Genomic DNA, 69,234 nt, shown 5'->3' with positions numbered 1-69,234 from the left:
GGAGTTGAAGAATAAAAGTTTTAAAGGTTTAGGGTAGACTATAGGGTTTTTGTTAAAAGCTTAAATCAAGCTATAGTATATTGTGATAGTAATCATTGCTAGTGTTTGTTCAGTAATACTCTCCAGCTCTTTCATAAACAGAAAATTAACATTTTCAGCCAATCAGGAGAGCGTATAGCCAAGCCATGCATTTCTATATAGTGTTCTTTAGTTCTAAATAATGTTGTGTCTGCTCATTTATTTGTGTATAGAGTATAGCCCTGCATCAGCTCTAGTTCTAAATAATGTTGTGTCTGCTCATTTCTTTGTGTATAGAGTATAGCCCTGCATCAGCTCTAGTGTTCTATAGTTCTAAATAATGTTGTCAGCTCATTTCTTTGTGTATAGAGTATAGGCCTGCATCAGCTCTATATAGTGTTCTATAGTTCTAATGTTGTCTGCTCATTTCTTTGTGTATAGAGTATAGCCATGCATCAGATACATTTCTATATAATGTTCTATAGTTCTAAATAATGTTGTGTCTGCTCATTTCTTTTTGTATAGAGTATAGCCCTGCATCAGCTTGTTCCATAGTTCTAATGTTGTCTGGTCATTTCTTTGTGTATAGAGTATAGCCCTGCATCAGCTCTAGTTCTAAATAATGTTGTGTCTGCTCATTTCTTTGTGTATAGAGTATAGCCATGCATCAGCTCTATAGTTCTAAATAATGTTGTGTCTGCTCATTTCTTTGTGTATAGAGTATAGCCATGCATCAGCTCTAGTCTTCTATAGTTCTAAATAATGCTGTCTGCTCATTTATTTGTGTATAGAGTATAGCCATGCATCAGGTACATTTCTATAGTGTTCTATAGTTCTAAATAATGTTGTCTGCTCATTTATTTGTGTATAGAGTATAGGCCTGCATCAGCTCTAGTCTTCTATAGTTCTAATGTTGTCTGCTCATTTCTTTGTGTATAGAGTATAGGCCTGCATCAGCTCTAGTCTTCTATAGTTCTAATGTTGTCTGCTCATTTATTTGTGTCATGCACACGTTGTTTAATCTGTAAATATGCTGACTGAGTTCTCTATCCTGATTGGATAAAATTGGTATCCCGACCCGTCGACATGAAAATGCCTTTTCTGTTTACTTAAAAAAAAAGCCAGAGAGACATGGAGTCTCCTGTTACTGAACAAACACTCATAGCAATGTCAATATACAGTATAGCCATATCACAATAGGCCTGTAAGATAATAGAGCTCTTTAATACTTATTTTAACCAAAGAAAATCACTTGCCCTATATATACCATTAACAATATACACTCATTCCATACAGGTAAATTAATGTTTCATCGGTCGACTGCATGGTTGCTGATTAAATTAAATGCTATAGTCTGTTGCAATCTGACAGTTTTAAGTAGGCCTATAGCTATAGTAGTAGTCTGAACACGACTGTTTGTGTGCAAGTCACCCCAAAACACTAAAGTGCGTGCGTGCGTGCCGTGCGCGCGCGCAAAGGAAAGTTCAAAGGAGTGCAGTCAGTCTCCAGATATAAAAGATGCCCAATGAATGCCCAACAAAGTTGGGATCCCTGGCTATTGTTTACTACAACAACGACTGAGGGGTTCTCAAAGTGGGGTATATTTATATAGCCTATAACTACAGCCTGGGTCCTTGAAATAAAAATAAGAAGGTTGAGAACCAATTATGCTCTATAAATAATATCTATACATATTCATTCAGCCTACCTGGCTCTGTGTGTCCCATCATCGCAAACACTCAGCTTTGGAAAGCATCCTTAATTAATCCGCACATTGTCCATGCGGCGACATCCGTGAGCCAGGACGCGTCGCTCATATGAGCCTGTATGTAGGCTACCGTTCAGGTCATCACTGGGAAACCAACAACTAGGTCTGGTCCACTACAGAAGAGAAGACGCGTCCAGATATTATTCTTGGGACAAAAAAGCGGTGTCTTTTACACTAGATCCCCACGGCGTAAAAGGCTGAAGTTGATATCGCGTATATTGGAAATGAAACAAACAACCAAAACACAGTCTTTCTCCTTACTTCCTCTTGGCTGCAGAAAGAGTGCAGGCTTCAGTTCTTTCTCCTCTTTGGACCGAAGAATATAAACATTAATCTCGGAGCACCACCAGAGTGCATGAGGAGGAGGAGGAGGAGGAGGAGGGGAGCGGCGTGCTTTGACGAGACCCCGTGCAGGTCTCCATGTTTTGCTTTGCTGTCGGCATCACTACTGAGCACGCATCATCATCATCCATCCAGCTCTCTCCGACTCCCAGACGCACAGCAGACACGCCTCGGAAGGGCAGAAGAGGACGCATACTCCTCATCATCATCAATTCATCATCATCCTCATCATCATCATGCTAGAAAAGAAAAACCACAGGACGGACACACCGGCATCCTCCTCCTCCTCTTCGTTCGCCATCTGTCGGGCAACATTGTTAACGAATAACGATCCACCGCTGCAATTTAGCCGAACAAACAACCTTCCAGAAGCCGGAGAGGAGGGCACTCAGAGCGGCCGATGTGGCCACGCAGGCTCGTTGAAAACTATTACGCTTTTTCAGTTCACTATATTCAATTAAACCTAACCCCGTGTAAAGTGAGAGATAGTTACTCTACATCATGCTTTCTGCACGCTCCAGCCACTGTAAAGTAAATAACGCGCGCCGTGTCTTGTTACGGGGGTTTGTCATTGTCATGGATATATCGCTTCTGTTTTGTTTGTGTATGTAAATGTGGTCTCTTTATTATGTCCGCATATAGCAGGTGTGCAGCCTTAGGTCGCTGCAGGGTCGTCAAACAGAGACATCTGGTGGCCATAGAGGGACATTGCAACTTTGCTCTGAATAAAGAAATCGAGTGATTTAATCAAAATATTATGTATGAGACAAGGGCTGTCGGCAAGTCTAGCAATACATTTATTATGTGTAGCCTTACTAATCAATATAGGCCTATGTGTATTAGCCTAAATACAGGCTATACCGTTTCGTGCATTCAATTAGACCACACAACAACAATTAACCCACAACATCACAACAAATAATCACAGTAATTTATTCATTGGATATTTCAAGGCACAATTAACAATAAACTGCACCCAACATCTGCTGAGCATGTCTGTCTGTACAATAGGGTGATACATCATGAGTATAGCCTCTATACAATCCTCCCAGTAATATAAAGTTTCATTATTCACATAAATCAATACTCTTTCTCACAGCTCTACAGATCAATATGTGTGCCTAACTAAACTCCATCTCTATACATACCTTCGACCCCTCTGTCTCTGTCTGCCGCTTGCTGCCTCGCAAGGATTCCCCTGACATTGAAAAAGATATTCATTCTTTTCTGGTTGGTTGTTGTTAGTGTTGAGGCACGACTGGTCTGGAGGACCACTGGTATATTACTGTCTGCGGAAGAGGAAGAGTGGTGACTACGATCAGACGAGTTCCTCCGGTGTGCGTGTGTGTGTGTGTGTGTGTGTGTGTCTGTGTCTCTTTTACGCACATCCCTGGCGCTATATACTTATCTTGTCTCAATTGACAGCCTCTCTGCATTGTGGTGTGTGTGTGTGTGTGTGTGTGTGTGTGTGTGTGTGTGTGTGTGTGTGTGTGTGTGTGTGTGTGTGTGTGTGATGTATGTGTGTGCTGTGTGTGTGTGTGTGCGTGTGTTTTTGAAAACGTATTAACCTTTTATGTCCCATTATATTGTCTACACATGATAAAAACTCAAAAATAGCCAATCAAGATCTGCTATATTTTCTAAAGAGTAGGCCTACGTGACACATTTTGAAAATAAAAATAAGGAAATAAGGAATAAGGAATTTTAGGGACATCACATATCCTGTCATAACGACTACTATAGTGTAGCCTACTTTTGGTACATCTTAAGTATATCTTAATCTCTTAATAGCCAATAGTTATACAGTTTCACTAGTATTAACCCATTTAGACCCGACGTCGGGGGGAAAAAAAGAAAAAAAACTGAAATACCTATATGTTTCTATATCAGTGGTCCTCAATATTTCATGTCAAGGACCCCAAAGATTTTATGTAATATGCCGCCGACCCCCATCTGAAAATATGTTGTTCCAAGCACCCCCTGGAAGCAAAGATTTGAGTTAAAAACGTCCGCTCTGAAAGAATATATATTCAAAGATTTGTGGCACATTTTCACGTTTTTTTCAAAAATAGCAGACCTATACCTGTAGATCTGCTATTCTTCAATAGCTAAATTATAACATAATGTTTAATTAAAACACCAAAAGGGGTTCCCGCCCCCAAAATGGTTTAATAAATATATGAATACAGAGACTTTTACTTGTTGTAACAGAGAACGTGGACATTGTGTGGTCCTGTCTGTTTATCCTCCAGGGGAAGATAGTGCTCTCTCTCTCTCTCTCTCTCTCTCTCTCTCTCTCTCTATCTCTCTATCTCTCTCTCTCTCTCTCTCTCTACGTCATCATTTTGCAAACCCACACAACATGCCCATATTCTGCTTCCCCTGCATGCAGATGGATAAGGAGCCAGACCTCCATCATACTTATCTCTCTCTCTCCGTTCCCACACATTCCCCCTTATCCAACTTCATCAAACGTTACTTGTCTTTAAAATCATGCCACCATGCATGCATATCCTTGACAATAATTTGGTGAAGGCTGCGATTTATGGGAACTGCCCATAGATCCGAAGTCCCATTAGTCCGAACATGCACTGCTCCCGTGCTTGGCTTGCGGTTAGGTTTAGGTTAGGGTTAGAGATACTGGGATAGTCATTTCGGAACAATGAACCTTCTGACTAATGACATACCGCCCGGTGACCACGGCCCGCGCACTTTTGGATGAATAAACAGCATGCAACAAAGCATGTATAAAAGTGGAAATACGAAAGACCAAACTAAACAAACACAAACACACATTTAAAATCATTGTCACTTATGTCAGAGGTTCCCAAAGTGCCAGGGGTCCTGCAGGGACCCCCAGGGGGTCCCCGGCTAAATGATAGTTAGGAACCAAATGGACACTTATGGGTCTGTAACTCAGAGAGTGTACAAATGGTTTCATAAGATGGCACCGGTATATAGGCATGTTTCTTAACTGTCCTCCTCAGCCCCAGACAGATACCGGTAGACAGAAATGGTTCCCTGAGCATTATAGCAAGGTCCAATTATATACACAGGGCAGCTTCTTTATAAGTAGGTCAGGGAATAATTCATTAATAATTTTACACTTTACACAGAAGAGCAGATGGCTGTACTCTGTCTAGACAAGACAAGTAGACAGTATAGCCTCGGAAACCCAGACATTTTTATTTCCAGGGAGAAAAAAATAAGTCCGGGTCCACTTCAATTCGGCATAGAGTAGCGCAAACGTTGATCACTCTCTGCTGATTTCTGATGGTCTGTACCTTTAGTAGACGGTGGCTCTCTCCTCAGTGTTTGTGGAGATGACTGATTTATCCTGATCAGTACATGATGCACAACAGGTGCGCAGCCACACCCAGCTCTGAGTCCATGGCAGTTCTAGTTTGACTCAGGCCAGGTGTGACTGCTTATATCAGTCATCCTCCATCTAGGGTTGAAAAACGGTAAAGTGGTCTTTTAACATTCCTATAACTTCGATGGTGCATTCCAGTAACAGGTATTATTCTTTCATTCACTTAAACACAGTATTTACATGGAACACCCAACACTAGCCTACTTCAAAACCATGCTGCCATTGTTAACATTAAATGACATTATTTCAGCTCAATATATTTCATTCTCAATCTATCTTTCTGACAAAACACTTCACGTTATGAAGTTGCATAACTATATATAATTAATTTTTTTGGTTGTAATTGCACAGTGAAATCCTTCACGGGGGCAACAGCTCCACCAGAGAGCTCCAGACTTCCCTCTCCAGAGCAACATTAGTGACTTCCTCCTGGGGGATCCCGAGACGTTCCAAGGCCAGTGAGTCCATGTGTTTCCTTCAACTGCGCCTTGGTCTGCCCCGGGGTCTCCTCCCAGTGGGACGTGGTCCTTGGTCTGTTCCGGGGTCTCCTCCCAGTGGGACGTGGTCCTTGGTCTGCCCCGGGGGTCTCCTCCCAGTGGGACGTGATCCTTGGTCTGCCCCGGAGGTCTCCTCCCAGTGGGACGTGGTCCTTGGTCTGCCCCGGGGGTCTCCTCCCAGTGGGACGTGATCCTTGGTCTGCCCCGGGGTCTCCTCCCAGTGGGACGTGGTCCTTGGTCTGCCCCGGGGGTCTCCTCCCAGTGGGACGTGGTCCTTGGTCTGCCCCGGGGGTCTCCTCCCAGTGGGACGTGGTCCTTGGTCTGTCCCGGGGTCTCCTCCCAGTGGGACGTGGTCCTTGGTCTGCCCCCGGGGGTCTCCTCCCAGTGGGACGTGATCCTTGGTCTGTCCCGGGGTCTCCTCCCAGTGGGACGTGGTCCTTGGTCTGTCCCGGGGTCTCCTCCCAGTGGGACGTGGTCCTTGGTCTGTCCCGGGGTCTCCTCCCAGTGGGACGTGGTCCTTGGTCTGTCCCGGGGTCTCCTCCCAGTGGGACGTGGTCCTTGGTCTGCCCCGGGGTCTCCTCCCAGTGGGACGTGGTCCTTGGTCTGTCCCGGGGTCTCCTCCCAGTGGGACGTGGTCCTTGGTCTGCCCCCCCGGGGGTCTCCTCCCAGTGGGACGTGGTCCTTGGTCTGCCCCGGGGTCTCCTCCCAGTGGGACGTGGTCCTTGGTCTGCCCCGGGGTCTCCTCCCAGTGGGACGTGCCTCGAGGACCTCCCTATAGGGAGACGCTCGAGAGGCATCCTAACCATCATCGTACCAATCACTTTCGGCATCCTCACTTTTCTCTCCTCACTTTGTATCCTCACTTTTAAGCCCTCAACCAATCAAATCATCGCCATGGGGTACACATGGCGACAGAAAACAACCTATAGGACGGCCTATAGGACAGCCTATAGGACGGCCTATAGGACGGCCTATAGGCACCTCTGAAAAATGTTAACATAATTTAACTAGTAGTTCAGTCAGATACTGTAACTCACAAATAGATTTAACCAATATTTATTGTAGAATGAGAATACAAGTGTGCATATAATATTCTATCTTGGCGTTCGGCACTCTGCTACATTGTTCTCTGTCTGTCTGTCTGTCTGTCTGTCTGTCTGTCTGTCTACACTCTACAGTATATACCCGGTTATGGATAAGCGGTTGAAGATGGATGGATGGGTCTGCTATGATGCTGCAGTGTAGTGTGATCAAGAAGGGCATTCATTTTCAGTTAGAATACGGAGAAGAGGATTCTGCCCTAAGTATAATATTAATATATTGAAAAGAAAATGTAAAAAAAAATAACACGGCGACCACTTAATGCCACGGACAATCAATCGGCTGCTTTGTCCGATGGGTGGGCCGCTGTATGTGCGATGATGGGTGGGCCGCGGACTCTATGTATGTCCGATGGGTGGGCCCGGGCCGCGAGCTCTTCTGAGATGTGAAAGTGGGCTCTGATCCGTGAAAGGTCATATAGGAACCGCTGGCATACAAGATTGCAGGTTTTTAATTAACAATGAGTAATTGTCACGGAGGCCTTAGACAGGCCTTAGGACCCTGAGGACCCTCACTGCTTCACGATGATCAATGCTGTTGGTTAATAATTAGACAGGGCTGCTAATTTGTTTTACTTAACCCATTCAGGCCTGAAGAAAAAAAATGTCTTCTAAATCCTGACAGTTTTCTGAAATACCTCATGTTTCTATAGGCCTATATCACTCAATATTTCATGTCAAGGACCCCAAAAATGATCGGTAATTGGCCTCCGAGACCCCCATCTGAAAATGTCGTTCCAGCTGGGACCTCCCCAGAAGCAAAGATTTGAGTTAAAAACGTTTGTTCTGAAAAAATATATTCCAATATAGTCCAATTGTCCATGAGTAGCTGTCTGTCTGTCTATGAGTAGCTGTCTGCCTTCCTGCCTGTCCAATTGTCCATGAGTAGCTGTCTGCCTGCCTGTCCAATTCTCCATGAGTAGCTGTCTGTCTGCCTGTCTATGAGTAGCTGTCTGACTGCCTGCCTGTCCAATTCTCCATGAGTAGCTGTCTGTCTGTCTGCCTGTCTATGAGTAGCTGTCTGCCTGCCTGCCAGCCAGCAAGTTGGTTAACAGAAAATAAATTGTTATGGCTGAGTAAAATAAAATACAATAAACACAATTTGCCTGAAAATAGATTACCCAGCTATGACCTTTTTCATGAAAAAAAATGAGTAGTGATATGGCTGACTGAGTAAAATAAAACAATCTACCTGAAAATAGATAGCTATAAGTGAAGAGCATCTCCCCCCCCCCCCCCAAGCTTTTATTTTCGTTCGAGTAATAGTACAACTCTAATAGTATTACTTATAATAATGTAATTAAAGATAACTTCATTCAGATTTATTTATTTTTATTTCATTTTCCAGATTTTTTTTTCTTCTTTTTTTTAGATTTTCATTGGTGGGCCAGTCATAATGGTCCCGCGGGCCTGATGTGGCCCGCGGGCCTGAGGTTGAGTATCACTGCAGTACAGTACAGTAAAAATACTCAGTTACTTTCCACCACTGTAATTAGAGGAGATCTAATGTGTAGTGTGTTGTCTTGGGGCCCAGAATTCTTTCTTTTTTATGATCAGTACTTTATTTGGATTTTTTACAAATACAGAAAACAGAAAAAAACAAACAAAAGCAATTAACAACAACAGAATACGTATGCATGGATATTATGTATGAACAACAGAAACATAATATAAAACAAGGATAGACAAGATAAAACAAATACAAATAAATAAATCAAATTCAAAGTTTAAATTAGTTTACACGATCAAACAAACACGCAGCATCATCAACCGTATCATATAATGTATACTAATACAGTAAACAATCAAAAGGGCATTAATTGCCTGACCATGGATCACATCATAAGGACCTGAAACATATGACTGAGGAACACATTCAGAATCCTTCAGTCTTCGTGTCATTGTGACTGAAACTGTGCACAAGCGTACCAGGGTCTTTTTTTTGCGGCTTACGCCTTTTATTGGTTTTTGAAGGGACAGACAGTAGGCTGACAGGAAACGGGAGAGAGATGGGGGAAGACATGCAGTAAAGGCCGTGTCGGGCTCGGGAGTCGAACCCGCGGCACACTGCGACTGGATTACCAGTCGGGTGCCCAGACGGTTACGCCACCGCCCGGGACAACGTACCAGGGTCTTTACGTGTGTGAAGCGCCCTGCGTATTTATATGGTCTATGTAGGAGGAAATAATTATATATATAGTATATAATATATAATTTATACGGAGTATGGGAACGTAGTTTTTGTAAATTTGGTTAGGCAGTAGTTATAGAGTAGGGAGTTTAGATAGATTAAATCCTTTGTAACCCTTTTCCTTTTGTTGGTTAGATTTAGATAAGAGGGTTCATGTGGCATTTAGAGTAGGTATAGTCTGTTTTGCTTGTTTCTTTGTGTTGCCCCATATAGCCAGTTTTGTTGTCATTATATCATTTAAATAACATTGTACTTGAACCTTGTATTGTATGTAACCTTATCATAATACTGTGAAATAAACAACAGTTCACTTGCCAGCCGTGTTGCATCCTTTTATAACCCCTAGACTTCTAAGGGAATTATTACGATTATGTAACAATTCCACGTCTGCTTTCAGTGCAATATGGCCACTCTTCCTCCAGGGTGCTTGCTCTTCATGCTTCCAAAGTGTCTGGAAATAGAAGCCGGTAAGAGTTAGATTTTGACTGCATGGATGGAACTCCTGTGGATCAACTAATTGTCTTAGGATCAGCTGTAATGGAATGGTGAACATGCAGCTATATGGCCATCAGATAAACACAAAGAATAAATAAGCCTTTAGGTAGAAATTCAATATTTAATAAATATTGTGTTGTATCAATGTGATTGCACTGTTTTAGCGTAAACTTGTTCTATAAAGCCCGCCACTCTCTTGCCCTCTACTCTCCTTTTCTGAAATACCTCATGTTTCTGTATCAGTGGTGCTCAATATTTCATGCCGAGGACCAGAAAAATGACATGAAATTGGCCACGACCCACTTCTGAAAATATGTAGTTCCAGGGACAGCTCAGAAGCAAAGATTTGAGTTAAATAAGTTCGCTCTGAAAGAATATATATATTCAAAGATTTGTGCCGCATGTTCACGATTTTTCAAAAATAGCAGACCTATACAAGCTCGTAGCTTGTAGATCTGCTATTTTTTTATAGCTAAAGTATAACCATGATGCTTAGTTAAAACACTGAAAGGGGTTCCCGCCCAGAATGAGTTAAAGGAATAGTATACCCAAAAAGGACTTATTGTAGATTTTGTCACATTCTGTAAAGCCAATAACTTGATGACCGCAGTTGGAGATCTCAAATTATTGGTTTAGGAATGAGACAAAAAAACATCTCCAATTCAAAGCTTCAAAACTACTGGTTAATTCAAAATGTAGATTAGTAGATAATGTAGAATTTGTAGATTGTACATTTGGGTCCTATAAACTTAAAGTTTATAATTTGCCTCTTTATTAGGAAATGAGTCCGCATGCACCATTACAAGATGACTCAACTTAAATCATTCAGGGTCTGATATTTTCACTGGCTTTTGTGTGACGAATTAGGGGCATTCATTCATAAAAAAAGTTGAAATCTGATGGAGATCCAAGGTTTCTGCGACACAGCAGTGAGATGTGAAGGCCAGCTGTCCTTGACCCGTCCTGCCCTGTGGAAATCTGCTAGCTGTCTCCGTGAGAAGGAGGTCACCATGATGTCTCTGTAACAAGGTCACCATGATGATTGCAGCATCTCATTCATTGAGACGCACACAGAGCAGAGGGAGGGCTGAGTGGAGACAGCTGACATGCAACGCCGGAAACCACACGTACTAGGACGTGGTAGTAATGCAGTCCGTGGATTCTTGGGGACGGGAACCCCTTTTGGTGTTTTAAAAATTATGTTATGATTTAGCTATTGAAAAATAGCAGATCTACAAGCTCGTAGAGCGCCACCAAGTGGCGCGCTATGAGCTTGTAGATCTGTACATTTTTTTTAAAAGTCGTTCAAATGTGGCACAAATCATTGGATATATATTTTAGAGCGAATATTTTTAACTGTCTGACTGTCACTACCTACTGGCCACTTCAGTGATGCTTGCGGAACTCGACTTCGTCTCGTTCCCCTACCTACCGTAATTACTACTATTACTTGCCTACTGTCGTGGCAATAATCACGTTAAACAACACCCTCTCGTGTAATATTGCTTAATTATTACCTCCATGTGTTGGTCAGGAAGACAGTTAGAGTATTATTACCTCCATGTGTAGAGTATTATTACCTCCATGTGTTGGTCAGGTGACAGTACACCTCCAGGGTCTTCAGATCACTGATGCCGTCACAGCCTCCTACGGCCAGCAGCGCTCCGTTGAACACTACCAGGGACACCTGTTAAAGCACTCCAATGGATTACTTCACTAAAAGTATAGATACTGCAATGTAAAAATACTCCAGAAGTAAAAGTCCGGAAGTCAAAATGTACCTGACTAAAAGTACAAAAGCATCAGCATCAAAATGTACCAGATAAAGTACCAAAAGAAGAAAGTATTCTATACTTAACCCATTCTGACCTGAGATCAGATTCATACAAGGTTTCCACGGGACACACACTGGTCTGATCAACCCATTCTGACCTGAGATCAGATTCTAAAAAATGTCAGTCGTTCTTCGATTTTTCAAAAATAGCAGACCTACAAGGTCGTATCGCGCCACTCGGTGGCGCGATACGACCTTGTAGGTCTGCTATTTTTCAATAGCTAAAGCATAACATTTCACAAGTATTCAAATGTATACAAATCTACAAATAGATCTCGTGGATCGGTGAAATAGCAGATCTACAAGCTAACAGGCTGCGTGAGCTTGCATATCCGCCATTTTTGAGTGGTGCAACCACTCCAAGGAACAGCAATGTCCGTGTCTATGTGTGGTTAACCCGTCCGCCTATGTGTTGGTTAATGAGCCCCAGTATAATGAGTACCAGTAGGGGCGCTGTTGTGCCATGCAGAAACAGAGAGAGAGAGAGAGAGAGAGAGAGGAGGAGGAGAAGGGGGGAGAGAGGGGAGTTGCACCACTCGGTTCACACAGGTGTGATTTTTATTTTTTTGCTCTGCAAGTAGAGCTGAGTCTGTTTCTACAAGTCGGGTGGGCTCATTGACCCATTCTGACCTGAGATCAGATTCTATAAATGTCTTCTATATCCTGACAGTTTTCCATTCTGACCTGAGATCAGATTCTATAAATGTCTTCTATATCCTGACAGTTTTCTGAAAAATCTCTGTTCACAAAAAGCAATTCACAGTCTTATCTCCATATTCTATTCATTTGTTCTTGTTTCTTCCCTTCGTAACTCCATCGTACTATACTTACAGCGGCACACTAAAAGCATAACAAGTAGCAGATCCTGCACTGCAAGCTCAAAACTGTTGCCGTTTCTGAATTTTAATTTAAGTAAGATCAGATTCTAAAAATGTCTTCTGACAGTTTTCTGAAAAAGCTATGTTTCTATATGTCAGTCGTTGTTCGATTTTTCAAAAAATAGCAGACCTACAAGCTCGTAGCGCGCCACTCGGTGGCGCGCTATGAGCTTGTAGATCTGCTATTTTTCAATAGCTAAAGCAAAACATAATGCTAACAACGAGTGGCGCTCACGTCATGCCTCTTGTTCCTCATGTGTTTGACGGGGGACCAGCGACAGCTCTCGGGGTCAAAGGCCTCGGCGGAGTTGAGCTTCAGGCTGAGCTCGTCTCGGCCCCCCGCCACGTAGATCTTCCCCAGGTGGACGACGCAGCCGAAGCCCTCCCTGGGGGACCGCATGGACGGGCAGGGGGTCCAGGCGCCCTCTAGAGGACTGTAGCGCTCCACTGGAGGACACAGAGGACAACAACAGGGTCAAAGGAGAGAGAAGAATGCTTCGCAGCGGTGGCCGAACGGTTTGCGGAGCGGTCTTGATATCGGAAGGTCGCTATAGTTCGTATCCCCGGACCGGCACGTTAAAATTACCACCGCTGAAGTGCCCTTTGGACAAGGCATTGAACCCCTACCATGAAATGTTCTATGAGCAGGGCCTGGCTGTAAACAAGTTCTTGAGCTTAGTCCAGTTACCCTGGGTAAACGTAGTACCTTTCCTTTCCTTAGTCCAGTTACCCTGGGTAAACATGGTACCTTTCCTTTCCTTAGTCCAGTTACCCTGGGTAAACATGGTACCTTTCCTTTCCTTAGTCCAGTTACCCTGGGTAAACATAGTACCTTTCCTTTCCTTAGTCCAGTTACCCTGGGTAAACATAGTACCTTTCCTTTCCTTAGTCCAGTTACCCTGGGTAAACATAGTACCTTTCTTTCTTTCTTTACACACAGAGACTTGGTGCATTTATAGATAATATATACTGTACACTATTCAGCATAAATACCACCAGTAAAGGTACTATGTTTTGGCATCGGAGAACTGTCTCCACTGCTTCAAAGCCTAACCTGCATAATATAAACAATTTATAATGATAAAGACTGTCAAACACACAAGTATTAAAGCTCTGACTACAAGTAAACAAATTCACACGGATGGGTTTAATGGGCACAACGTTACTTCAAAAATACTACTAAGACTTTCATCTTCTTGTACGTTCTTCTTTTGTCGTTTAGTATTGCTTGGAATCTACACAATTCTTCAGACAGTTCTTCTCTGGTTGAACACTGATGTTGAACACATTTTACATGGCCGATTTATGAAAGGCAAAAAATGTATATACCGTACATGTAGCCCATAAAGTATTTCATAACATGCATGGACACAAAAATAAATAAATATTTATTTTATGTATAATGATCGTATGTATAATTTCCCAAACAGTATACTGCATATACAGTAGTACAGAGAGTACATAATGTTCTACAAGATGATCTTACAAATCGAGAACTTTTGAATAATTCATAATTTCGGACCACCACAAAGTACTCAACTTAATGCACACCATGACATTACCGCATGCTGAGTGCTTTGCGACATCCTTAATTCTCATTATGCTGTAACAGAGAGGTTTTCATTAACCACATAAACCTTATGCTGTAACAGAGAGGTTTTCATTAACCACATAAACCTTATGCTGTAACAGAGAGGTTTTCATTAACCACATAAACCTTATGCTGTAACAGAGAGGTTTTCATTAACCACATAAACCTTATGCTGTAACAGAGAGGTTTTCATTAACCACATAAACCTTATGCTGTAACAGAGAGGTTTTCATTAACCACATAAACCTTATGCTGTAACAGAGAGGTTTTCATTAACCACATAAACCTTATGCTGTAACAGAGAGGTTTTCATTAACCACATAAACCTTATGCTGTAACAGAGAGGTTTTCATTAACCACATAAACCTTATGCTGTAACAGAGAGGTTTTCATTAACCACATAAACCTTATGCTGTAACAGAGAGGTTTTCATTAACCACATAAACCTTATGCTGTAACAGAGAGGTTTTCATTAACCACATAAACCTTATGCTGTAACAGAGAGGTTTTCATTAACCACATAAACCTTATGCTGTAACAGAGAGGTTTTCATTAACCACATAAACCCTGCTTCATTGACCGGAGTCCCTCAGGGGTCTATACTAATGCTCCCTTCCTTTTCCCCCCCACATCTTTGCCAAGAATGTCCGATCTAAAAGCTCACAACGCATCGCAAAGTCCATTTTGTAGGTCAGATACTGCTTGTATTTGATTCAAGATTTTAGATATCTGGTTGAGTTTGTTGACTGAGTCAACATTAGCTAAACATCGTTGTGCTGGAGATAGTGTCCTTGGAATTCTGTTTGTCAATCAAACTTTTCTCCAGGGACAGTTTCAAGTTAGACTTTTGCACTTTGAAATTCATATAAAACACAACAATAACTTTAAGCACCATTAAACACAGTGACATGTAATACATCGGATTGTCTATTTCAAGATTGTCTGTTCCTAGTCTCTGCAATATGAGTTTTATAATTAAATGAATGACTTCCTTGAAAATCCAAACATAATAATGTTTGCTTAAGAAATAGTGAAAACAGCAGATCTACAAACGTGTCGCATTGCAATAACGCGCTGCAAGCCTATATAGAGCTTGTAGATAGAGATTGTAGATATGCTATTTTTACTATAATAATATAAGGCGGTTGATTCATTTTGGACGTTTTGTTCCAGGGAGATTGTGTAGAAGTGTATCTTTTATCTCTGTATCTTTTAACCCATTCTGACCTGAGATCAGATTGATACCAGGTTTCCACTGGACACACACTGGTCTGATTAACCCATTCTGACCTGAGATCAGATTCTAAAAATGTCAGTCGTTCTTCGAATTTTTCAAAAATAGCAGACCTACAAGCTCGTATCGCGCCACTCGGTGGCGCGATATGAGCTTGTAGATCTGCTATTTTTCAATAGCTAAAGCATAACATGATGCTAATACCAAAATGGGTGCCCGGTCAGAATGGGTTAAACTCTAAAGTTTGGTAAACACTGCTGTGGTGAACGGGCTGAACACATTTAATTTATAGTGTCAGAGCGTATTTATTTACAATACCTTCGTATTGACTGACAGAGACATCTCTTTGTCCTTTTGCAGTGTTGTTTTTGGCAGCAAATTTCTATTTTAGTTTTAGTCATAATTATAGTCTCTTGAATAGTTTCCATTTAGTTTTAGTCACATTGTAGTCACGCGGAATGTTTTAGTCTAGTTTTAGTCGACTAAATCTACAGTTGATTTAGTCGACTAAAGTGTGTTTTGGTGGGCCTTGATGCCGTCGTAATGACTGTTTTTACAATGAAAATAGCCGATCTACAAGCTCACAACGCAGTGCGACGCGTTGTGTAAAATGACTCATACTGGATCTCTTCTCCACTATAGACCCTTCCTAGCATTTTAGTCTAGTTTTTATCTGTTGACGAAATTGTCAGTATATTTAGTCTTAGTTTTAGTCATCAGAGCTTAGTTTTCATTTAGTTTTTGTCAGTGGAAAAAGGTAGTCGACGAACATTTTTCGTCTTAAGTTTTAGTCGATAAAAACAACACTGCTCCTTTGGTATACGTATCGTTTTCCTTTCACTGTATAGTCTTTGAAATGACGTTTTGAAATGAAGCCGCTGGTTGTTTGGACTTATGGTGGCACATGAAGGAGAAGGTTGTGGGAATTTTACAACATTTCTCTTCTCACAGACAGAAATAGGCAGTAGTGACAAGTGGCAGCACAACATGACCCCCGTTTATCTTTATCTGGCATGCTGGAGAGAGAGAGAGAGAGAGAGGGCCCAGGAATGAGAGAGAGAGAGAGAGAGAGAGAGAGAGAGAGAGAGAGGGCCCAGGAATGAGAGAGAGAGAGAGAGAGAGAGAGAGAGAGGGCCCAGGAATATGAGAGAGAGAGAGAGAGAGAGAGAGAGAGAGAGGGCCCAGGAATGTGAGTGCAGCATTTGGTCACTCACAGAAAATAACTGGTCAAGCTGCTGAACGTTGAAAAGCTGTCAAAGTTCCCGGGGTCTTTAAAACATTTTAAACGGGATCCCCCTTTTGGTGTTTTATAGCATTATGTTATACTTTAGCTGTTGTTGCCTGTAGGTGTGCAAAAGCCTTGCTTTTTATATACTTTAGCTATTGAAAAATAGCAGATGTACAAGCTCGTAGCGTGGCACTCGTTGTAGGTCTGCTATTTTTGAAAGAATTGTGACAATGCGGCGCAAATCTTTGAATATATATTCTTTTTCAGTTTTTAACTAAAAAGCTTTGCTTCTGAGGGGGGTTCCTGGAAAAACATATTTTCAGATGGGGGGGTCGGCGGCCAATTACATATAATTCTGGGGGGAAAACTGTCAGGATTTAGAAGACATTTGTAGAATCGTCCTCAGGTCTAAATGAGTTAAAACCGTTAAAACATTGTAGTATATCAACTACACCAGGGTTGCCCACACTATTCTGACTGAATGACCAGCTCCAACAATATATACCCACCAAAACAAAAAGCATTATTTCATTGCTGAAAATAGCGGTGCTGGAGTTACCTACCGTAATAAGACAAACACACCTAGGGAATAGTGATGGAATGGTTCTATTTGTAATAGCAACTCTGTAATACTTGACATTTGCTTGAGCTCATTAACACTCTTGAAAACAAAGTCTTGCATTGTGGGTTTATAGGCTGACAGGCCCTTTTTGATATCAATCAATCAAGTCACCTTAATTCAAGTGTCAGATGCCAAAAGTAGTCTTTTTATAATTTAAATTATATTTTTAAGGGTATATGTCACGTGGTCTACCTTCGTGATCAACCACTGCTCTGCATATGGAGTTATTCAGTTGGTCCTCCTGACTTCATGGTCGATGCAACATTCTGGCTTCAGTGGAAAATAAATTAAGAAAATATAGCTGCAATCAACAAACTACATAATGTATGTATACTATAAAAAAAAGTCAAACATTACCCAAATTGTCAACTATTACCTATAAGAAAAGGTAAAAAGGGAAACATGGTGAAAATAGCAGATCTACAAGCTCACAAAGTATCGCATTGTGAGTTGTTGTGAGCTTGTAGATCTGGTATATTCACAACATTTAACTCCTAGGGTCCCCTAGTTTAGTTATGATTATGTTCTTGGGAGGTCGTAGCCTGGAAAGTTTGTTTTTCATAGAATTTAAAATTGTCTCATTGGTTCATTGGAGTGGTGAGTCACTCTGTCTATTGACGCAGGACATCTCTCTGAATATATCCACAACCTTGAATCAATTCTCAGCTGAGCTTTAAACTCCTTATCTTACATTATAGATGGTGTAGAGCAGGGCTGGGAAACTGTGACGATGGAGAGGGCCAATATATTTCCACACTCACTCCAGAAGGCCACAGTGCATATTACTGTCGTAGCAAAAATAGCCGATCTAAGCTCAAAACGCGTCGCAACGCGACACGTTCAGCTATTTTTGCTATATTTGAATTGAAAACCTGAATACTTTTTTGCTATTTTTGAATTGGAATCCTGAAAAGTAACCTTTTTATAACTACTACACCACTTAATGCCCGCATGTTAATATCAGAATACTGATATAGTATTGATTTCAGCTGTTTAAAATTCCAAACCTGCTTTGTACTAGTCATGAAGTATAAAGCAGGTTTGGAATTTTAAAACAGCTGAAATCAATACTATATCAGTATTCTGATATTAACATGCGGGCATTAAGTGAAGGTGGGGGTCGCATGTGGCCCCCGGGCCGCCAGTTGCCCACCCCTGGTGTAGAGTAATGGTTATATAACAGAACACATTTTAGTCTCAGGTCCTTTATACCAGTGGTACACATACTTGTCCATGTCAAGGACCCCCAAATTGACACTAATTATCCCTGTGGACCCCCATTTGAAAAGATATAGCCCCCGTAAGATCTGTATGGCTCTAGCAGTGATTCTCAAACCCGTTTAATTTCAAGGACCCCCCAGTTTGACATGCATAAACTGAGGCACATTTCGTGCAGTCGAGTTTATGGCGAGCTGAGCTAAACAATATGTTGTCGTCATCGATGTGCCCCGGTGGCCAATGAGACGGCTATACGCATGCATCGATGTGCCCCAGTGGCCAATGAGGCGGCTATACGCATGCACCGATGTGCCCCAGTGGCCAATGAGGCGGCTTGTAGCAGAGCCCTGACTCTTGTTCGCCCTGAACGGAAAACACACACAACCTTAACCCATTTAGGCCTGACGTCGACATTTAAAAAATATGTCTTCTAAATTCTGACAGTTTTCTGAAATACCTGTTTCAGTGGTGCTCAATATTTCATGTCAACGACACCAAAATTATATGTAATTGGCCACCGACCCCCATCTGAATATATATGTTGTTCCAGGAACCTCCCAGAAGCAAAGATTTGAGTTAAAAACGTTCACTCTGAAAGCATATATATATTAAAAGATTTGTGCCACATTTTCACGATTTAAAAAAAATAGCAGATCTACAAGCTCATAGCGCACCACTCGGTGGCGCGATATGAGCTTGTAGATCTGCTATTTTGCAATAGAAAAATGATAACATAATGTTTAAAACACCAACTGTGTTCCCGTCCAAAATGGTTTAATTAGTATTATTGGTGTGTGTGGGATGACTCGGATGAGTCGGATGAGTCATCAAATGTTGTTATTTTCTTGCCCTTTTCCGGGAATCGACAAAATGTGATTTCATGGGCCCTTTAAAGTGTATCGTCTTCTAGTGGGTCTGAACTGAAGTAATGGAGAAATGACATCAATAAAACCTCCAGCCATGCAGTATTATTATTGTTATTATGGCTGGCCACAGCTCCGGGCATTTGGGGGAATATTGGCTGTAGATATACTGTACTCGGCAGTGCAATACTTTTTATAGAATTGTTGTTCTCCTATCCGCGCTCTTCCTTGAGTTCCCCCCTTTTTCCCCTCACTGTATATGTTTCTTTTCCCTTTTTGCTTCCATTATGATGAATTCCTGTTCTGTTCTTTAACTATAATAGAAGTGTCTATTTGTACGTCTCTAAATGTTTTGATGAATTGAACACGGTGGACCCTCTTGTAAACAAGTGTAATGCTTATTAATTGGGTCGTCCACTCACAGTTAACAGTCTTTGTATTGAGTTTGTGCTTGAAATGTACTGTAATTCTGCTTAAAACTGTTAATACATATTCCAATCAATCAATCAGTCAATCAATCAATCAGTTCACCTGAGTTGAGGACGGTGTCTCCGTCGTGTCCGCCCATCACGTACAGGAGACCGTCCAGCACCGCCACGGAGGCTCTGGTCCGTCGGGTCGACATGGGAGCCTGGGTCGTCCACCGGTTCATGCTCGGGTCAAACCTGGAGAACCAACGGGGGAAAAATGAACGTTGTTCAACCCTGTTGGTGTTTCAAGCATTACATGTTATACTTTAGCTATTGAAAAATAGCAGACCTACAAGCTCATAGCGCAAGGCGCTTTACATAGATTGTGCATTACATTCACCCATTCATACACACATTCACACACCGATGGCAGAAGAAACCATGCAAGGCACCAACCAGCACATCGGGAGCAATTTGGGGTTCAGTGTCTTGCTCAAGGACACTTCGACAGTAAAGGTCATTACACACTGGCGAATTAGCGACGCGATGCGAATAAGGGATCTGAAAATGCGAAATATTACATGTTGCAGTTCGCCTGCGAATCTCTGCAAAATACGACACCAGAGCGAACTTAAGAGCGAACATAGATTGTGCATTACATTCACCCGTTCACACACACATTCATACACCGATTGCGGCGGAAGTCATGCAAGGCACCAACCAGCACATCAGGAGCAATCAGGGGTTCAGAGTCTTGCTCAAGGACACTTCGACACTAACTCTGGGGGAGCCCACAGGGTTCGAACTGGCAACCTTGCGGTTCCCATCCGGCCACTCTACCCCTGAGCCACCGTCGCTTGGTCTTCTATTTTATTTCTTATCGTGAAAATGTGGCCCAAATGTTTGAATATGAATACACATGCTGCCAACCAGACTGTGCCCTCAAGTCTTAAGTGAATCATTTATTTGATTGATATCAGCCATTTGCTGTGCATAAATTATTCAACATTCAGCAATCACAGCCAAAACTGTACTTCGGTTATTATAGGCCACTGTAGTGCAATAACCGTTGAGTACTGTACAGAGGAGGCCATGCAGTCATTTCATCCTTTTTTACTACACTTATTTGAAAACGTATAGATTTAGATTATTACAAAACATACATTACCCACATCAGCCCTATATACATTTACACCATTTGAAAATAGCCGATCTGCAAGTTTCAAAAGATTTGTTTTATATACATTTGAGAACTTGAAAATGGGACAGTACTTTTACTTTTGGTACTTTAACCCAATCTGAGACCCCCTTTTGGTGTTTTCCGTGGAACAACATATTTTCAGATGGGGGGGGGGGGGGGGGCGCGGCCAAATACAGAGAGCCCCACAGTCTGTAGACGCTTTTAAGAGAGGACTCAAAAGAGAGGACTTTCCTTTTTTACCAAAGCATTTTTATAGCCTTGCCCTTAATTATGTTTTAAATGTTCCTGTTCTTTTAGGTGTGTTGTTTCTTTTGCTTTTATTCACTGCTGTAGCACTTTGAGATTCTTGCGAATGTATAAAGTGCGTTATAAATAAAAATCCATTATTATTATTATTATTAATAATAGATGACCTCACCTCTCCACGGTGTTGGTGGCGGTGATGCCGTCGTAGCCTCCCACGGCGTAGAGGAACCCGTCCAAGGCCGCCAGGCTCACTCCGGACCGCGGGCTGCTGAGCGCTGCCACGTCTGTGGCCCAGCTGTCGGACTCTGGGTCGTACCTGCCCTCCGTCAGGGGGGTAAATAATCAACAATCAATGCCCCAGCTGTGTGTCTGACTCTGGGTCGTACCTGCCCTCCGTCAGGGAGAAAGAATCAACAATCAATGCCCCAGCTGTCTGTCTGACTCTGGGTCGTACCTGCCCTCCGTTAGGGGGTAAATAATCAACAATCAGCTGTGTGTCTGACTCTGGGTCGTACCTGCCCTCCGTCAGGGAGAAAGAATCAACAATCAATGCCCCAGCTGTGTGTCTGACTCTGGGTCGTACCTGCCCTCCGTCAGGGGGGTAAATAATCAACAATCAATGCCCCAGCTGTCTGTCTGACTCTGGGTCGTACCTGCCCTCCGTCAGAGAGAGAGAGAGAGAGAGTCTAGTGGTGTTTCAGTTTGTGTGTCTGTCTGTCTATCTGTCTTTTAATGAGCTCCATTTCCGTCACCGCTAAACCCTTATTATCCCTAAACTTCTTTGCCTTTTTTTTTTTTTTACTGTTTTGCTAAACAGTTTTGAATAGTTAAAATGACCAGTCAACAAGCTCACAACGTGTCAATGTATAGATTGGCTAGTTGAACTATTCAACGATGTTTTCCTAAATAGGCAAAGAAGTTTAGGGATAAGGGGTTTAAGCGGTGACGAAAATGGAGCCCAATGAGTATTGAGTTATGCACAGTAAAAAAAAAGAATCTGTTCGTAGATCCATCTTCAAACAAACATGTATATCTCCATCGGGTCCATTCTGCTCTCTAGAGCCATGAGGGTTTTTTTAATTACGCAAGACTGAAAGCTTTCAATGGGCCTCGAGCCAGGCACAGTAGAGACAGTAAGTAATGCTTTCAATGGGCCTTGAGCCAGGCACAGTAGAGACAGTAAGTAATGCTTTGGATGGGCCTTGAGCCAGGCACAGTAGAGACAGTAAGTAATGCTTTGGATGGGCCTTGAGCCAGGCACAGTAGAGACAGTAAGTAATGCTTTGGATGGGCCTTGAGCCAGGCACAGTAGAGACAGTAAGTAATGCTTTGGATGGGCCTTGAGCCAGCTAGGCACAGTAGAGACAGTAAGTAATGCTTTGGATGGGCCTTGAGCCAGCTAGGCACAGTAGACAAATGGGTTATTAACCCATTTTAGGCGGGGACCCCTTTGGTGCATTATGTCATGCTTTACACACTTGTCATGTCAATCCTCTTATATGCTTGCGAAACTTGGACCCTTACAGCTGAGCTCCAGAGGAGAATACAGAGCATGGAGATGAGATGCTACCGTAGATACCGTATCTCCTACACCCAACACGTCACCAACGAGGAAGTACGGCAAAAGGTCAGCCAAGCCATTGGCCCACATGATGACCTTCTTACTACGGTCATAAAACGGAAACTGAGGTGGTACTACCACGGACACATCACCAGATCCTCAGGCCTTGCAAAGACCATCCTGCAAGGTACCGTACGAGGTGGCAGGAGAAGAGGGAGACAAAAGAAAAGATGGGAAGATAACATCGGAGAGAATGGACACACTCAGTGAGGCAATGAGAGCTGCCGAGGACAGAGAGGGATGGAGAGAGCTGGTCAACAGATCGTCTGTGGTGCCCCAACGACCCTCCGGGGTTACGGGATAGGTGAAGGTGAAGGTCATGCTTTAGCTATTGAAAAATAGCAGATCTACTTGTAATTTTTATGAGCTTGCTATTTTTGAAAAATCTCAAATTTGGAATATTATTTTTTAAACTCAAATCTTTGCTTCTGGGAGGGTCCCTGGAATAAACATATTTTCAGATGGGGGTCTTATGGAGGCCAAGTACAGATCATTTTTGGGGTCCTTGACATGAAATATTGAGTGATCTAGGCTAGTAGAAACATAGATTATTTCAGAAAACTGTCAGGATTTAGAAGACATTTTTTCAGGCCTAAACGGGTTAAAACGCTGCAGTACGCTGGCCCCCCGTCGAGCCCTCTCCCCTCCCAGGTGTCGGCACTCATCACCTGGTCCTTGAGCTTCTGATTGACGCTCTCCACATCCGTGGCATGTCTGAGTCATCCATCAGGCTGTCAGGGAGCCCCAGCTGTCACCAGGCCCACCCACCTGTCGCTGGCGGGCCAACAGGTTATGTGCTCAAATGGGCTTTTTAGGGACACACAGACACATGGCGCAATTGCACATGCACACGTGTACACGCACACACACACGTGCACGAGCACACACACACACACACACACACACACACACACACACACTCTCTCTCGCGCACACACACACACACACACACACACACACACACACTCTCACACAGAGCACTCACAGGCACTCAGCATGCCGGATGAGAGGCATTAGCCGCCGCGTGTCTCCTGCTAGCTATGAAACATGTTGAGATAATGAAGTATACGCCTCCCGTTGCATTAGCGGTTTAGCGCCCCGCATGTCAATTAGGCTTTTCCTATCGACTCAGCGGTGTTTCGATGTTCAGTTTAAAATTGGCACAAGCAATAATTCACAGTCTTATCTCCATGTTCTGTTCATTTGTTGTGGTTTCTTGGCTTCGTAACGCTCCTCTGCTCCATCGTACTACGTACAGCGGCACACTACAAGCATAAAAAGTAGCAGATCAGCTCAAAACTGTTGCCGTTTCTGAATTTGAATCCTGAAAAGTATACGTAAGATCAGATTCTAAAAAATGTCTTCTGAATCCTGACAGTTTTCTGAAAAAGCTATGTTTCTATGTGTCAGTCGTTCTTCGAATTTTCAAAAATAGCAGACCTATACAAGCTTGAAGCGCACCACTCGGTGGCGCGCTACGAGCTTGTAGATCTGCTATTTTTCAATTGCTAAAGCATAACATAATGCTAACACCAAAATGGGTTAATGCTGCCAGGGAAAATTACGTTCAATTAAACAATGAAATGCCACAAAGCCCTGCTCCCATGCAACGTTCATTGTGTTGTATGTATGGTTAATGTATTTCTGAATGGTGGTGCCTGTGAAAACTCAGGCTGTTCCTCTTCTTGTGCTCTGCATATCTCCAAAGCATTAACCATAATATGAACGCTGCAGGCACCCCTCCTCGGGGTGCCAAAATTAGCCGACCTACAAGCTCACAACGCTTTGTTTTGCAACATGTTTTGAGCTTGTAGATCGTCTATTTGTTAAAGAGATTAGTGTATACAAACAAACTCAAGTCTTTTTCATTAAAGCTAGAGAGGGTTGAAGTATCTGGTCTTTCTCTCACTGGCTGGGTCCAGGTTTGACGCATCAGGCCTCACACAGGCTTTCCTTTTCTTTTTTTGCTCGCCTAAATTAAGTGTCAAGTACGTGCATGTGTTCCGAACAGTGGTGTAAAGTAACTATAAGTACATCTAAATATAAATGCACCAAGTCTCTGTGTGTCCGTCTGTAATCCACGTAACTCGAGAACGGTTAGCCCCGCCGACTACAAATTAGAAGTTCCACACCCCACCGCAGGGAGGGCAGTGCCCGGTGTCGTTCCACACCCCACCGCAGGGAGGGCAGTGCCCGGTGTCGTTCCACACCCCACCGCAGGGAGGGCAATGCCCGGTGTCGTTCCACACCCCACCGCAGGGAGGGCAGTGCCCGGTGTCGTTCCACACCCCACCGCAGGGAGGGCAGTGCCCGCCTGCCCGGTGTCGAGTCGGTCGGACCCACGGACCCACAAAAAGGCCTCTGCCCGGGGTCTGGACCGGGCCCCTGCCCAGGGTCCATATAGGAGCTGGCCTGTTCTGAACCTCACAACACTCCATATTTGGGCATGGCTGACACAGAACTCTATAAGCTGGCCTGTTCTGACATCCCTACACTCCATATTTGGGCATGGCTGACACAGAACTCTATAAGCTGGCCTGTTCTGGCATCCCTACACTCCACATATGGGCATGGCTGACACAGAACTCTATAAGCTGGCCTGTTCTGGCATCCCTACACTCCACATATGGGCATGGCTGACATAGAACTCTATAAACGCTCACCTCTCCACGCTGCTGAAACATCTGTGGTGGTCCTATCTCCACTCACCTCTCTACAGAGATGAAACATCTGTGGTGGTCCTATCTCCACTCACCTCTCTACGCTGCTGAAACATCTGTGGTGGTCCTATCTCCACTCACCTCTCTACAGAGCTGAAACATCTGTGGTGGTCCTATCTCCACTCACCTCTCTACAGAGCTGAAACATCTGTGGTGGTCCTATCTCCACTCACCTCTCTACAGAGCTGTAACATCTGTGGTGGTCCTATCTCCACTCACCTCTCTACAGAGCTGAAACATCTGTGGTGGTCCTATCTCCACTCACCTCTCTACAGAGCTGAAACATCTGTGGTGGTCCTATCTCCACTCACCTCTCTACGCTGCTGAAACATCTGTGGTGGTCCTCCCCTCCCGCGGCGTAGATGCGTCCGTTCAGGGCGCACACGGCCACGCTGCCTCGCGTCACGGCCATGGAGCTCGCCAACCTCCACTCGTTGTAGTCTGGGTGGAAACGTTCCACGCGGCAGTCCGGCTCCTCGCGGGTCCAGCCTCCCACTGTGATGTCACAACGACGCAAACACAACAACAACGGGGAATAAAAGGATTCGGCGATTAATTCGGTTTGTACGAAGTATGCCTCCAATTGACAAACAGACAAACATTGTGGCAGGTGACACACCGTGACACTCTAAGGGCCGATTCATACTTCTATTTTAGAGCCGAATAAAAGTCGGTTCGGCTCTGTAGCGACTACGATGTGACGTCATTTGAGGTTCGGGGGGGGGGGGGGGGTACCGTCCTAAAGTCGGCTCCTCGGTGCTACTGAACATTTCTGACGAGCCGAAATCATTTCAGCTGTAAAATAGGAGTATGAATCGGCCCTTACGTCCCTAATACTCCCTATGTACCTATCTACCACCCCTTACCCCTCATCCCTAAACATATTTTGCCATTTTTTTTACTATTTTGAAAAACATTTTAAAAATAGTTCTACTATAGCCGATCTACATCGACACGTCATACATCGAGCTTGTAGATCGGCTATTTGAACTATTTTAAAAGGTTTTTTTTAAATAGTAAAAAAAAAAGCAAAATAAGTTTATGGATAATTAAGGGGTAAGGGGTGGCACAATATACAGTATAGTCCTTAGGCTTGGGGGGTTCGATGCCTTGTTCAAAAATGTGACTGGACTCTAAACTGCCTCCCCCTGGCCAGCCGGGGCGCCTGATGGAGGGGAAAGGAACTGGTTGGAATAACGTGTTCCTTCCACGCGCTACGTCCAACCAGGGAAACTCCCCCCTGTCAGGTGTAAAGGGACAACTTGGACACTCAGGCATGAAGGAAGCATGAGTTAAAGTCCGTTGCTCTCCCCTTGTCCCCCATGTATGGGGACTAGGTTGGTCTCCCCTTGTCCCCCATATATGGGGACTAGGTTGGTCTCCCCTTGTCCCCCATATATGGGGACTAGGTTGGTCTCCCCTTGTCCCCCATGTATGGGGACTAGGTTGGTCTCCCCTTGTCCCCCATATATGGGGACTAGGTTGGTCTCCCCTTGTCCCCCATATATGGGGACTAGGTTGGTCTCCCCTTGTCCCCCATATATGGGGACTAGGTTGGTCTCCCCTTGTCCCCCATATATGGGGACTAGGTTGGTGGAGGGTGTGTAGAGCCCAGGATCACATTAGATGATTGACACAGGGGTGAAAAATGAGTTACAAAATCGTGGGATAAAAAAATAAAACAATGTGACTCGAAGTCTGGATCTGTGACCTTTCTATAAGGTGACAACGAAAAAGTGACACTTTGACAATATAGGCTATCGTAGGGATGCTTTCACAAACATTTCTTACACAATGAGATTGCTTTTATAAGTGATATCATCATCAGTATTGCCTATAATAATAATAATAGTGGGAAAAGCCACATGGACAGTGAAGTAAACCAGGGCACAGCTACCGTACAGTACAGTACAGTACAGTATGTTGTCACCTCCATAGATAGTCAGAGATACAGTGTTTGTCTTGTCAAGGTGCCAGATCGACACCTTGACACCCAGAGGAGATGACACCTTGAGCAACCTCCAGTTCAGCCCAAACCACGCGTGATTTATAGGTGACAGCCAAACCACACGTGATTTAGGTGACAAGACAGCCAAACCACGCGTGATTTAGGTGGTGACACGTACTGTACCACCGCGAATGTGCCCAATAAATGTTTAACATCTACAGTATTCACGTGATTCACTCGCCCACAGAGTGAGTGACCCTCCCCCTTCCTGCAGGGACAGTATGATCTCATGTCCTCTAAAAATACCAGAGAGAGAAGGTTTACATTTATGGACGTGTCGTCCCTCCTTGGCATCTACGTATGTGGACACTGTGTGTGCTCACGCACGCACACACACACACACACACACACACACACACACACACACACACACACGCACACACGCACACACGCACACACGCACACGGCCACTCTGATCTTTGGGAGGTTGGGGTAGGATATAGGGCATAGCGGTGGGCGTGGTTTTCTAGACCCACTGGAAAATCTGCCATTCATTTTTTTCCCCATAGAGATTTTAAACAAATATTTATATCAATTACATTTGTATTTTATGGAGCTGACCTGTTCTGACATTCCATAATATGTTGATCTGACCACATCAAATCTATATGCACTATAAAGACACGGTCCATATTATAACTATTCATGAATTAATGATGATCAATGCTCTTTGGCCACTGATTAGAATAGCCAAATGGCATTGATGATCACGCCTCCAGGTCTTTAGTTTACTCACGTTAGGGAATAAGACCTGGTACTTAAGACACGCAAAAATACAGAATCCAAACGCAGGCACTACCCTGGCCACTTTATTAATTTAAAGCAAGGAGTATAGGAAATGATGGAATGATTTCAGACATGTGCCTCCCATGCATAATTGCACATTATACAGTGTATTATTCAAACAGTATAAAGCAATGCCATATTAACCCATTTTGCGCGGGAACCCCTTTTGGTGTTAGCATTACGTTATGCTTTAGCTATTTAAAAATAGCAGATCTACAAGCTCATAGCACGCCACCGAGTGGCGCGCTACGAGCTTGTAGGTCTGCTGTTTTTGAAAAATCGAAAAAGAACGACTGACATTTTTAGAATCTGATCTCAGGTCAGAATGGGTTAATCAGACCCAGTGTGTGTCCAGTGGAAACCTCGTATGAATCTGATCTCAGGTCAGAATGGGTTAAGAGTATGACGTGATGTGACGTGACGCTGACCCACTGACCTATGAACATCATATCACGGGGGATGTCTTTGGGGGCCGGTTTGCTGAGCTGTCCGCCTGTCTGAGTTGACGCACCACGGCGGCCATCAGCCCCTCCTCCTCCTCCTCCTCCTCCCTCTTTGATGTGCATGTGTTGAGTCTGAGGCTCTCCGACCTCCTCCCTGAAAAACACACATCACGGGAGGTGAGGAGAGAAATGACTGGACTCGTTACATCATGGGCTGTGAAGTGAAGGATACTTTTATCGTGCCGGTGTTGTTGTTGGCCAATAAGTCACTCAGGAGGAGTTACAGTAATACACTTGGTATCAAAAGTAACTATAGTTACATTACAAGTTATATTATTAGTAGAGCTGGGACTCGATTAAAAAAAAAATCTAATTAATCAGAGGCTGTGTAGTTTTTTTTTTATAATGTTTTTTGGTATCCCAGTGAATCAATGAATAGTGACTACAGGATACCACTCATTTTCAACACTTTACTGTCATTAATATACCTAATAATAAAAAGTCACCCCATTCTGTGTTGCCTAGAACTGGAGGTCTGAAAAATTTTTAGTAACAGTAACAAGTACATCTCAGTGAAATCACAAAGCTGTACTTACTTCATATTGTTACTGTTTTTTGTCAGACCTCCAGTTCTAGGCAACACAAAATGGGGTGACTTTTTATTATTTCCAGTTTTCAGTACTATAGAAAAGCGCCCAGTGAGCGGTGAAAAAAAAGGTGCGATTAATTTTTCTGTAGTTAATTAATCTAAATTAATCGCAATTAGTGCCGGCCCTAATTATTAGTACTTTTTTGCAACCCGCCTCACCTTTATACGTCATTTCACGAGAGGGCAACGTATACCTCAGAAAAAAACTAATCTACAAAGTAACAACGTGTCACGTCACAATCCTGTTGATGGGTTGTAAATCAGCTCTTATTTAGCATTTTAACAGCCTCCTATTAGGGAGTATAATAAATCATAGGTGTAATATATATCCATCTAGCTCAAAAACTGATTGTAATAAGTTACACTATATGTAGTTACCGGGGAAAGCAATACTATTATGGTAATATCTTACTGCCTATAACACTGATGGGGGGGGTGCTACTTGAACTCAAGAGTTTGTACAAATCTACGTTATAGCCAAATAATTCGGTTACATTTCCTACAAACTTCAAGTATACAAATGTATACTGTAAATGAGCACTGTACATTAACGTACGTTAGGCCTTAACCCATTCTGACCTGAGATCAGATTCATACGAGGTTTCCACTGGACACACACTGGTCTGATGAACCCATTCTGACCTGAGATCAGATTCTAAAAATGTCAGTCGTTCTTCGAATTTTTCAAAAATAGCAGACCTACAAGCTCGTATCGCGCCACTCGGTGGCGCGATACGAGCTTGTAGATCTGCTATTTTTCAATAGCTAAAGCATAACATGATGCCAACACCAAAATGGGTGCCCGGTCAGAATGGGTTAAACTTCATTACTTAGCTTGTAATGTACAACATTAGTACTGTACAAACATTGTTTGTCTTAATTCTGTGTTATGAATAATTGAAGAATATTGATGTAGTGTTTCCTTGTTAAATGTTCATTATCTCAATTTGGGAGAAAAACAACATTTGTCTGAGCTTGTATAATAGAATTGAGAGCAGCAAAAATTGTATATTGATTAGTGTAATAACAATTATACTAATGCACCTCATGCATTAGTACAGTATAAGCACCAAATTACTGTGGCTTAAAGCAAATGCATTTTCCCCCATGGTGTTTGTTCCTTGACATTTTAACAGTAACACAAAGGTTTAGGAACACATTCCAAATGTCCAATTAAGGCACACAATCACAACCAGAAGACGTACAGTATAACATATACAGTATAGTTTACACCACAAAAGGTAATAATCCATTATTATTTATTACCCCTTTTCATTGTACAGTCCCATGTTTTAGCTCCACAGAATTTGGTCAGGATCTGCCGTAGTGAAATAATATCTGTGCCAATCTGTCAGCATGTACTGTAGGCTGGTATATCTTCACTCCTCCTGATGGATATTTCTACATGAAGCACTGAGGTCTACCCTGCAACTGAACAGCTCAGAGCCTCCTCCTCCTCCTATAAATTCCACCCTAGCAGCTGTGTCTGTGTCGTTATCATCATCCTTGAAGCCTGAAACCCAAGACAGCCAGGCCGTCCACGCCCCAGCCAGATACCCCCACTTTTTTTTACCAGACCACATACCACACCTATGATTGTCACTCTACATTCTGGCTTGAGTGGGGGGTGGGAGAGCATTTCCGCCAGTGTGTTGGGAAATATAATGATGAGACTCATAGGAATAGACTATTATGTGACAACCAGGTATAGTCTGGTGACCACCGGAGAGACGGGTGACAGCCGGAATGTAGACGGCACCCGGGTGAGCAGTATGGGTTAGCGCCCCATCCTGTGTCCTCCGTGAGTGAGGAGGTGAGCAGTGTGGGTTAGCGCCCCCAGCCTGTGTCCTCCGTGAGTGAGGAGGTGAGCAGTGTGGGTTAGCGCCCCAGCCTGTGTCCTCCGTGAGGAGGTGAGCAGTGTGGGTTAGCGCCCCCAGCCTGTGTCCTCCGTGAGGAGGAAGCCCAACAAACCCTCGGTGAGGCCTTTGGGAGGGCCATGCAAGCAGCAAGCGGAACCGCAGCACCATGACCCTGCGGAACCATTGCCCACCACTCCTGGATGAACTGTCTGGTGCTGGGACTCTGGTGCAACGCACAGGTCCTCTCTCTACTCTTGGTGAGAGCAGGAGTGGACCTGGTGAGACGTAGGAGGGGCCCGGACAGGAGACAACCCACAGAGCCTAGTCCCTCCATGTGCCAGAAGCGTACCTCCCAGCCCTGGCAGAGTAGTTCTGGAGTAGTTCCAACGGATTGTGTGCCCCTGGTTTGTCCCTAGTGGGACTGATTGAGGGTATACGCTACTGGGACGGAAGTCGGGACTTGATCACTCCCGGCTGGGTCGCCTGAGTGAGGGGTGTGATGTTGAGAGACCCGAAACCCCGTTGACCTCAGGATACATCACTGAGGATACGTCCCAGGTGCATCCATGCCATGCTATGAGAAACGTAATAATTAGTATAGCTTAAATGTTAATTGTGAAACCTCATTGCTTTCATAATGGACTTTTAGAACCCATGGTTGGACCATATATACAGTATGTGTGGAGAGAAAATGTTGAATTAAAAAAGAAACACAAAACTATGAGTTAGTGGGAATATATCTCAAAATAATGACTTGCTCGAAATGACAGTATCTCAGAATAATGAGAAACTTCATCAACTGTAACATTTTTGAAATAGTCATTAATTTGAGATATATACGTAGGTCAAACTGCTATAGGTTATTATCTTTAGCTGGTAAAAGTCATTCTTTTGTAGAAGGTTTTTCTCATTATGTTGAGATACTAGGCTTTACAGTAAGTCATCATTTTGAGATGGTACTGTAGGCTCATTGGCTCAAGTCAAAATACTAAGTCATTAATAATATTGGAGGCGGTTATAATCGGTTAAAATGACTTTCAGGATCTTCAATTCTTCATCACACTGATGTCTGATGTCACCATTACATTGCTGCTGTGTGTGGGTGTGTGTGGCGCGTGCGCGTGCGTGCGTGCGTGCGTGCGCGTGTGTGTGTGTGCGTGCATGCAGCATTGTGAGCTTGTAGATCTGCTATTTTCAAATGGCCGCAATGTACAGTATATCGGGCTGATGTGGTTAATGTATGTTTTGTAATAATCAAAATCTACAAAGTAACAAACTAAAGTTTTCACACGAATGTACAATGGAGTAAAAGTACAATATTTGGATCAGAGACATAGTGGAGTATAGAACTACGTAAGTATTGGAAATTGTAGATACTCAAGTACAAATACTTTCCACCATTGACTATATAGTATAGACATAGCATGTGACAGAATCCATCATTAACCCATTCTGACCTGAGATCAGATTCATACGAGGTTTCCACTGGACACACACTGGTCTGATTAAGCCGGACACATGGTTAGCGCTAGCAGCAACGTTAGCCGTCTGTCACCAGTTCACAGGCGACACCGCAGGGGTCCAGGGGTCCGTTACGCTGCGACCCGACCCTGTCAACTCCCCCACACACATCTCTAGCTCTGCCCGGGCCCATGGGCCCCGTCTGGGGCAGCATGCAGACTGACCTCATGCCTCCTTCCATGAATGAGGAGTCCAAGCTGCTTCTTTTCACCTGACAGGGGGGACGGGGGGGGGGGGGACGTAGCGCGTGGAAGGAACACGTTATTCCGACCAGTTCCTTTCCTTTGAATTACAGTAGCACAGTATAGTCCTGCTGCCTATAACCATAATGCCCGTTTTACAGGTTGTTGCGTGCTGTGACTCCCGCCACAAATAGCACTTTTACAAGCTCACAAGGTATCGGCCGCGACACGTTGTGAGCTTGTAAATGTGCTATCTTTAGTGCGCGACACCAGCGCGTATAAGTAAGTATAAATCACCCATAACGTCGTTTGGCTCTCCTGAGCTCCTGTCGGATTTGTTTGAGTAATCTTGGCTCCAGCTCCCTTGCTCTCTGAAACCTGCTCATCCATGATGCTTAAAACCATACTGTGTGTGGGAGAAGATCTTCCAGCTGAAAATTATGACTCTGTAACTGCACTTCGGCTGAAGGGAGCCATTGCAATGATCTGTATCTCTGCAAAACAGTTATATGTTTGATTATTACCAGATACATCTTCACTTATAGGGGAAGGTGCCAGGGGTGAGGGGGAGATGGTAGAGAGTGGGTTTAACCACCTGGTGTCGAACTGTGACTGGCCTTCAAGTGATCTGCATTAAGTCAACAACACACAGCACAGACAAGGGCCTGGCCAGAATTACACTGACCTTTAACCTATACTCACCAACACAAAGGCTGTTATTAGAAAGCCTATACTTTTCTTAGTGGACGCACTCTGAGCCCCCCCCCCCCCCCCCCCCACCACACGTATAACTAAAAGTTTGTATTGGTGAGTAAAAAGTTCTTTATATTTATTTAACAATAACAGAGGATCAGAGGCTGGTCTGCATTTCCTGCGAGGTCAGGAAGACAACATAGTCCAATGGCAGCAATTGCATTAGGGCTATGAATGATGGACCAGAGCTCAAATCTACACTCAAGGAATCATTGACAGTTGTATATTAAAATCAGGTGAAGCCAAAACTCACCAGGCAAAACGGCTCCTTTTTTATACTGGCTGGCAAAGGCCTGTGTAGGCTATAATGAATCCAACCAGAGAGTGTGGAGGTTTGATCAGGTTTCTAATTATCCAATTATGAAGCACTTTAAGGGTTCTCTTCCTTCCTCTCTCACCATCAGAATAATCAATGAGACCCAAACTCTTGGCCGGCAGCTTTCTTTTTGTCACATGCGTGGCCTTGGCAGCTTTTGGCCGTTCCCACGTTCACCCCTAAGGCATTTAGTTAACGTTGGCTTGTAAAACCTGGTCATTTCGTGGGGGGTCAAGGGTTTGGGGCCGTGCCAAACATGGATTTCACGAGAGGTTTCGGGGAGAAAATACATTCCACCCACTAATGGAGTCGGCCCGGAGAACTTCACCCGGAGAACTTCACCCAATAAAAAAAAAAGGTTAACTGCCTCCCCCTGGCCAGCCGGGGCGCCTGATGGAGGGGAAAGGAACTGGTTGGAATAACGTGTTCCTTCCACGCGCTATACGTCCAACCAGGGAAACTCCCCCCTGTCAGGTATAAAGGAGACACTTGGACACTCAGGCATGAAGGAAGCATGAGTTCAAGTCCATTGCTCTCCCCTTGTCCCCCATATATGGGGACTAGGTTGCTCTCCCCTTGTCCCCCATATATGGGGACTAGGTTGGTCTCCCCTTGTCCCCCATATATGGGGACTAGGTTGGTCTCCCCTTGTCCCCCATATATGGGGACTAGGTTGGTCTCCCCTTGTCCCCCATATATGGGGACTAGGTTGGTGGAGGGTGTGTAGAGCCCAGGATCACATTAGATGATTGACACAGGGGTGAAAAATGGGTTACAAAATCGTGGGATAAAAATAAAAGAAATTAATAAAAAAAGGTTTTCTCTGATCACTTTCTCTTTATGTTCATGATAAATTACCAGGCCTATTCTTTGTTGTGATTTATTACTTTGTATAAAGTTTTTAACACATTTTTGGCGGGAACCCCTTTTGGTGTTTTAAGCATTATTATGTTGGAAAATAGCAGATCTACAAGCTCATAGCGCTGCACTAACTTGTAGGTCTGGTATATTTTTGAAAGATCGTGAAAATGTGGCGCAAATCTTATGAAATATGAATGAATGTCAGGATTTAGAAGGCATTTGTAGAATCGTCCTCAGGTCTAAATGGGTTAAATAATAAATAAAATAAAATAAAGATGTATTTGTACAGCACCTTTCATGACATGAAATGCAGCTCAAAGTGCAGAGCAATGGAGAAAAAAGAAAAGCAAGGCATGAACATTAAAAAAACACAAGAGCAGTAATGCAATACAGTGAGGACATGAATAACAAAAAATAAAAGATCAATAAATTAAAAGCAATGTTGTAGAAGTGGGTCTTGAGCTGTGCTTTAAAAATGTCTACAGAGGCTGCCTGTAGACATTTTTTGTCATAAATAGGCTCTGCTCTTTGAGATGGAGCCAGAAACCCATGAAATGCAGTATAGAGAGAACAGGGCCGAGCATCTTCCACAAACAGCCCGGACACCTTCAGAGGAGCTGACATCACCTTCAGAGGAGCTGACATCCCTGATGAAGGAGCATAGAATAGCGGGCCACAGTTAGATGGTGACTCGTCGTGCTGACGGCTGCTGAAAATAAAATGCCACTGCATTTATTTTAGGTCAAAAGAACTTGAGTAGCAAGCAAGGTTTTTTGGCGCTGCACTGTGTTGACATGGACATTAAGGGCTACGCTGCCTTGCATGAAGGGCCCTTTGTCTAAAGACACTGTGTTGACATGGACATTAAGGGCTACGCTGCCTTGCATGAAGGGCCCTTTGTCTAAAGACACTGTGTTGACATGGACATTAAGGGCTACGCTGCCTTGCATGAAGGGCCCTTTGTCTAAAGACACTGTGTTGACATGGACATTAAGGGCTACGCTGCCTTGCATGAAGGGCCCTTTGTCTAAAGACACTGTGTTGACATGGACATTAAGGGCTACGCTGCCTTGCATGAAGGGCCCTTTGTCTAAAGACACAATTCTTCCTCGGCAGACAAATGATAAAGAACCTTGAAACCTTGAAGATGTTGAAAATTGACTTCTTGAGGAAATTAACTTATTTAGACCTGAGGATTGATTCTTCTAAATCCTGACAGTTTTATGATAAATGTTTCTATGTAAGTGGTTCTCAAACAGTTCCATGATTGTCAAGGACTCCCAGAAATATTTGTAATTGGCCGCCGACCCCCATCGGAAAATATGTAGTTTGCAGGGACCCTCCCAGAAGCAAAGATTTTAGTTAAAAACGTTCACTCTGAAAGAATATTAAAAGATCTGTTGCCAAATTTTCACGATTTTTCAAAAATAGCAGACCTGCAAGCTCATAGATCGCCACTCGGTGGCGCGCTATGAGCTTGTAGATCTGCTACAAGCTGTAAAGCTGATTGGCGCTTTTCATATAGATTCACACACACATTCATACACCGATTGCGGCGGAAGCCTTGCAAGGTATACCAACCAGCACATCGGGAGCAATTTGGGGGTTCAGTGTCTTCTTTGCCCAAGGACACTTTGACATGTAGACAGGAGGAGGAGGAGCCGGGATTCGAACCGCCGACCCATGAATCATTGGACGACCTGCTCTACAGTATGTGCTGTGTGTGAGTCACAGTGACTGTGTGTCACCTTATCTATCCCCTGATCCTGACAAATGAGCATGAAAGAAAACACTGGACATCTCACGGCATCAAGAATGCAGGCACAGAACATCCTCAGAACGTTTTGCCAGTGCAAGTAAGACAATCCCATGGGCTCAGAGAACTGAAGAGCCTTTTATATATGTGCTAAAATGCAACAGGTATTCAAGCAGTCCTTTCCTCTGGAAAGGCAACGGACTGGGATATGCCTCTCAAATAGGCTGATCTGTTGACGCATAGAGCTGGACAATAAGGACAAGACAATGTTATTTCAATCAGCTATAGGATTATCTCAGTCAGCCTTAAAACACATTTTGACCTTCTAAAAATGTCTTCTACATCCTGATAGTTTTCTGAAAAAGCTATGTTTCTATGTCAGTCGCCACTCGGTGGCGCGCTATGAGCTTGTAGATATTTTTCAATAAATAGTTAAAGCATAACATAATGCTAACACCAAAAGGGGTTAATTGTCAAGAAAACCCCCACATCTTTGCCAGTATAGTCTGTGGTGGACAGTAAGTGCAAACTTGAGTACATTTTTAAGTATAAGTACTTTACTTGAGTATTTGTAATTTAAGATACTTTGGACGCCCTAATGTGAAGCGTGGTGAGCTTGAGTAGCAGTTATTTTCATTCGCTAGTTTGAAGATTTCAGGAAAATCTTTTCCTGCCGAAAAGTCTCAATTTTGATACAGCAATGCGTTGATTGATAATTAAGAAGAAATTTTATTTTATTTTGAGTAACCTTACAAGCAAGTCCTCAAGTACTTTTAAACTCAACTTTGACTTTGTAATTGAGTGATATTTGAGTTTTTACCAGGAGTATACATATCTACTACAGTAATAATAATAAAACTTTATTTGTATAGCACCTTTCATGACATGAAATGCAGCTCAAAGTGCTTTACAGAGCAATGGAGAAAGAAAAGAAAAGCAATGCAACAACATTAAGAACAAGCAGTAATGCAATACAGTGAGGACATGAATAACAAAAAAATAAAAATAAAAGATCAATTAAAAGCAATGTTGTAGAAGTGGGTCTTGAGCTGAGCTTTAAAAATGTCTACAGAGGCTGTAGACTTTGAGTAATTTGTAGTCTCTAGTCTCTCTCTCATACCAGAAGACCTTATATTCCTGCCTGACAACCACCGTGTCAGTGACATCCTAGCTTGAGCGCAGCTGTCATGTCACTGTCCGAGAACGTGACCATAAATCACAACAATAATAAAGCATGTAACCGATACGGGAGGGCCGTTAAAACAGTGTGTCGGACAACGTGGGAGAGCATCATTATATTCTCTATAAATTCTAGGAGGATATGTTCCATTTGCACGGTAGTCTTCTAACACATACCCCGTCACGGCCAACCTGCGCACCATGGGGTGACAGCCAGGGCCTTCTGCACAGCTGCCCCTGATGGACGTAGTGTTGGGTGCTTGCACATATGCACACATGGCATCAACGCATGGTGTTGTGTGCAGGCACACTACACTTTGTTCTTCTTTTTTATCATTCATTCATTTTTTTAAGAGCCTGCCCTGCAGGGACTACAGATGAAATTTAGCTTCGGCTAACTCTGGCCCATTTACATTGATGTGAAAACTGACATGTTGATTAATGAGCTTTGTCCCTGTCAAATAAATAAATAAATGAACTGTGGAATGCTCTCCCCGCACAGCTGAGAGCGCCATACAGTCAATGGACTGCTTCAAGAGAGGACTTTTAACCCATTCTGACCTGAGATCAGATTCATACGAGGTTTCCACTGGACACACACTGGTCTGATTAACCCATTCTGACCTGAGATCAGATTCTAAAAATGTCAGTCGTTCTTCGAATTTTTCAAAAATAGCAGACCTACAAGCTCGTATCGCGCCACTCGGTGGCGCGATATGAGCTTGTAGATCTGCTATTTTTCAATAGCTAAAGCATAACATGATGCCAACACCAAAATGGGTGCCCGGTCAGAATGGGTTAATAAGGCCTTCCCCCAAACCCACTGACTTTATTCCCTTTTTTCCCATTTGACCTATTGCCTCATATTTTTGCCTAATGGCACTTTGAGATCCCGAGGAATGTAAAGTGCATTATAAATAAAAATCCATTATTATTATTATTATTATGTGCTTGCAACCGGTGTTGTGAGGAGTCATATATATATATATTTATATAGGGACGGGCTGGGAAAACAAAGTGTTATACTTATTATATTTTGCCAAAACGTTTTGTTTATTGTCATGATTTGTCGGGAGCCGCTTTTTTTCCGAGGCTTAAAGGTCTTAAAAAATATATACTTTATAAAACCTCTATGGATAAATTAATGGGGAATTCGGTGCCCTCTGAAAGGGGGCTCTATAGAGTCTTTGGGCTCTTTCGTCCACCGCTAAACCCCTTATCCCTAAACTTCTTTGCCTTTCTTTTTTTTTTACTATTTGTAAAAACATTTTTTCAATAGTTCAACTATAGCCGATCTACATTGACACGTTGTGAGCTTGTAGACTGGCCATTATAACTATTAAAAAATGTTTTGCAAAATAGTAAAAAAAAAAAAAAACAGGCAAAGAAGTTTAGGGATAAGGGGTTTAGCGGTGACGAAAATGGAGACCTTTGTGTCTCCGCTGGTTATCAAATTATTGGCTTATAGGAAGGGTGTATAATTGACACTAAATATGTTTTGGGGTGAACTACCGGTACTCCGTTATATTAACACTCTTTTACAGTACTGGCAGCTATAATGACTAAATGATGTTCACATAATTATTAGTCAGTTGAACTCTGGAGTCTGCACCACCAACGCAATGTCACCATATTTATTTTTACCTTAAATGCCACCGAACATATTGCGTACAGTATGAGTCAGGGCCACCCAAACGGGTCTCGACTTAAGTAACTGTAGTTAGTCATCATCATAATGTCTCCAAGCAGGCCTCCACAAAAATGCAGTTGTGCGACCAACTGTTTGCATTGAAAGAATAAAGAAGCAATATTGAGAGTATGGCTGAGAGCAGCAGCCATAGGCTGATTTATAATGTGTTGACAGACAGAGCATACATTTAACTAGAAAATAAAGTAGAAAGCCAGAGCATAAGTTTACGATTGAAGTAAAGTGTTTAATAGAGTAAAAGGTTCTGCCCATTATTGTATCCAGTGTCACTTGAAGACTATGTTGTTCTAGTCCAAAGTTGTCATTGTAAAGTACAGAGGGAATCAGTTTATTAATTAATCATGTTGACTCATTGTTATACCTAATTCACAGACCTTGTAACGGATGTGCTTATTCTGTATATGTACAGGTTTATCTGTATCACATATTAATTTAAGACGCGTCCAATTCTTCTGACCCAGTGTACTGTATTTTACCCAATTGAGCTCTATAGAGGTCTGCAATGTATTTGTAATGTTAAAGTAGGCAATGTAGCGTTGCAGTTGCAGACCATGATATTGATATTTCATGATATAAAGTGAAAGCAGTCTGACAACTAACAACTGACAACTGCCAATAATTGCCAATAATTGCTCTGTGATTGACAAGCCTGTTATTACTGTAGGCCAAATGTCAGAGTACAAATGCTATAACTTTGTGAGTCACTGAGTGAGTGCTGTCAGTCAGTCAGTCAGTCAGTCAGCCAGTCAGCCAGCCAGCCAGTCAGCCAGTCAGCCAGCCAGCCAGCCAGCCAGCCAGCCAGCTAGCCAGTCAGCCAGCCAGCCAGCCAGCCAGTCAGCCAGCCAGCCAGCCAGTCAGTCAGCCAGCCAACCAGACAGCCAGACACCCAGCCCACCCATCAGTCTGTCTATTGGACTATAGCCCTTTTCAGGTCCAACCAAAAATCAGAGAAGTGCAGGTTGGTTCCCCTTGATAAAGTTTGAATATCATTCACATCATGCTCTTTTATCCTTATTTTCTCTCAGACTTCTCCTTGCAACAACAGCTCAGTCACAACAACAAAAGAAGAAAGAGGAACAATATTGCTATTTTCATTTCGATATACTTTTCTTGAAATTAAAATCGATTTTTCGATGCAGTTACTATAAGCCATGAGTGGGATTATTAAGTGCTTCAAAAGTGCGAGTCACACATCTACAGTCATGAAGATGTTTTGCTGTGGTAGATCCACATCTGTATGCCAAGTGTTTTTCCTACTATTGTTTTTTTATTGTTTTATTGACCTGTTATTTTCTTCATGCTTTATTATATCTGATGTCTTGATGTTTTGTTGTTTTTATGTTTTTATGATTACTGTTTTATAACCTGTCTGTAAAGCACTTTGTAACTATATGTTTGGAAAGGTGCTATACAAAGAAAATTCATTCATTCATTCATTCATCTACAGTCATAAAGATGTTTTGCTGTGGTACAATAGATCGACATCTACAGTCATAAAGATGTTTTGCTGTGGTACAGTAGATCCCACAAGGCCGACCAGGAGGAAAGTGATCCTCGGGGGTCTTGGAAAGGACTTTGGTATTAAAGAATTGTTATTATTAAGAATTTATTATCATCGTTAATTAAACCACGTTCCTTTTGGGAGACCCTCGGGTTTATCTGGAGACATGTGGAGTTTATGTTGATGTTAATTATTAAAAGGACCACTTTTCAACCTATCTTCATATAATAGGTCCTTACTAATAATCATGATAAAATGGCACGATTTTCTTCCTACTCAAGTCTGTGTCTCATAGGAGGGCTGTGGGCAGTTTAGAAACTGTCTTCCAGTGACATCATCATTAGGCAGATACATTTTTAAATAAGATTATTTTACAAAAATGTTTAGATTTTCATTACCGTGAGAACGATGGCTTCCATTTTCGCGTTGCAACTTTTCAGGACTAGAAAGCCTGCAGTTTCTATTAGCTTGTATTCCCCATCGATGATGTCACTGGAAGACGGTTTCTGAACTGCCCACAGCCCTCCTATGAGACACAGACAGAGTAGGAAAAGAAATTGCGCCATTTATTCATGATTATTATATGAAGCTAGGTTGAAAAGTGGTGAAGTGGTCCTTTAAATTATCAACTCAACACAAGCTGATATGGTGGTATAAATATTCCTATTATCTTGCGGTGGTGACAGGAAGAAGGAAATAAGATTACATGGTACATTTAATCCTACCGACCATGTAATTAATATCTAGACCTGCAAAAACAATAACACGGAATGAAGGACTTCTCTGAAAACACAGAGACGGTAGATTGGACACAGCAGGAGCTTTTGGAGAGAGAGAGAGAGGTAATGAAAAAGCTGGCGAGAGTATATCTTACAGTCATAAAAACCACAGAACAAATGAAGCTATCTCTGGTGAGCCGTTTTAAAAAGGGAGAAGCAGACATCGTTAACTGCATATAATCCATCTAGGCCTGACGTCGAAAAAAAAAAAAAAAAAGAATTAAGATGTATTTGTTTCTGAAAAACCTCATGTTTCCATATCAGTGGTTCTCAATATTTCATGTCAAGGACCCCAACAATTATATGTAATATGCCGCCGACCCCCATCTGAAAATATGTTGTTCCAGAGACCTTCCCCAGAAGCACAGGTTTGAGTTAAAAACGTTCAGCCTGAAAGAATATGTATTCAAAGATTTGTGCCTCATTTCCACGGTTTTTCAAAAATAGCAGACCTACAAGCTCGTAGCGCGCCACTCGGTGGTGCGCTATGAGCTTGTAGATCTGCCATTTTTCAATAGCTAAATTATAACAATGTTTAAAACATCAAAAGGGGTTCCCGCCCAAAATGGGATAATCCGACTGAGTCTGTGTGTCCATCGGGGAGATAGATGAGACTGTTTTGTTTTTCTCCTCGACGGATAAACTTGGCTAAGTAGAAAATAACAATATTCCGGATCTCTGCTTTTCAGCTTCATCGGTCGTTAGTTACGCTTCCGTGCAAATCATCGGAAATCAGCTGTCGGGGGAAATTAAACCTGAGGTATATTGAACAACGGTTTGTGCACAAACTTTTCCCTGGTTAGGTTATAGCAGCCGTTTGTTCTTCTGACTGAGACAGCTAAAGAACTTAACAATAACAATTCAGCCACGTTATATTTGCTCTGGGAGTTTACAGCGGCATTCATCGCGACAGTTAACAAACATCCCCCCCGGCCCGGGCACTAAACCAGATCTCAGGGAGCTATAATAACATCTGCTTACGGCCAAGCTATACCAGGCTTTTCTTGCGCGTTTACTCTAAACGCACGGAGAGTAAACGCGCGGACCGTGCGTGCGTAAGCCAAATGCCCCGGCTACACCAGATCTGTGGCGTGCGGCAGGTTTGTGCGGGACCTTCCGGGAGGATATAAAGATACGCACGCATGGGGGGCATTATACGCACGTGAAAAAATTAGAACCGATCCTATTTTTAGAGCACGCGTAGGATGGCCCGCGGTATCCGTGCGTCTGGTGTAGCTGGTATCATTGACATATATATTGGTCCTATCCAAACGCACTGTTGTACGTGCGCAGTAAACGCATACGCAAGGGCGCAAAATTGCCTGGTGTAGCTTGGCCGTCACTTAAAAACTAGCACCTGGAGGCATTGAGTGCATTGTTGTTTTTTTTATTTTTTATGTTTTATGTATTTTATGTTTTGGGCAAAATATCAGTCAAAACATTGGTATAATAGGCACGCTATAATATCCCTCTCCAAAATCAGGATGGACATCGGGCTCAAGAATCTGTCCATCGGTCACGTTCCAAAAGTCTGGCTACTTATCCTCACCCGTCTCACAAGACTATAGCCTCTAGTGGTGATGTCATCCAGGCAGCGGTCAGTCAGTGCCAGCCCTGGGTCATGTTTAACTTTAACGTTAATGTGGTCTGTCCTTTAACCCAGCAGCACATCAGCATGCGCTGGAGTGTGTAGGCCTATACAGTACAGTACAGTACAGTACAAAGCCGTCAGCCTGAGGATATTACTGAGGCCTGTTTTCTGCGCTCTCTGTGGATCTGATTACTATTATTAACACATACGGGAACCCCTTTTGGTGTTTTAAGCGTTATACATTACACTTTAGCTATTGAAAAATAGAAGATCTACAAGCTTGTAGATCTTGTAGGTCTGCTATTTTTTGAAAAGTCATGAAAATGTGGTGCAAATCTTTGAATATAGCCTATATTCTTTCAGAGCGAACATTTTTAATTAAAATATTGGCTTCTGGGGGGGTCCCTGGAACAACATATTTTGAGATGGGGGGGTCCGTGGCCCAATAGAGATAATTCTGGGGGTCCCTTGACATGGAAAAGGTTGAGCACAACTGACATAGAAACATGGGGTTTTCAGAAAACTATTAGGATTTACAGTAGAAGCCTTTTTTTAAATCGACATCAGTCCAAACTGGATTAATGCAGAAGGAATTATACGGAGGGTTGGTATACTCTCATAAACTATACAAACCAATCATAGCCAGAAACAGAAAGCTGAAATAATGCTGTGGATTTATCTAACCAGAAGCCCTGCAGTTAGTAGTCACCACCATGCAGCTGAGAGCAAGAACACTCAGCAGCCATTATGATGCAAATTGGCAATCGATCATTATCTCCCACTGACTTCCTAGACCTAGACGACGTCGTCGCTTTCGGTAAAAGTCAATGTCCGTCCCACTCCCACACACCCCCCATGTGTGAGCCTGCTCTCTGCCCCACACACCCCCCATGTGTGAGCCTGCTCTCTGCCCCACACACCCCCCATGTGTGAGCCTGCTCTCTGCCCCACACACCCCCCATGTGTGAGCCTGCTCTCTGCCCCACACACCCCCCATGTGTGAGCCTGCTCTCTGCCCCACACACCCCCCATGTGTGAGCCTGCTCTCTGCCCCACACACCCCCCATGTGTGAGCCTGCTCTCTGCCCCACACACCCCCCATGTGTGAGCCTGCTCTCTGCCCCACACACCCCCCATGTGTGAGCCTGCTCTCTGCCCCACACACCCTCCATGTGTGAGCCTGCTCTCTGCCCCACACACCCCCCATGTGTGAGCCTGCTCTCTGCCCCACACACCCCCCATGTGTGAGCCTGCTCTCTGCCCCACACACCCCCCATGTGTGAGCCTGCTCTCTGCCCCACACACCCCCCATGTGTGAGCCTGCTCTCTGCCCCACACACCCCCCATGTGTGAGCCTGCTCTCTGCCCCACACACCCCCCATGTGTGAGCCTGCTCTCTGCCCCACACACCCCCCATGTGTGAGCCTGCTCTCTGCCCCACACACCCCCCATGTGTGAGCCTGCTCTCTGCCCCACACACCCCCCATGTGTGAGCCTGCTCTCTGCCCCACACACCCCCCATGTGTGAGCCTGCTTTCTGCCCCACACACCCCCCATGTGTGAGCCTGCTCTCTGCCCCACACACCCCCCATGTGTGAGCCTGCTCTCTGCCCCACACACCCCCCATGTGTGAGCCTGCTCTCTGCCCCACACACCCCCCATGTGTGAGCCTGCTTTCTGCCCCACACACCCCCCATGTGTGAGCCTGCTCTCTGCCCCACACACCCCCCATGTGTGAGCCTGCTCTCTGCCCCACACACCCCCCATGTGTGAGCCTGCTCTCTGCCCCACACACCCCCCATGTGTGAGCCTGCTCTCTGCCCCACACACCCCCCATGTGTGAGCCTGCTCTCTGCCCCACACACCCCCCATGTGTGAGCCTGCTCTCTGCCCCACACACCCCCCATGTGTGAGCCTGCTTTCTGCCCCACACACCCCCCATGTGTGAGCCTGCTCTCTGCCCCACACACCCCCCATGTGTGAGCCTGCTCTCTGCCCCACACACCCCCCATGTGTGAGCCTGCTCTCTGCCCCACACACCCCCCATGTGTGAGCCTGCTCTCTGCCCCACACACCCCCCATGTGTGAGCCTGCTCTCTGCCCCACACACCCCCCATGTGTGAGCCTGCTCTCTGCCCCACACACCCCCCATGTGTGAGCCTGCTCTCTGCCCCACACACCCCCCATGTGTGAGCCTGCTCTCTGCCCCACACACCCCCCATGTGTGAGCCTGCTCTCTGCCCCACACACCCCCCATGTGTGAGCCTGCTCTCTGCCCCACACCCCCATGTGTGAGCCTGCTCTCTGCCCCACACACCCCCCATGTGTGAGCCTGCTCTCTGCCCCACACACCCCCCATGTGTGAGCCTGCTCTCTGCAGGGCCGTTCCTTTCACCGACACTGAAATAATAATAAGGCTTTTGGTGAATTTATATAGAGCTACAGTTCTGTTGTTTAACCCATTCTGACCTGAGATCAGATTCATACGAGGTTTCCACGGGACACACACTGGTCTGATTAACCCATTCTGACCTGAGATCAGATTCTAAAAATGTCAGTCGTTCTTCGAATTTTTCAAAAATAGCAGACCTACAAGCTCGTATCGCGCCACTCGGTGGCGCGATATGAGCTTGTAGATCTGCTATTTTTCAAAAGCTAAAGCATAACATGATGCCAACACCAAAATGGGTGCCCGGTCAGAATGGGTTAAAGACAGAAGGAGGAGGAGGATGATGGAGTCATACAGTATGAGGGCATCACGAGGGCAACACCTACACGTCTAGCTCATCTGTACCTCTCCATCACAGCAGGATAATTGTACTTCCTCTGTACGTACGTACATACAGTGTCAAGGGGAAAGCGTCATAAAATAAAATAAACTCTGAACATTATGAAAGACACTTCCCACCCCGGTCACTCACTGTTTGAACTGTTGCCATCAGGCAGACGTACGCTACAGAGTGATCAAGTCCAAGACCAACAGATTCAGTAACAGCTTCTATCCCACAGCGGTATAGTTGCACTCAACGCTGCTAAAAAATGATCTGTTGCTGCGGCACATTTTAGTTTTCTCTGCTGTCTTAAGTGCAATAAGGGTTTGTTGTGCGAGAACATCTGAAATTACATACAAAGGGAGTCTACCAACGCGCCTCAAGCCTAAAACGGCTGATCCGGTGCTTCACAGGTGCAGGGACAGCTGAAATGACATGTTTGTGCATTAGTGCTGCTGGGGTTGTGCAATAACAAGAAGTCATGTGTGTTTTGTTTTAGCTTGTACAGTATGTTGTTTTTTGTGATATGATGCACTGATTGGTTGGCACTTTTAATTTCGTTGTACTGTACACGTTGCAATGACAAATAAAGATCTATCTATCTATCAGATGGAAAACGTTTACGGGGGTAGTACTGTAACAATCCTCATGTGTCTAAGGAGGAGCTCTTCAGCGTCCTCCAGTCAAGTGGAGTTGCGTAATGGTTATGGTAATCCAACGTCGGTCCTCAGATGCAAATTCAAGAGGACGGCTGTATCCCTGTTTCAAGAGGACGGCTGAGGTCAAATGTACAGTACAGAAACACAATCACTCCTAAAAGGGACACTACACCCCTTTTGCAACCAGATCTTATTTTAACCCATTTTGGGCGGGAACCCCTTTTGGTGTTAGCATTATGTTATGCTTTAGCATAACATAATGTAGATCTGCTATTTTTGAAATATCGTGAAAATGTGTTGCAAAAAACCCCCAGGAAAGTGTCTCTTGTCTCCCAAACCTCATTAAATAGTTGCAAAAGGGGTGAAGTTTCCCTTTTAACTTGACTTCTGCCAGCCTTCCCAAACATGGGGCCCACGACCCATTTTGGGTCACTTTTTATGGGTATAGGCAAGTAAATTATATGATATAGTACTTTGTCAGTTCACACTGAAATGTGTCTTGCGAACCAGCAGCCAAGTATGCAGAACACATATACACACATTAGACATAACACAAAGAACAAGACAATTTACTATACATAAAGACAAGAGCAATGTCCACCTCCTAGAATCCCAGATTACCCTGTAGCTACTGTACTACAACTCCTGATTAAGCCTCAAATATCAATAAATATTCCACATCCACATCGTCCGGGTTGGACAGGAGGCAACAGAACCCGGCCAGCTGGGACCGAGTCCAGAACCCCCTGCTGTTGTGGACAGATGGAGTCTGAAAGACCACAGATGCCATTCATGTCATATCTTTAATATGAAAGAAAGAAAAACCTGAATAAGAAACTAAACAGAACAGAACATTACATAAAAGGGCTGGTGTTTTGAGAGGAGATTTAAAACCCCGTTAAAACTGGGAAAGCAGAGCTGTGCCATTTTAGTTTTTAACCACTTTAACCATTATTTTATACCGTGGCTATTCAAAAAGAGCGTATGTGTGTATGTATGTATGTATGTATGTATATATATATATATATATATATATATATATATATATATATATACACACACACACACACACACACACACACACACACACACACACATGGGTATCTTATAGTGTAGCGAATCGTGAAGACAAGGCCCATTGCAAGTTCCTGTACTCTGTCGTCAACTCTAAGCCATTCCAACCCATCAAAATGAGCGGGGGTGAGGTGGGTTCTGGGAGTAGCCTGACCAGTTTGTTTTGGGGATTTCTGGAGGGCATTTGAGGTGCGGTGGTACCAGGAGGTCCATGCATAGTCCAGGGAACCTGCATGAGGTCTTCAAAGTATTTTTGCTGACCAAGGAGGAGATCCTGTATAGGAATCTTGTTCTTTGGTTGACCTTTTTGATTACATTGGTAGCCATTTCATTAGTCTCGCGTTCAGAGATTGTGGGAACAGTTGTCTGGCTACAGTACATCTCTCTCTCTAGGTCGTCCTCAGACGAGCCCTCCATCGTCGTTTCCAGTCATCCCGGTTCTCCGTACATCTGGCCAGTTCGTTGGTACTTTGCACTCCTGCATCGCTCTTGAGTACAGCTAATATATGTTAGACGTGATCGATGCCCGTGTGTTGGTTCCCAGAGCACCAGTTTGCTGGCTGGCAGTTCTTGATGCCTTTGGCAGTGTCCTTGGTAATCCCTCATACATGTTAAGTACTGCACGCAGCATTCTGGTGTAGCACCCGTCTAGAGACTTTCTGCAGGGTTGGCTTCAGGGTCTCCAGCATTCACCACATGAGACACAGGTAAGGTTTGCCTCCAGGTGTAGGTAATTGTGTCCTTTTCTAATGATAATAATTTTTCACCCACTTTAATTAATTAACCGAGAAGCCGGCGGCTTGGCTGAGATTACTATCTGATCCAAAGAGAACGATTCACTTACTGAGGTGCAGAAACGGCATCAGGTCAGAATGGGTTATAATATAATTACCAACCAAAGTGAAACTCCCACAGGCAGCGTAGAGTATCCCATCGTCATACTAGTAACTCTAGAACAGGGGTGCCCATAAGATCACAAAGGCTGTGCAGGTAGACCACATGGCATGCCCCTAAAATATATCTATCACTTGAATTAAGGTGACTTGATTGATTGATAAAAAAGGGCCTGTGAGCTAAAAACCTACCAATTTCATGTCTCCTCTCTATTTCCAGTTTCAAGTGCATGTCTTATGTAACTATTTCCAGCAATGGGATAATAATTATTTTGGTCATTAGGTCTTGTTGAGCTGGTCATTTTGAAAGTAGCTCTCAGGTCCAAAAAGTGTGGGCACCTCTGCTCTAGAAACACAGGCTATATCTGAGTATCCCATAGTCATATACAGTAGTACCTCTAGAAAACACATGGGCTATAGGTGGTAGCATTCATAAGCCTCATGGGTTTGCCTTCCTGTAGCCATATATATACATTATACAGGGAGCACTGCTGTCTCCCCACAGCAGAGACAGCAGAGGCACGCTCCCTACAAGAATTACTCACTAACGTGAAGAGATTAAAATGGACCATGTGCAACATTACAGTAGTGTGTGTGTGTGTGTGTGTGTGTGTGTGTGCGTGTGTACATGTGCGCGTGTATCATGTGCGTGCATGTGTCTGTCTGTGAGCATGAAGTATGCCATGTGTGTCTGTTTCAGTTTGTGTGTGTTGGAGTCCCATGTGTGTTTGTAAACTGTCTTATTGTAAGGTTGCTCATGTGTGAAATCCGTCTCCAATAAAGCACCGCCTCTACAGTTTTCCAGTAAATGAGACGATACGTTTTGCACAGAAGCACCCAGGCTTACGTTTCAACGCTTCTCTATGCCACTGAACTAATCGGAATAGGATTTGTTTCTCTCTATGCTCCCACATGAGCACACAGGTAACAGTCTAACAGTAGTCTCACATAGCTAGACAACTCCCTCACTGATATAGTATTGATATCAGCTGTTAACGATATTCCAAACATGCAAACATACCCCGCTTTAATTACTTTTATATGTCCAATGTATTTGTATTTAGTTAATACATTTAACATAACTAAATGCATTTGAAATTAAATACAAAAGGTTACTTTTCAGGATTCCAATTCAATAATAGCAAAAGAATATTCAGGATTTCAATTCAAATATAGATAAAATAGCTGATCTACAAGCTCAAAACGTGTCGCACTGTCGCACGTCTTGTTGCAGCTGCCCTGCTCTCTGTGTCCGAATGGAAAACACCACCACCACAAATAAATTGCATTTGCGTCGTGTAAACAATCTGATGCAGAATACGATCCAAGGGATGTTCACAAGGGCTCTTAATTTAATGTATTTACCCAGTGTAAGACACTGTGAAAAACTGTAACAAAACACCTTTTAAACACAATGATTTATAAACACCATGGATTTATATGAGATGTCCTTTTTGACAGTCACGCTGTCTACCTTTTAAATGTCCGTATTAATGTCACACAACCAAATACACGATGCAATGCAATATATAACTGTACAAACTAAATTACAATGGCATGATGGTAACCACGGCAACGAATGGTGTCTGTTTCCTGTTTCTGCACAAGGAGGGCGAGTGCGTTCCAAAAGGATTTTTTATACCCAGCACCCTAATCAAGTGAACTTGATTCAGCTGGAGGGGCACTTATTCCTGACGAGGGAACACCTCCCGAGAGCACTTCAAGTCAAGGGACTGGTTTCAGAAAGGGGGAAAGAGACTGACTGCCCTGAGAGCAATCAGTGACACTCTGTGTTGTTTCACTGTCTTTGGAAGGGAGGGGGTATTTAGTAAACGCTCATATAGCTTCATGACGAAACATGTTGGGCCCTTCTAGGGGCCACGGCCCTTCCAGGGGCCACGTACTGTGCACACACAGTAGTCTAAGTTTTAAATGGGTGTCCGTGGCCAAAATGTCACGCTGCCGACCCGGAATGTGTGTGTGGATTGGAACCAAGCAGGAGCGCGAACACAAGAATGACTGGATAAAACAACGTTTGAGAGAACCTGTGTGGTTCATTTGCGGAGTCTGCACACAAATATCTATGCAAATAAACTTATGCAAAGGGGGCGGGTGTTGGCTTTCCTATGGTGTACTACTGACTATGTGTCTAATTTTTAAAGCTGCCACACTGCCACTCCCCAGACTAAAGGTGCGCACAATTGCATTCATCCTAGCCTATAAGATAGACTCTCGTAGATGTTTTCATTTAATTGATTCTGTCATTTTCAATCAAATGTCAGAATCGATTAAAGAGTCTAAATCTTAGGCTAGCATACAATCAATTTCGAAGGTATATATAAAACATGCAACACACAACACAACATCTAAGCAATATAATCACCAAAATAAAAAATACAAAACAAACTCACACAACTAAGCCACTTGATTATTTAAATCAAAACAAAACACAAATCATAATCTCATTTTCCACTCTGATTCGTAAATATATGACTCACATATTTTGAGATATATAATGATATGTTGTTTGCACATCTCTTCTTTTCGAAGAGATGTGCAAACATTCTGAAAGGTTGCAACCTGCATGCATGTGCAACTCAACTGGGTGGAGAAGGCAGAAGCCAATGTTGCCGCTTGCCAGAAAAGCATCATTTTTTACATAAACCTACCTGCCACTGAGAGGCTACAGTAAGAGCCTTGATGTAGTGCTTTTGACAGCAGAGAACAGATGATGCGGAAACACAACAGAGAGACGGAACTGAGGAACTAAACGCCACGAGGAGAGATCACGACCACAGCCAAGTGTTCCACATTACATTAGTGAGGAGAGATGTGTCTGGTTGAGCCTTTTCTGCCCTCAAGTGGTGAAAGACTGACACAGCAGGCTCTGAGAGCCCATTCAAACTGATTAATCTGGGCAGCTCCTATGCTGATGCAGCCTGACTGACTGACAGACTCACTGGCCCTTTTTCCACCGGTTGGTTGGTTCCCAATGGGAACCGGTTCAGTTCTTTTTGGTTCTTAGTCGAGGAACGGCCAACTCACACACTGAGCAAACACTGGTCTCCCAAGCTTTCCCCTTTCCACTGAGAAACACATTACATTCACAACATTATCAGCAACCTCTATAGTGAGATCAACCTTACAATTTACTTAATGTAGAATTAGAAATACAAAGAAGCAGTACTTACAGACAGTACAAAGACACAGAACCAAGTTGAGTTACTAGTTCAGCTTTCACCTCTTGTTTACAATCTGCAACCATCAACAACATGTATTCTTAATCATCTGGAAATACACTCATACTATACTGCATCAAGAATGTGTTTCTGAAAATATACAAAGAAAGTATTGCAGTTTTACCATCAAGATCTTCTCAAAGAAACCCCACAAACACAGGTTGCTTCTTATTATCCAAGACGTTTTTCAGTGTAACCCTTGACCCCCAGAACATGGCACTCCTAAAGTGACAGTGCCACCTGGTGGATTTACATAGAACTACAGGAATATATGCCACTGGGCTACACATATATTGTTCATGTTTTGTATAGACAAGTGTATCTACAATATTTAATGTCAAGACAATTGCTTTGATTTAACTGTGGATTTCTTTTTCAAGATTATTCCACAATTTTCACAAATGTTCACAATTATTCTGTTATAGACGATCTTAAAGCTGACAACAGATCATATCACAATGCATTCTGAAATTGTAGATCGGTTAAATGATTAATTCACAAAGCTCAAATACATCATAATACTAAATATAGGATACAGCAAATCTGCAGGTTAAATTAGCAGCATTATGTTGGTGTGACGTGTTCCACAAAAGCAATAACAGTATCACAATAATAAAACATGTAGGGTCAGATGTAATGAAGCAGAAATATATAATGTAGATAGTGATGCAATGAGGGTAAAACTCCAACAAAAAGTCACCACCATTACTAATTAGTACATTTAATGACTGGTCAACAACCCATCTAGATTCTAGATACAAGAATGTGTAAATTGGGGAATACTTGGAGACAATGACAGTTAAAGTGTGTATAGAGCTATCTGCATTTATGTGTGTTATGCTGAGTGGGCCATCTGCATACAAAAATGTACAAAACTGAACCTGTACACTAAAACCAGCTAAGTAGCCTTGTTGTTAGAGTGTCCACCCTGAGACTTTTTCCGTTGCTTGAAGTAGTAATACTACTAATGGACTAAAATAACAAGCACACGCAATGAATGTCTCTCTGAATGTGAATTATCTGGTGTATTATGTGGACATGTAGAATAAAGCTTAATGAAAAGCATATTAATGTGTGTAATCATGTTCCAATCATAGACCTTCATGCATACCATTTAATAATAATATCCAGAACGATGCAATCTGGTTTTTTTCTGGCACAAATGTTATGTTCTCTAGTGGTCCAGTTTATCAATACCTACCAAGTGTGGTCTAAAAATACAATTTGCGTGTGAGAACAAGTGTGAACAACCTCTGAAACAGTTAATCTAAATCTACTGCAGGTCAAATGACAGTAAAACGAATAAGATTGAGAATGAAATTGAATATTGAGACTTTTATTTCTATCTGAGGCATAATGTTGGTGTGACATGTTCAGTATACACTATAACAGCAGTATCATAATAATGAAACATGTAGCGTCAGATGTAATGCAGCAAAAAATAAATCATTATCGTCTGAAAAAATGTAGATATATTGATCATAAAAGATTGGTGAAAAGAATAGGGTCTAACAGACTCCAACACAAAGTCACCACCATACCTTTCGGTTTTAATAATTTCTCTGAAATACGGCAAAAAAGAACAGGTCGTTTAAACAGTATACAAGTTTACTTGTAATTAAAAATGTGAAAAAAATCATACAATACTTTTACGTGGATGTGACAAGAGCTTAATGTAGACAGTATATATTACAGTATTTCTGGACTCCCTCTGTCCTTCCTCCTGTGCGCCTCCTGGAGTACATGTTCATTTTTAATCTTCTTCCGGAATTTCTTCACGGCAGCCGCAGCTCTTTTGTCTCTGAAATAAAAATAATTATAATATAAATCAATATTATGTCAACAGTCAATTCTACAGAAAATTATCATTAACGCAATATAGGTTCTCTTTACCGCACAATAATAATAATAAAACTTTATTTGTAAGGAACCGATAGAGAGAACCGAAATTGAATTATTGTAATTGGTACCCGGTACTCGAGCATGTTCGGTTCGGTACCGGATTGGTCCCGAGGTTCGGAGGGTCTGCCGGGTGTAGCGAAGAGGCGTCTTGTAGCTGCAGTACGGCCAATCCTTGATGGTCTAGTGGTTAGGAAGGGGGGGGGGGGGACCCAGGCCAGGCCTGGTTGGCTGACCAGAGGCCTGGCCCGTGTGGGTCCCCGGGGGGGGGGGGGGGGGGGGATGCCTGGGGAAGAGTCCTTCTTCCTACCAGTTAATGGGAACACAGCCGTGTGTTTGGACTCCGTGGAGGAGGCGTTGTTCCTGTGAGACGACGACGGCACCACTGCCTCCCCCTGGAACCCCCCACCCTCTAAGGTCCAGGGCCCGCCTACAGGTACAGTATGAGGTCCAGAGGTAGACGGGATAGAAGGATTGGACGAAGGGAAGGAAGCGTTTGTTGCCTGGTGTGAGGAGGAGGAGGAGGAGGAGAAGGGGGGTGTTTTGGCTACCACTGCAGAAGAGGAGGGGGGGCCGACCCATGACCGTTTCGCGGCTGGAGACGTCCAAACGTGTGAAAAACGTGTGAAAAAGTCAGGCTTAGTTGGTTGAGCAGAGCTGGGTTTGGACGGGTTTGGACGAAACACAGACGGGTGGTAAGGGTTGGACTCTTCCTTTTTGACTGTGAAAAAGCCAGGCTTAGTTGGTTGAGCAGAGCTGAGTTGGGAGGACGTCGTTAATGGGAACACAGCCGTGTGTTTGGACTCCGTGGAGGAGGCGTTGTTCCTGTGAGACAGGGCATGGATGGACGTAGGGTGGGACACGGAGGATGGGGGCACACCTCTTGACATCACGTCACCTATAAACGTGCAAAACACAGAAGAAAAACTATTAGATTTATTTGTTCCTCTTTTAAAACAATTAAATTAATTATCTTTTGTCGTCATGTTAAAAAAGGTATGGCAGGTGTTATTCTTCAGTTGAAAGAAAGGGCTTTTTGTTTAAAGGTGATATAGACAAGTTTTAAGCAAACATTACATTTTTATATATATTATTTTTTCCCCTATATATTATGACGCTGAGGTGTTCGGTAAACAAACCAATTAAACAAAGCAACTCAAACAAAATAAGAAATGCATTACATATATAACAGAAATACTGAAATAGAAAATGACTGAATATAGCTCCCACAATGCCTTTGTGCAGGGTCTGCCTTTATCTTTTGGCGGTGTTTCAACCACCGCTGCAGCCGCAGCTCTTTTTTGTTTTTCTCCGGGGGGGGGGGGATGCCTGGGGAAGACAGAGTACACAAGTAAAGTTAAAATGATCTTTCTTTTATGATACCTTAAAGTATAAAGCATATACATTTTCCAATTTGATAATCCCCAATAAATATGGTTTTGTGAACATACTATTCTTCTAACACAATAGTTTAATGAACATCTCGATTCCTGTCTCTCCTTCTTCCGAGGCGCAGCACCTTTAATTGACCTGACCTCGGAGTAAAGTATGTGGAAATGTCCAAACAAAGTCCACAGGGCATGTTTGGCTTCATCCAGGGGGGGGGGGGCCAATCCTTGATGGTCTAGTGGTTAGGAAGGGGGGGGGGGGACCCAGGCCAGGCCTGGTTGGCTGACCAGAGGCCTGGCCGTGTGGGTCCCCGGGGGGGGGGGGGGGGGGGGGATGCCTGGGGAAGACAGAGTACACAAGTAAAGTTAAAAAGATCTTTCTTTTATGATACCTTAAAGTATAAAGCATATACATTTTCCAATTTGATAATCCCCAATAAATATGGTTTTGTGAACATACTATTCTTCTAACACAATAGTTTAAAGCCTGTGACGTAAATCACCGTCAAGTTCAAGTGCGCGGTCATGTGCCCGAGACGGAGATTGATAATATATATAGGTTATCTTTACAGGCCTTACGTTTGTGGCGTGGGAAACCCGACGGGTCCCGTTGGTACGGGGGGATGGACGCGTGGTGGGACGCGGAGGATGGGGGCACCGGGGGCACTGGGCAGGTACCTCTTGTCCTCGGACATCACGTCACCTATAAACGTGCAAAACACAGAAGAAAAACTATTAAGAAATTCTTCTAAGAAGTTAGTCGCCGACCACACGGGGCCGCGAAACTAGTTAACAAGCCGGAGTCTCGTTTGTTATCGGAATCAACCAGACAAATCACTCCACCAACTAAGAACGGCCATGCACCACCACCCACAGAATCGATTGGGGATTGGGGATCCATCTAAAAGTATAAAGCATATTATATACATTTTCCAATTTCAATAAATATGGTTTTGTGAACATACTATTCTTCTAACACAATAGTTTAAAGCCTGCGACGTAAATCACCGTCAAGTTCAAGTGAACCGAAATTGAATTATTGTAATCGGTACCCGGTACTCGAGCATGTTCGGTTCGGTACCGGATTGGTCCCGAGGTGCGTAGGGTCTGCCGGGTGTAGCGAAGAGGCGTCTTGTAGCTGCAGTACGGCCAATCCTTGATGGTCTAGTGGTTAGGAAGGGGGGGGGGGGGACCCAGGCCAGGCCTGGTTGGCTGACCAGAGGCCTGGCCCGTGTGGGTCCCCGGGGGGGGGGGGGGGGGGGGGGATGCCTGGGGACGTCCAAACGTGTGAAAAACGTGGGGGGGGTATTTCTGACCTCTCTCGGTCCTTCCTCAGGGCCTCCTCCCGTGGTTAGGAAGGGGGGGGGGGGGACCCAGGCCAGGCCTGGTTGGCTGACCAGAGGCCTGGCCCGTGTGGGTCCCCGGGGGGGGGGGGGGGGGGATGCCTGGGGAAGACAGAGTACACAAGTAAAGTTAAAATGATCTTTCTTTTATGATACCTTAAAGTATAAAGCATATACATTTTCCAATTTGATAATCCCCAATAAATATGGTTTTGTGAACATACTATTCTTCTAACACAATAGTTTAAAGCCTGTGACGTAAATCACCGTCAAGTTCAAGTGCGCGGTCATGTGCCCGAGACGGAGATTGATAATCTCCGTCAAATTAGTGCTATGAAAACGGACCCATCGTCAGCAAGCCTAGAGGCGCTTGAGAACCAATGGCATCTCTTATCCACTATGTGACAGGATAATACAGTATATATTACAGTATTTCTGACCTCTCCCGGTCCTTCTTTAGGGCCGCCTCCCGGAGAACGGTGTCGGCCCTGATCTTTGCCCTGTGTTTCAACACAGCGGCTGCCGCCCTTCTTACGACACAGACTGCAGTTGCACACGTTGCGGCAGATAGGACACGACCACATCATTACATCATGGCCGCAGCGTCCGCAGTGGACACCTCCTCCACCTCCTCCTCCTTCACCGTCACCTTCATGCCGGTCTCCCGGAGCTCCGGATCCGCCCTTATCTTAGCCCGGTGTTTTTTACACGCGGCTGCCGCTCTTTTTTGTTTTTCTCTGAAATAAAAATAATTATAATATAAATCAATATTATGTCAACAGTCAATTCTACAGAAAATTATCATTAATGCAATATAGGTTATCTTTACAGCATGGCCGCAGCGTCAGGACACCTCCTGGTGGACACCTCCTCCTTCACGTGCTGCGTCACCTTCTTCATACCGTCCCTGGGGGTGGAGGAGGGCCAGAAGATAGGTTATCTTTACAGTAAAAGGGTGGCCGCGGCGTCCTCCGTGGACACCTCGTCCTTCACCTCGAGGGTGAGGGTCTTCAGCTTCAATATATTGTATAATACTAGTGGTATGATCTATATAATACTATATTAATATATTGTATAATACTAGTGGTATGATCTATATAATACTATATTAATATATTGTATAATACTAGTGGTATGATCTATATAATACTATAAGCTATAAGACTATGGTGACTAAAATTAAGAGTAAATATATTGACAATTTCGTCAAAAATAAACTAGACTAAAATGTTAGAGGGACTAGTGGATAAGGGATCCAGTAGCATTAAAAGTAAGTCATTTTATGTTTGGTTGCGCAAGCTGTTTGGCATTAAAACACCATCATGGGATTCATGGCGCACCAAAATATATTTGTCAACAAAATAAACTGTAGATTTAGTAGACTAAAACTAGACCAACACTAAAACAAAGTGTGCTGTCAAAAACACCTGCTCCTGATGTGCATCACCATGGCTGTTATGGCCAGTAATGCCATCTTACGGCTTATATGGCCACTGACATGGCCACTGACGTGCCTAACGTAATGCATGTAAAATGTGCAGTCAACATTAACAACTGATTTGCAGTTAAAAACATAAATTCAAATAAAGCCGAAATGACCAAGTTACAATTACATACATTAGTGATTAGTCTTAGCACTAGAGACAGCACTAGAATTGCATTGTATATAGTCATAGCACGCCATAGCACATATGTATAGCATAGTAGTATATATGTATAGTTTATATATGTATAGTTTCATTATATAGATATTCCACTGTTACTTTCTTAGCTTACGCATGTTTCATGATAAATGCTTTTATTCCCATGCTTTTGTTCTTGCTTAATGTAAATCGCTCTGGATTAAGAGCGTTTGCTAAATGCCTAAATTGTAAATTGTAATAAAAACGAGCCCCCGTTCCATTTCTGGTTAACTTAAGCACAACGTGGTGTCAGTCTGTCCGTTCATCCCCGACACCAGGTTGCTGCAGTTTTTGCGGGGCTGAAATAGCCCCGGCGGCTAAAGAGCAGAGCTAATGGAGGCCTCTGAGCCTCGACTTGGAGTAGCGGTACCGGAGCTAGAACGGCCGGGCCTCGTTAAAGCTATTTGGACTTCTTAAGCATCGGAGCTAAAAGCTCTGGGCCTAGCGTTGAAGAAGCTAAGCGACAGTTATGCCTGTGGGCGAGGTACATGCTATAGCACATGTTAGCCGCTAACTGCTAACATGCACCTCGCCCACGGTAGCTAGCAGCAGCGAAGATGCAAAGCTAAAGGCATTTTCACCGTACGAGGCATTTGCTAAATAAAAAATACCCTTACATTTAGGCAATAATAAGCTGATATGAAGAGCATTGCCGTGACTCGTAGGCTACTATAACTGCTTTAATAAAATAAATGTTTAAATCTTACCTGTTTCAACAAGCACAACCGCGCGGCGCGCGCATCTCACTCTCACACAATGGCCGTCGGCGTCTGTCTTAAGAGAACGTCTGTACGTGCTTACGTCACAAGCCCAGCAGTGTTGGGTTATGTTTGATTGATTGAAATCTTTATTAACAGTTTGCAGAATTACAGTACATTTTAAGCACAAACTCAATACAAAGACTGTTAACTGTGAGTGGACGACCCAATTAAGCCTTACACTTGTTTACAACAGGGTCCACATTGTTCAATTCATCAAAACCTTTAGAGACAAACAAATAGACACTTCTATGTAGTTAAAGAACAGAACAGGAATTCATCATATAGGAAGCGAAAAGGGAAAAAAATATATATACAGTGAGGGGAACAGGGGGATAAAAGAAAACGAAAGACAGAGTGTAGGGCGCCTGCACACAACACCATGCGTTGATGCCATGTGTGCAGGCACCCAACACCACGTCCATACAAAAACATAGTGCAATCCATAGTACAAAGACAGAGTGTAGGGCGCCTGCACACAACACCATGCGTTGATGCCATGTGTGCATATGTGCAGGCACCCAACACCACGTCCATACAAAAACATAGTACAATCCAGATAAAAATTCAGCTTTTACAGAGGCCAGTTTCGAATTGCAGCCATCCGTAGGTGCCCTTTGAGAGCAGTTTTGAAGGAGCCAAGGGATTCACATGTCTTAATGTGTGTGTGTGTGTGTGTGCGTGTGTGTGTGTGTGTGTGTGTGTGTGTGTGTGTGTGTGTGTGTGTGTGTGTGTGTGTGTGTGTGTGTGTGTGTGTGTGAGTGAGGGGGGGGGGAGGACATGGGAGCGTAACATTAAGTGAAACAATACAAAGATACAATACAAATATATTATATAAATATTATAACTATGAACTCTATTTATTTACTTTCGTCTGTTTTTGTCATTTCTGATTTTCATAAAGTGCTAATTTAAATGAAATCTTATTTTATTTATATAGTGGAATATATAAAATGGGTTAATTACATGCCACTCATTATGAGCTGCATGGTGTAATTAACCCATTACGACATGAGCCTGACTAAATTCCTTAGAATTCAGTAGTATTCAAACATCATCATGCCATGGTCCCCCAAAATGATTTGGCTGCGGACCCCCCTCACCATCTGAAGAGGATTTGTGAGAAGATTTGTGTTGAAATAATTAATGCTAATAGGACTGGTTGTTAAAGACAAGCTCCCAGTGTGAGCTTTGTCTGCCATGTATTAACCCATTTTGACCTGAGATCAGATTCTAGAAATGTCTTCTACATCCTGACAGGTTTCTGAAAAAGCAATGTTTCTATGTCAGTTGTTCTTCGATTTTTCAAAAATAGCAGATCTGCTATTTTCAATAGCTAAAGCATAAGGTAATGCTAACACCAAAAGGGGTTCCCGCCCCAAAATGGGTTAATAGCCAACATGTATATGGATGAAGGGGTTAAAATGATTGTCATCTGTATGTTATCGTTTTGTTTTTTGTTTGTTTTTCATTTTAAGTAATTGTATTGTATTGTGTTTTGTTGTATTGTCTGTTTGTCAAAAAAATAAAAATGCATATTGTTAAAAAAAAAGATTGTCATGCTTTCTTTGTCATGCATGCTATTCTTTTGTAAATATGATTTGTTCTAGTATAGCACGTGGTGCTTATATCATTGGTTCTCAAAATGTTTCATGTCAAGGACCCCCAATGTATGGCGTTGTCACCTGGATCAACTCCAAGTCTGCTCATGAGGGGCAAGGGACGCGTAGCATCAAAATCAAAATAAAGCTCAACACAATCCAGGCCGGTCTATGCAGGCGTGTGCACGAAATGAGCATGAATGTGACAATTTCACAGGGCTGTGCCTCTCATTGAAAATGTATCACTATAGGCACGTCAGTCGCTGCCCTTCTGAAAAGGCCTTACATGTGATGTTTGGAAACATTTCAAAATGTAATGAGAAAGCAGTTATTTGTTAGTCTTAAAATAAGTACTTACTACTACAAATTGTCTTAAAAGTCACACTGTGGCTGCAATCTTGTCTCAGATAGTAATTTTAGCTTGATGTACATGTACAATTATTTGATTGAAGATGTAATAACTTAGTAAGAGAAAAAATAAATATAATCTAAAAACAAGATTAGTCATCTTATACATTTTTCTCTTGTTTAGTATATCATTATTAAAACAAGATCAATAATCTAGCATGGCTAGATATAAGTTGGCAATTCTTGCTAAGATCATTTTTTTTGCAGTGTATATATATATATATATATATATATACTGTGTATATATAGGCCCACTCTGAAAAGCAACCATTCACAAAACGCATGCACATCACAGACGCTAAAGGGCACAAGCGTAGCGGTTATTAGTAGTCCCACAATGAACTGACACATAGGCTCAGTGAACATGGCAGGCTGCGTATGGGACTGCCAAGCTAAATACACCCAGACCCCCCTCCCTATCACTTTATACCAGACCCCCCTCCCTATCACTTTATACCAGACCCCCCTCCCTATCACTTTATGGATGTAATGCATAGTGGGCTGCCAAACTAAATACACCCAGACCCCCCTATATCACTTCATGGATGTAATGGATCCCCTTCGGCCTCCTGAGGCACTTTAGACGGCCGTGGCACATATTATTGGAAAGTGCTCGGAGCCATTGGCGGAATGGAACATATTCAAATCCACAGTTAAGTTGGTTGCACACAGTACCGGCCGTAGCGCCATTCACAGCGCTCTCATCGTGCGGTGAGATAATAGAGGGATGGGCAGTGGAGGAAGAAATGAAGGCCTACTCGCTTTTTTGTTGTTGGATCAATGATCTGGAGAGTATGGGGAAATGTGTAGGCCTATAGGGCTGGAGAGTATGGGGAAATGTGTAGGCCTATTCACACTTTTCCTGGGCTGTGTGTGCTCCAGATCCTGTCGATTTGATCCAATGAAATCCAAACTGGTCAGATGACCAATGATATCCAATGAAATCAACAGGAACTGGAGCACACACAGCCCAGGAAAAGTGTGAATAGAGGGTATGCACGTGACATCATCATAATATACCTGGAAGTTATGTGGGAACACCCACTGAGTGTCAAAAAACTACTTTCTGGCCTTGACAGCCCAATCATCCAAACAGAAAAGTCCTGTCTGATTGCATTAAAACAATGTTAAACTCACCAACATTGCAGCTGTTACGAAAAGCTTGAATTATCCTCTTTCTCTCTGCAAAGTCTTTGTTTCATAAAAATCCACCATAGAAACGTTATGAGCTACTTTCTGTCAAGAAATGCTCTGCATTTGATTATGTTGTCAAAGTTTGGAAGTGCTTGTTTTCAATAACACAACATTCTGCTGCCTCCTGCATCATGTGACATTTAGAAACAGGTGGTACGGCAGGACGGTTGAGTGATTTCCAACGAGCGCTTCCAAACTTCAACACTCCATAATGCTGCTCAATGTTTTGCCACTCAGTCTAGATGAGGGGGGCGTGTCCTGATGGGAAAATCATGGGTTAAAAAACTGAAACTTATATATTCAAAGATTAACCCATATCCCTAACCTCAACCAAAAAAGAAAATCATCACAGTTGATGTTGATTCACAACTGAACTGCTGCCTGCAAACGGCCATGCAGGAAACAGCGCCGCCCCGCCCGCCCCATCGAGGCCCGGCCGGGCCCCAGAGGCGCCTCTCAGCCCAGAGAGAGAGAGAGCAGAAGGTCACGGCTGATTAAACATGGATGAGGGACCGACCCGTGCATCATGTCGTCAGGAGGCAGTGAGGCGCGGCACCGTGCCAGAAGTGTTGAGCTGCGCGCTCAGGTGTCAGCGGTAGGCTACGACACGCAGCCTGCCTGGGCGCCACACCGCTGACAGAGAACCAAAGATCAACAGGTGGGAGAGGAGAGAGAGAGGAGAGAGAGGGTATCAGATCACCGGCACCAAAGATAGACACTCCTGAGTATACAGGCGATACCTGCGGAGCGGACGACAGGTAAGATGTCGGCCCCACGCCCGCTCCTCTTTATTTGTTAATTTTACACAGCCGTATATGCAGTATCTATAGGCCTATATAGAACATGAGAAAATGTCATGTTATTTGTTAGTATATTATGCATGATAGTGAAAGATGGGGGAGGGATGTTAATTAATGGAAATAATAGCCCAGGCTATACAGTATAGAGGCTATGCAGTCCACAAAAGTGTTATTATTAATTGTGTCTAATTGTGTCTTATTTGTTCAGCCTATGCTCTGTTACAATTATTATTAAAGCTATTATTATAGTCATATAACGTTTTTATGATTTTTGCAAAAGTGGAAATACAATACATTAAGTGTAGCCTATATGGTTGACCAAATGATGACATTTTCTACGGATCGGCTTAGCTTTAAAGGTTTTGCTTCACTATATATATTTCATTTGTATTATTTTTATTTTTTAACATGGAATACAACTCGTAGCAGTATACTAGGCTCAAGTGTATGCATACACTTGAGCCTAGTCTACATTAATTACTTAACCATTGCTAGTTGGAATTAGAAACCAAATGGACCCTTATACTGAATTGGTTCAATGAGTGGATTTCAACCCTTTTCTCATCAAGGTCCATCATTTATTCTGCATTTTTGAGCCACAGAACCACCGTTTGACGAGACTCATCCTCCAGACCCAAAACTAAAGGAATATTTTGTTTGTCGTTGCATAAGTTGCACAATTCCATTCCATGCTGTATTGATGCTGTTGGTATACATTAGAAGAGATGACAGGACAACGTTGATCAAAATAACAATACCTCACAATTCTCTCATTGTGTAGACTTCTTGTAAATTAAGCAATGCAGATGTTTATCAATAATTCATCTCTTGAGAGCGTACAATGGAACAAAATGACCCGCAAAGGGTCATTTTACACTCTCAGAGTTAAAGGTCTATGAGGGTCCAGTTGGTTACCTAATCTATTCCTAAACTTAACCTCAGTAAAACTATGCCTAAACCTAATCTTATTCCTAACCTTAACCTCAGTAAAACTATGTCTAAACCTAACCTTATTCCTAACCTTAACCTCAGTAAAACTATGTCTAAACCTAACCTTATTCCTAACCTTAACCTCAGTAAAACTATGTCTAAACCTAACCTTATTCCTAACCTTAACCTCAGTAAAACTATGTCTAAACCTAACCTTATTCCTAACCTTAACCTCAGTAAAACTATGTCTAAACCTAACCTTATTCATAAACTTAACCTCAGTAAACTTATGCCTAAACCTTATTGCTTATAATTTACCAATTTCTGGTGGCAAGCGTTTTGAGAATAAAAAAATGTCAAAAGTAGATTTGGGGGCGAACCTTCCAGTTACCTCCTAGAGATAAACATTCAAATGGGTGTAGATCTTTCAAACTGGGGTAGATCTATTTTCACTTTTCAGCCACTAGGCGGCGACCAAACACACCAAACTTGAGTTTAGTATCACAATATGGGCTGCACTGGCATCTGCAGTGCTTCTATGTTGGAGCAGATTGATGATAGATGCACAACAGTGTCTCACCAAGTCCCAATATTCAGTTCAGTATATTTAACCCATTCTGACCTGAGATCAGATTCATACGAGGTTTCCACTGGACACACACTGGTCTGATTAACCCATTCTGACCTGAGATCAGATTCTAAAAAAAATGTCAGTCGTTCTTCGATTTTTCAAAAATAGCAGACCTACAAGCTCGTAGCGCGCCACTCGGTGGCGCGCTATGAGCTTGTAGATCTGCTATTTTTCAATAGCTAAAGCATAACATGATGCTGACACCAAAATGGGTTCCCGTTCAGAATGGGTTAAAAGCATGTAGGCTATACTGCACTATACTGAACACAAGCATTTCAAAAGCAAGTATACTCCAGTACTTTAACTCAAGTAAAAATTAAGCAACTTGGCACATACTTTGAGAACTCAGGTACTGAGGTTGAGCATATTATTTTATACCACACCGCACGTGTGTCTATAGGCCTACGTTGGTCCCTAGCGGCTCTGTGGCCTCCTCGCTCTCTGGCAGTGTGCAGTGTTGGCAGATTTAAACAAAATATATAATAATAATAAAAAGAAAATCCCTGGCACAAAATATTTTCAGATGGGGGGGGGGCCAGGGTGGTTCTTGGCACATATACATGTGGGGTGGGGGGGAGCCTGCTGGCCTAGCGGTCCAGGCTCTGCATGGCCCTGACAGCGCGTTGTGTGTTCGAGTCCCGTTCAGGTTGGAACTGCCAGGCGGGAGGCCTAGAGAAAAGAGAAGATTTATGGATGTAGTGAAAGAGGACAGGAAGTTATAGTTGGTGAGAAAAGAGGAGACAGAGGACAGGGTGAGACGGAGGCAGATGATTGGCTGTGGAGACAGGGGACAGGGTTAGACGGAGGCAGATGATTGGCTGTGGAGACAGGGGACAGGGTTAGAGGGAGGCAGATGATTCGCTGGGGAGACAGAGGACAGGGGGAGACGGAGGCAGATGATTGGCTGTGGAGACAGGGGACAGGGTGAGAGGGAGGCAGATGATTTGCTGGGGAGACAGAGGACAGGGTGAGAGGGAGGCAGATGATTCGCTGGGGAGACAGAGGACAGGGTGAGAGGGAGGCAGATGATTCGCTGGGGAGACAGAGGACAGGGGGAGACGGAGGCAGATGATTCGCTGGGGAGACAGAGGACAGGGGGAGACGGAGGCAGATGATTCGCTGGGGAGACAGAGGACAGGGGGAGACGGAGGCAGATGATTCGCTGGGGAGACAGAGGACAGGGTGAGATGGAGGCAGATGATTCGCTGGGGAGACAGAGGACAGGGTGAGACGGAGGCAGATGATTCGCTGGGGAGACAGGGGACAGGGTGAGAGGGAGGCAGATGATTCGCTGTGGCGACAGAGGACAGGGTGAGAGGGAGGCAGATGATTCGCTGGGGAGACAGAGGACAGGGTGAGATGGAGGCAGATGATTCGCTGGGGAGACAGGGGACAGGGTGAGAGGGAGGCAGATGATTCGCTGTGGCGACAGAGGACAGGGTGAGAGGGAGGCAGATGATTCGCTGTGGCGAACCCCTGAAGGGAAACGCCAAAAGGAAAAGAAGAAGATTCAAAAATAGCTTGAAGAATGGCTATTTGGGGAAATAAATGAACGGCCTGCAGCGTGTGAATGTATAGTATGTTTAATCAACAGTAGACTGCACTTGGACGACAACAGTAACAACGGTATATATATTTCTCTGTCTATTATGTATAGGAATATACTGTACAGGTCCCTGTTGGAACACTGACGAGATGGAGACACTAAAACATGTCCGGAGAAACAGTAAGAATGTCCTTCAGGATCTGGGTTATAAGTCCGGAGAAAGAGATACTCCAGTAAGTGTTTTATGAGACCATCTTTAACCACTATTGACCCCTTCCTTCTGTCCCTGCTGTACACAAGCTGATCAGTTATTTCACTAAATGTTTCGCCTATTAAGACATGCCCGGAAAATAGGCACGATATAAGGGTCCATCATGCATGGTTAAAATGAATTGGCTGAGTCTATACTTTTTCATTATAGGCTATACTGCCTTTCATTACAGTTTTATTGTATCTGTTAAAGAGCTTGTGATTCTGTTTGGAAATGTGCTTTGTGTGCGAAGCTTTATGGGTTTTATAGTTTTCCTCTGAACAGATCCCAGATCAGTCGGTTTCCTCTAGTAATGGAGCGTTTTGTTGACTTCCCCCCCCCCCTCCTCTGAACAGATCCCAGATCAGTCGGTTTCCTCTAGTAATGGAGCGTTTTGTTGACTTCCCCCCCCCCTCCTCTGAACAGATCCCAGATCAGTCGGTTTCCTCTAGTAATGGAGCGTTTTGTTGACTTCCCCCCCCCCCTCCTCTGAACAGATCCCAGATCAGTCGGTTTCCTATAGTAATGGAGCGTTTTGTTGACTTCCCCCCCCCCCCCCCCCTCCTCTGAACACATCCCAGATCAGTCGGTTTCCTCTAGTAATGGAGCGTTTTGTTGACTCCCCCCCCCCCCTCCTCTGAACAGATCCCAGATCAGTCGGTTTCCTCTAGTAATGGAGCGTTTTGTTGACTCCCCCCCCTCTGAACAGATCCCAGATCAGTCGGTTTCCTCTAGTAATGGAGCGTTTTGTTGACTCCCCTCCACCCCTCCTCTGAACAGATCCCAGGTCAGTCGGTTTCCTCTAGTAATGGAGCGTTTTGTTGACTCCCCTCCACCCCTCCTCTGAACAGATCCCAGGTCAGTTGGGTCGCGACTCCAAGATGATCCGCTCCATAGCCAGTCTGATCAGAGGCAAGAGCAAACTGCTGCTCCTCGAGAGTCCTGACATGGTGGAGATATACAAGGTGAATAACCCATTCTGACCTGAGATCAGATTCTAAAAATGTCTTTTACATTCCTGACAGTTTTCATTCTGACCTGAGATCAGATTCTAAAAAATGTCTTTTACATCCCGACAGTTTTCCATTCTGACCTGAGATCAGATTCTAAAAATGTCTTCTATGTCAGTCGCTCTTTCATTTTTCAAAAATAGCAGACCTACAAGCTCGTAGCGCGTCACTCGGTGGCGCGCTATGAGCTTGTAGATCTGCTATTTTTAAATAGCTAAAGCATAACGTAATGCTAACACGTTACAAGGTGAAGAATGAGTTTCACAATAAAAGAAGGCAGGAAAGGAACAGGTTGGAATAACGTGTTCCTTCCACGCGCTACATCCAACCAGGGAAACTCCCCCCTGTCAGGTGTAAAGGAGCAACTTGGACACTCAGGCATGAAGGAAGCATGAGTTCAAGTCCGTTGCTCTCCCCTTGTCCCCCATATATGGGGACTAGGTTGGTCTCCCCTTGTCCCCCATATATGGGGACTAGGTTGGTCTCCCCTTGTCCCCATATATGGGGACTAGGTTGGTCTCCCCTTGTCCCCATATATGGGGACTAGGTTGGTCTCCCCTTGTCCCCCATATATGGGGACTAGGTTGGTCTCCCCTTGTCCCCCATATATGGGGACTAGGTTGGTGGAGGGTGTGTAGAGCCCAGGATCACATTAGATGATTGACACGGGGGTGAAAAATGGGTTACAAAAATCGTGGGATAAAAAAATATATTAAAACAAATAAAAGAAGGCCTTCACATCTGTCTTTTGGGGCTTTGGCTACACAAATACACACTGCATAATGTGTAATAATAAATGTCTTACCACGGTATAGAACAGTTCAGCTCTTGACCATGAAAATAGCAGATCTTCGAGCTCACATGTACCGTCTCGCGTTGCAACGAATTGTGAGCTTGTAGATCTGCTATTTTCACCGTAACGTTCGTCCACAGAATAAGGAGGAAATCATGCTATAGGATTCATGTGTTTTAGATCCTAGACGGAAAAAAAACTGCCTCTTCACTCCTAAATTTAGAACGAGATCTAAACCTTTGATGTTTTGGCAAATACATGATGAAGTCAATGTTGTTAATTGTTTACCTCGTATGCTGGTTTCCTGAGGCACTATAAACCACATATTGTTCTCCCACGTATGTGATTAATTACCTTGTTTAGAAGTCGCTCTGGATAAAAGTGTCTGCTAAATGCCCTAAATTGTAATTTGTAATTGTAAATTGTAAACAGGAAATTATGCTCCCCCCTTAACCCATTTTGACCTGAGATCAGATTCTAAAAATGTTCTTCGATTTTTCAAAAATAGCAGACCTATATACAAGCTCGTAGCGCGCCACTCGGTGGCGCGCTATGAGCTTGTAGATCTGCTATTTTTCAATAGCTAAAGCATAACGTAATGCTATAACACCAAAAGGGGTCCCCGCCCAAAATGGGTTAAGATCCCCCCTGCCCATGTGTGCTGATTACTGTTGTATACTTCAATGAACAAAGTCCTGCTTTCAGCTTGAAAAAAAAGAGGCCTTTTTTTAGTCTGCAACTGAAATGCCAATTAGGAATAAATCAATTGTTTTAAATTAAATGAGAGGCTTTCGGTTTACTTTTTTTTATTTTTATTAACTATTCCAATTATCTCCACAGCTGGATAAACCCGTTCCTGGTACTAATGAACAGATGTACCTACCCGGCCTCACACCCCCGAAGACCTCTAATCTTAAATCAATGAGAGGGACCCTGACTCAGAGCTGTCCGTACCTCTACGACAAGAGGAGGGGGTCCTTCTCTTCTGTGGGCTCCCAGAGAGCGGGACATTTCACCAAGAAA

The 69,234-nt window shown here is 43.5% G+C and overlaps 1 protein-coding gene across 1 annotated transcript; it reads right to left on the bottom strand.

Annotated features, from left to right (window-relative positions):
- Positions 1 to 9,301: 9,301 nt before the first annotated feature.
- LOC308310036 (uncharacterized protein) lies at positions 9,302 to 30,732 on the bottom strand. Its single transcript, XM_080756070.1, has 8 exons — positions 30,603 to 30,732; positions 28,681 to 28,841; positions 25,762 to 25,945; positions 21,282 to 21,425; positions 19,784 to 19,917; positions 12,732 to 12,943; positions 11,365 to 11,471; positions 9,302 to 9,740 (listed from the first exon to the last, which is right to left on the bottom strand). The coding sequence occupies exons 1-8, from the start codon at positions 30,623 to 30,625 to the stop codon at positions 9,683 to 9,685; spliced, it is 1,023 nt and encodes a 340-aa protein (XP_080612196.1). The 5' UTR covers positions 30,626 to 30,732; the 3' UTR covers positions 9,302 to 9,682.
- Positions 30,733 to 69,234: the final 38,502 nt, after the last annotated feature.

Source organism: Protomyctophum bolini (assembly GCF_963924005.1).
Source record: "Protomyctophum bolini genome assembly, chromosome: 22".
Classification (NCBI taxonomy): domain Eukaryota; kingdom Metazoa; phylum Chordata; class Actinopteri; order Myctophiformes; family Myctophidae; genus Protomyctophum; species Protomyctophum bolini.
This window is presented reverse-complemented; position numbering and strand designations above follow the sequence as displayed.

What these genes read in the sequence shown, in the direction of transcription:
- LOC308310036 (XM_080756070.1), bottom strand. Translation starts at nt 30,625, where the DNA reads ATGGGACTGTACAATGAAAAGGG. An exon ending in CCGTGATATGATGTTCATAG is followed by an intron (nt 25,946 to 28,680) that starts GTCAGTGGGTCA and finishes GTGACATCACAG; the next exon opens with TGGGAGGCTGGACCCGCGAG. An exon ending in CACCTGACCAACACATGGAG is followed by an intron (nt 9,741 to 11,364) that starts GTAATAATACTC and finishes TTCTATTTCCAG; the next exon opens with ACACTTTGGAAGCATGAAGA.